The following is a 55417-nucleotide window of genomic DNA, read 5'->3' as shown; positions in this document are numbered from 1 at the left end:
TGCTCATATAAAGTATGGTTTAATGATATATTTTTAAATTTTTTTTACATGATTCAAACTTTTATTATAAAAAAATAAATAAATAAATATATGAATGAAACAATAGGCGTGCAAAACTTAAACAACCTGCTGCAGGGATTGTTTTAATCTGTCTTCGGGAGACAGTCCCCAGTAAAGATGCCATCAAGAGCTGCATTTCCTCCTCTAAACAACTTCTTCGAGATTGTTAAGACCATTAAGCTTAACTTCATGCACAACAGCTTGGTGATCATTTTGCATTCAAATACCAGGTTGAAAACTTAGATCTGCCATACCAGCACTCACACCATAGTTTACGAGATGCTGAGCCTTATTAAGGAAGAACACGTTACAGATCCTTGGTGAGATGGCAACTTTCATGCAATGTAGCTAGCAACCTTTTGAATGAAGACTCTGCGAAAGAGTTATTGCAGCTTCAGTGGCAATTAAAACTCACAGCCATTTTATAACTTCCAGCCTCAGATTATGAATAACAGCCGTCACTGAGATTCTTACTTCTTTTCTCTACTAACTCGTACTTTATGAAGTGAACCAAAACTCATCCGTATCCCTTTCTGAACCTTCTTTTGCAACTCTGTCAGCACGAAAACTATAACCTGAAATTCTGACCTTATCTAACACCAATTTGTGACAAGCCATTCAATTGGTAAGGACCAAAGTTTGATGCTAGACACAAGCAAACCTGAGTACTCTTCCAAATTTAACCAACTTGTCATGACATTCCACATTATTTTTGTCAAACTGCATATGACATGTGCCATTTGACACTATTTCCTGTGTACAAGAAAGCTGCTTGTTGGTATAGCATTATGAAGTTCTAATCCTGGGTTCCACTTCCAAAAATAAAATATAGAGGGCCAGCCAAACTTATTGTTTAGAAATAAAAAATTACTTCTGAAAATAATTTTTATTTTTCTATAGAAGTATCAAATTTTAATACAATGGTCTATTTGGGAACTTGAATTTAATTTGAGATCTTGGATTTGATCAAATAACATGTTTGGATGCGCAAAAAAAAAATGGGATTTGAATTCCAGGACACTCAAATATATAAAACTGAGAATTTGAAATGACACATCAAAATCATGTTATTTGAAATCCAAAATTTGAAATAAAATATATGTTCACAAAAGCAATCTTACAAGAATCGAAATGTTAGTGTGTGCGAACAGGGCAAAGGCTTTCATTTGATCTCTCAGTTGGCTCATATGGGACAACAGTATTCATCATTTCTGCTGCTCCAGAATCCACATTATGTAAACTCGTATTATGGTGGTGAAACCAAGAGTCGAAAAGATGGAGACCACAATAGTTAATTTGTTACCAATTCTCACAAGAAAGACTGTTTTAAAAGATTGATACAGCATCAGTTGCTTAAAAACACAGATTAGATATCCCAGATTCTAGCTAGAAACATTAGTCGGATTAATTAACAACTTACATTCCAAAGGAGAGAAAAGATAGTAGCTACACAAGCAAGTGGCAACCATATGGCAAAGCCAAAGGGAATCAAGAGCCCTTCTTTTCAGCCAAATGGATAATAACAAAAGACAAGAAACAAGCAAGGATGTCGTCTTTTAGATATATTCCTGCAGGCTCCACTTACCACTAGCTACAATTACATTAAATCTCTACTACTATTTGCACATTCGAAATCCATTATCCTCCGGTTCCATAACCATGCTCGGCTATTATGCATCGTTAAGCACAGAATAAACCGAGCATTGTCAACATGGTGGCAGTGGATAGCCCGGAGATGCTTAAATCTTGTTGAAGTGTAACCCCACCATGACTAACATCAGTGTTGTAGCCAAGTCCTGACGGACCTAACCCGGAGCCAACACCGCCCAAGACACCATTGCCAGGGGTGGTTACGTAGGGAGATCCACCGATAGGAGTTGTTGTTGTAGTGGTGGCTGGTGAGTTAATTGTAGGTGTGTTGGTGTTTGTCCCTGTGCTGGTAGTAGCACTGGCTCCAATATAGGCATAAAAATAAAGTTGTGGAAATAGACATTAGATCATACTCCATGAACATGTATTGGATGCTGAATATATGCTATGAACAAGCAATAATAAGATTCATACGTGACAATGCAATAATAAGATCCATATGTCCCAACAACGTTTATGAATTATAACATTTGTCTGTCACAACAGTGCAATAAGAAACGTTGAACATACCAAGTATATCACACTCGGTAGCAGTATCTCTCAAACAAAAACAACACAATGCACTGAGAACTGGAAAAACTGATTTTCAAAAAATCATTCAGAAAATACTTCAGACTTCAGAGGCATGGCCACAGTGCAATACACAGGTTTAAACAAACCATTTTATTTCACATATCATAAACAATATTCAACCAATGGCCCTGAATCACCCTTCACAAACACGTATGCTGCAAAACATCCATCTGCCACTAACCACAGTGGAGAACAACTTTTTTTTTTTCTGGCTAAATGTGGTGAGCAACTTTTGATTATTAGTGGGGTGGGGACATCAATACAAGGAGCTCTGTACCTAGTTTTTTTTAATCTCAAAATTAGCACTAATGTTAATTTACCTTCAGGGTAAAGATAGGCCTAGGATACCTTTTACAACTCATTTCTTTTCCACTTGATAATCTCAAAGAAAAATCATTAAATTCATGTACTCTAATTAACAAAATGAAGGGCCCTGTCCCCTAGGCATATCTTTGTAATAAGTAACTTGAGATCTACTGTAATTAATATGGTTGGATCCGAGAGTAATTTGAGGTGAACACTGTGAAAGTTTCCAACAGTAGCATAAAAGTCCAATCATACAAGTAGCTCCAAGAAAGAGCCACCTTTAATGAATGAACTAGGGACTGTGGTCTGTATATGCTCTCAAAAAAGGCATAAAGCTACCTCAATTTTTCTAATAATAAGACATTTAATCATATGATAGCTACACATACTAATAAAGTGGTGTTTTGAGGGGAAAACTGACAAGAGCCCTTAAACAAAGGAATCTAGTGTTCAGCTTTAGACCAGATTAATGTATGGGAAGTCATAAGTGTATAAAATAGTAATAATAAAGTCATTATTCACACTCAAATTTCAAAAAGCACAAGCTTTCTCTTCACTTTGAGTTTTGAAAGAGTGAACAAAAATCACTAGAGCAAATACAAATAAATATATATACATGAGAGGGACTCCGGGTCCTTGAAAAACACATGCCGTAACATAATTAACCATTTACAGTAAGACCCTGTTTGGAAATTAGCGGAATTAGATATTTTGACTAGCTGATTGAAATAGATGTTTTGACTAGCGGATTGAATTAGCGGTTTTTTGTAAAACTATTTGATAAATAGCTGTTTGATTAGCTTTTCATAACACATACCAAAACCTCTAACTCAAAAAAATCAAAGTAGCTTTTTAAAAATTAGCTTTTTGAGCTCAAACTTCTATTTCAATCCGCTAACTATCAAACACTAACATTAGCGGATTAAAATGAAACACCCAAACCTCTAATTTTATCCCAAACCTCCAACTTCCAAATTCGGACCAAATTAGCAACTATCCGTATAAACTAGGATTTTTAATGTGAACACAAGGATATGAATCTGATGTAACAAACAGAATAAAAGAGGACCACATAAGAATATGTACCTGGCAGTGGAAGGATAAACACATCCAGGAAGGCCTGCAAGTTAAAAGATAAAAGATTATAATCTATGAAAAAGATATGAAATGAGCATTTGAAGAAGCTGTGGCTCACTGGGGTCAGACGGAGCAACAAGGCCAGCACCAGCAAAATCACAGGTGCCAGCAGCCTGGCCTTTTCTCTGGAAATAGCTGTTGACGGCATAGCTGCAGTGAGCCAAGACAGTGTTTGGGTTGAAACAAGGTCCATTTTGATGGATGGGGTTGCAGTCTGCTCCGCTTCCACATGCGTAGTCTAGAGCCTTTTGCAGCACTGCATCACTCTGTCCCTGTTTGCAAACACACCAATTTGCACCTACACCATATATAAGGGCGTTTGAGTTAATTTTAAAAAAATTCTTCTTGCTTAAAGTAAAGAAGTTGACTAGAAATGAGAAGTAAATTAAGATTTAAAAGTAATTAAATTGTTTGAAAAAAAGTAGAAGTCCTGAAACAAAAGCTAGCATTCTCAGCTTTTTATAAGTGCTTTTGGCTTTTTACACAAACAGGTTGGAGAAGTAGAAACAACTTATTCAAAAAGGAAGTGCTTCTCATCGTTTCCCAAACACCACCATATATATATAACCCAATTTTGAGCAACTTTTACTACATTTTCTATGCATTAATCTGGTAAGACCTAGAAAAATAGTAAGAAGGAGCTTGCCTGCATGCCCAGCCATGACCAAGAGAAGCACCAAAGACACTAGACGAGCCATCAAGGAGAGAACAGAGTTATGTATGATCTTAGGTGAAGCAGATGAATGTATGTGTGATAAGAGTAATATCGGAGTGTATCTGGTTGTGGTACAGATAAAGTGACAATGTAACAAGGAGCAAGCAAAGGACTGTGATGATGAGATGGTGGTAGGGTGCCACTGGCCCGCTCTAGCCTGTTGATTTATACTAAGTCCGTCCCACCAGCTTGTTTATATATTACGGGCTGCGCGTTGCGGCAGCCTATAAAAATTATATTAATGATTCAATATTAATATTTGTAGAATAAAATAATTTTGTGGATGTCTATAAAAGGTATATTAATGTTTCAAAATTAATATTTGTAGGATAAAATAAATTTATATTATAAAAATCTTGATGTAATACCAATACTAATATATAAAATTGCAAAATTGGACTATAATTCATGGTGAAAAAATGAAAATAAATTTATACACGTAATTAGCAATTTAAAGTAAGACGAATCTTAATTTTATTTGTTTTTTTTTCTGAAAAGTAATCATGTTCTTGCATTGTCACCTACCTCCAATTTTTTTGGATTGATTTTGCAAAAAACATCTAAGTTAAATCTGTGAGATGACGGTCTATAACTACCCTCTTAAAAGTTACTTGAACGGAGCAAACAGATAATGCATGAATAATTTTTTCATGTATACAAAGTAAATCATATATGTGACAGCCCTCAAATCCGGGGCTCTGGATTTGGTGCCACGTGTAAATAAAAATAATTTAAAACCTGTATTTTTGAGCCACTAAAAAACAATTTAAAACTTGTATTTTTGAGAGAAAGTAAAAACAAGTATTTCAAAACCTGGATATAAAAAAAATGATTTACAGTTTTGAAAACCTGTATTTTTGAAAAGCTAATATAAATCAAAGAATTTAAAACCTGAAAGCTTTAATAAAAGATTTAAAAGAACAAAGTTTAACCCCCTTTAAACAGGATCGCAAACAGACTATAGTATTGAAATCAGAATCAAAACTAATAAATCTTATTACAACCCAATCTAAATTATCAGAGTAGCTGATAATATTTAATAAATTTATTTTACATTTGAAGCAAAATTAAGCCAACTCCAATTCCCACTAATCTCGCAGACATCTTCCTGAATATTTTACCTGATCATTCAGTCACAACTTATCACTTGGAATCCTTGCCTAGCATTACTCTTACGCTCAGCCTAGACAGATGAATCATCTTTAACATTATCTGAAAGGGTTAGAGAAGAAATAGCAAGAATGGGCAAAAGAATGCTCAGCAAGTATAATAGTTAAAAAGAAACAGGAGTTAATGCAGAGAAAGTAATTGAACTGGAAGTATACAAAACAACATGCTTTTAACTTGAAACCAAAACAATTCAAAAGTATATATGAATTTCTAAAGCATTCAGATATATTGGACGTTTTTAAAAGTTATCATAGATGATCAGTCCATTGATAACCCGGACATTGTTTACACAAATGTCCTATATTAAAATTTGTTCCGGAACTAAAGACTAGCTAGGTCTTTATACATTGCTGGGCCATCTAAAATGGATCTCTTACGCACCCTTCAAGCTGGGCCGTTACAGGGTAACGGACCTCTTACGCAATCAACTAAGCTGGGCCGTTATGGGATAACGGACCTCTTACGCAACTCCAATATCTGTTATTTTTGCTTCCCAGTTCTAAATAATTGCATTTTTAAGAAAAGGTTTATTCCATAGGAAGTATACTTACAACGGATAAGCCTTACAACCGAGGAACTAAACCGAGTTATGAAAAACATTTATAGAGATTTAAAACCATGTGTATCAATTTGATAAGTCACTCTTTCCAACTCAAAATCGTACTTAAGTCATGCATTTGCAATAAGTAAAAGTTTTGAGGAAAGAGCACTCAGCTTTTAAATATAGCATTTGAACTGGAATACTTGCAGTAAATACAAGTTGAGAATAGAATTACTTGCATAAGGGTTTGAAGAAAATATCACTTGAACAATAAGTGAAGATAGAGATACTTGCACTTTCAAATATACAAGAGAGGAATGGGAATACTTGCATAATAGGGTTTAAAGAAAATATCACTTGAACAATAAGTAAAGATAAGAATACTTGCCTCAGTTCTGCTGATGTTCATACCGATTTAATTCTACCGGGCTATCTCACAGCACAGCTTCGTCTTAAGGAACTATACCTGATTCAGTTCGCAAAGCTATTCAACTACTTCTGAATGTCCTTGATATACAAGTCTTGGTTGATTTTCCAAGAGTAACACGGTACTTCAGTTGTCGACGCAGACGGAGTTAACTAATATCAAATAACGTTTAAAATCCGTAATTAGCTACCCTTCGTAAATCCATATACATATTATATAGTCAGATAAACACATAGCACACAGTTGGACAATAAACTTTTATAGCTATTAAAAGTCAATATTGATGAGTTAGCATATAACATGTTTTAGTCAACCGTGTCACCTTATTCTTATCTATTTAATTTCCTTTAACTAGTAAAACATATATAGTTTCTAACAAAAATTCGGCAGCACCTCCTCTATTTATCGGACTATCCACCTGTTTCCTTATCCTATTCAACAAATAACCAACTCAATCCAACTCAATAAACCAACAAGTACTGAACCAATATCAATTAAAACACAATCACGCCTCAACAATCCACATCTCATCTTTATACTATAAGGAATAAAGATTTCAGGTATTTATATGCATATAATCCCAAAATCTAAAGTCCTTAATCCTTGTATAATCATACCTCATTCATTCTCAATCATTCTCATACTATAAGAAATATAATTTTAATTATATAAATACATATACCCGAGAAGTCAAAGCATATATACATATTTATATAATCAAAACTTATCTTTCCTAATCCTCGTATGATCATCATGATTATTTATAACCAACGGAATAACATCAACCATTCCTCGCTGACTGAATTTAAATAGTTAGCAAACTCTGAAATGATATGATGAATCATAAGTCAATAATTCAACTTTTTAACAAAATATTTCTCAGAGATCTTTATAAATCTTACACCTAGAGATCATCACTATTTCAACCCAAACTCATAGATTTAAACTAGCAAAAACAATTCTCTTTGTGACATCAAAACCGAATTTTCACAAGTTTGCGCTACCGACATTCAAACATTTTTAAGAAATCAAAAAATACAAGTTTTTCACTTGAAATTTTTATGAGACCTCCCTTAACTCCCTGACTAGCTACAAAATAAGTTTTGGCTTAAAAATCAAAGTTTAAGTAATTAAACTATAGTTTAGAAAGTAGAAAAGTGAAGCAGTTTTGTACTCTGCGCATGCCATACTAAAATTGTCATATCTCCTAACTCGCTAATCGAATCGATTCGATTCTTTCGCGCACATAAAGTAGACTCTGAGAAGATCATAAATCTCTGAAAGTCTCATTTTAAAAATGATCTTAAGCTGTTCGAAAAAGAGCTCCAAGCAGAGGCAGAGTTGCTGCGAAAACTCAACGAAAAGTGACTCAAAAATTTATAAACAATTTGTACCAACCATAACCCTTACAAATTTATTCAATTCAATACAACAAACACATTACATAAAGTTTTCTTCCCAACAAATGCCCCGAATCTATCTCCAATTAAACTCCCTAATTCATATGAACACATATACAACAATTAACTCCCAATTGAGTAAACATTACCCCAATTAGCCTCTAATCACGTAGTTAATTAAATTAAACTTTAATAACCAAAGCAATTCTTAACTAATGCAAGACAAGTATATATACACCCACATATATATATACATACATAGATATAAACTGATTTTATAAAGAAGAATGGATTTATACCCACTGATTACAATAGCAGGTGAGAGGGGAGGTTAATTCGCCGGGAAGAGCAAGAAGAACAAGCGGCGGAGATGATACACTCCGGCGAGACTCGACAGCGGGGAAAAACAAAGTTGTAGAGACGAATTCCGAGCCGAGATATGGAAGTGATGGTTGTGCGAGGAGATTATAGCGAGAGGATAGAAGATGGTGAGGAAGACCGGAGGGAGGAAATTGAGGTGGAGAGGCGGTGGGGTGGAATTGAAACGAGGGAGAGACTGATTTTTAAAGAAAAACAAAAGAGGTGGGTGCGTGGCATAAAAATGAAAGAATTAGTAAGGATACGTGCTATGCTCCACAAGCAACCATCTGTTTAATAAGCTAACTCACCATTCAATCTCTACTTGTTTTTAACTAATTTACGGAGATAACCTGCTATAAAATTTCTCCCAACAACTACCGAAATAATTTTATAAATCCCGGAATATTATAAAACTAGTAAAATAAAAGTTTCGGAATTTATAGAGCATTTTCGAAATTTATACAATATTTTGAAGTTAGCTACGTTTAGAAACTAATTAAAAATCATGTCCTTAAATAAATAAGAATAATATTTTAAAAACCCCTAAAATATTTATGATCACTATCGAGCAATTAAAATAGTTATTCAAATTATCTTTGTATTTTTACAAAAATAAATATCCATTTGAAAGGATAATAATTTTAATAAAATAATATAATAATATCAAAAGCAGAAATAGCTGCTCACAGACATAATCGTACACAATTAAAGCAATTAATCTCGTAACATATAATTGCACGATCAACAGATATTTTCCCATAACCCCGATGACCAGGAAAATATTTAAACATATATATTTATATTATTTTTTTTTTAAATTTACCAAACTGGAATAAAATATTAAATTTTATTCCTCCTTTTTATAAAAACCATTAATAAAATACTTTGAAAAATCCGGGTTGTCACAATATAGAAATTAACAACAACAAACATGTCCCATTAACAAAACAAATATTATAAAAGAATAACCAACAAACATACATCACTAATAATTAATTTATTGATATCAACCATCAATATTATGTCAAGACTATATTCTTTTCACGTGTTTGGATCTGTCGACTCCAATATAACGTCTATAACTACCTTTGCTTGCAACAATCTTTAATTTTTTAATACTGTATAAATAGCCTTCACTTATCGTTGAAGAAGAATGGCACCTCCGAGTTAAAAATCGAGCAAAAGAACTATCAACAGAGAGAGGTAGGGTAGTGGTATTAAGAGAGAGGGGGTTGTGTTCAAAACTCTACAATCTATAGAGGTATTTATAGGTGTGAGAGACTTGTGTGCTACTCTTTCCCATAATTAAATAATCTGAAACAAAATTAGATTAAAACTTTCAAGGTACTATATTCCATAAATAATCTGTCTTTCCCATGATTAGATAATCTGAAACAAAATCATATTAAAACTTTGAAGCTACTATATTCCATAAATAATTTGAAACAAAATCAGATTCTGAAACTTGCTTCCAATATACCCGAAACTAAAAAAGGTAGTTCTAATTTTTGATATTTTTCATCCAAAAATTCCAGAAAATTAAAAAAATCGAACGGAGCGATGTGAGAGGCGCCACCTACACGCCCTTCGCTTCTCTTTTATATAAGTATATTGATTTATTTTAATTTTTCTTTGAATAAAAAATATAATTTTCAAATTTTTATTTATAAAAGAAGATTTTTAAAAATAAATTATGAAATTATATTTAATTGGAATCTTAAAATACGTGTCGAGAATTAGAAAATGTGAGTGGGATGACTAGCACTATCAGGGTCGTTCGTCCGTTCCATACCTTTTGAGGGCCAAGGGCGAAAAGAGAAAATGAGTTTTTTTTTTTTACTTCGCTAAATTTGATAAAATATGACTTGTAGCAATACAAACTCAAATTTCAGTGTACTTCAATAAAAAAATAACTTAAAAAACACTCAAATTTTAACAATAATTCAAATAACAACAAACTACGAAAAACAACTTCGTCCAGTGTAGTGGGTGTACAAAGCAAAAGATCAAACATATTTATTTGTGAGTGCATGTGCAGTAGTATGAGATCAATTGATAGTATTATTGGCATTATTGGTTAAGATAGGGACGTAGTCACGTAGGTTAGGATATGTACAACACACACAGAGGTTGAAATAATAGAAAGTTTAAGTTATTTTTTCTCACACGGATGTATACCAGATGTATAATAGTAATAATATATTATATAATTTTCAGACCCCTAAATATATTGGGCCCTGGACGGTCGACCTGGATGCCCTTCCTTTGGGCCGGACGTGGCACTAATGTTTTATGACTAATTATTTTATTTGAATATAATTTGTATCAATATTTTTTTTGTTTTACTATTACTCATTTTAACATTTTATATTTTATATGTGGATAAAGATATTTATTTATCCAACTTCTACAATTTTGTATTATGCTGTAACTTTCTCTGTAATGACCCATGTATTAACGGATAAATCTTATAGCAAAAAAGCTAAGACTGATATCAGAATAAAAATCTCAGACGACGGTTTTTCTTCGGAATTCGTCATAGTGGGTGGTGGTGATTAGTGTATGGGTGGCTGAGATAGTAGGCTAGGATTCATAATTGCAAAAAAGAAAAAGATTTTCTCCATAAGTCTCTCGCTCCCAAGAATTGCTAATACCTATAATGTGCTTATGCACTCTTATTTATAGGCGATCAAGCCATACGTAATTTTTGTCGCCCAATAAATTTACCAGGAGTGGGTTTCTCGATCAAGCGCCTTCTTGTGAAGGCCCATACAATAAGGCCTATTCATGGGCCTCGAAGCGTGCCGCTCGACCCATGACTTTTCAAATCATACTTAGACTCAGATTCTCTCAAACTCAACATAACCGCCGCTCAATGACTTACCCCAAATGGACGTGTCCCTACTTAGGGCTGAGCATTCGGTCGGTTATGTCCAGAACCTGACCGAACCGAAAACCAAAGTTTTAAAATTTTCTGGACCGGACCGGACCAAAGTTTGCATATGGACCGAACCGAAAACCAAACTGAAATAATTCGGTCGATCCAGTTCGCCAAAACCGAATTTCCTGCAACAGTTTTTTATACTAGCACTTGAGGGGGCACAACGTCTACACAACACAAGTCAGAATGAGAAGATATAGTCTGGTTAGTTGCAGCCTGAGGGGTGACGAGTAGTGACGCTGTGACGGAGTGAAGTAGTCATGTGACGGAGTGAAGCTGACTGCCGCGTGTCTCATACAATTAGCGCTGAGGCGCGGCGCTGCTGGGATATTAGCAGATTAGGATATTAGGTATATAAGCAGTATAATATATTAATATGTTATTTAATATATAAAATAAAATATTAATTATACATATATAAGTTCGATCCAATCTGGTCTAGGACCGAAAATTTTTGATGCGGACCGGACCGGACCGTATTTTATTTCGGTTCAGACCGAAATACCCGAACAGACTGAAATTTCAGAAAATTAGGACCGAACCAGGCCGAAATTATTCGGTTCGGTTTTGCTCAGCCCTATCCCTACTCCCTGATGAGAACAACTTACCAAACTCTAGAGTTGGGCCTTCCGGAGTATATATATAAATACAAGTGCTGAAATGATATATGAAATTTAAAACTAAGTCTTTCAAAAATTCAGGCGGGGTTTTTCTTCTCCACCTGATGAATTTCTATGTTGAAGAACTCTTTTTTTTAACACATCTGAATTGAAGAGTTAACGTTACAAGATTTTACCTTACTACACTGGGTTGATCTTCTTCACTGTTTCTTTGGACAACTTAAAATGATACACAATACTTGGTCATGTATCTCAAGTTTATAGCTTTTTCTAGTCTAAAGATAAAATAAAATAAACATATTGGAAACAGTTGTCATCCTACTTCTTTTCTTGCCTGCACAACTGTGGAAATATTTGTCTTCATGACATAGTAGTTTTGTTGAATATTTCCTCTGTTTTGCAGCTTGGTAAGGTAAGCTTCGAGTTCTTCAATATAAGACTAGGACTTTTTATAGCTTAGCTTCCAAAACAGTTTGTATCTTTTATGTTTAACCAATGTGACTATTGTCTTTCTTTTCACCGCAGCTGCCAACTAACTGATAACCTCCAAATTTAGCAATTTATAGGGTTAATTATCAACTAGGTCACTTCATTTTCCGAGTGACCAATTTATAAGGTTAATTATCAACTAGTTAAAAATTGCGGGTTAATTATCAATCTTATTAACTAGTTAATATTTCCTTGTTTATTGACTTAAAATTATTAACTAGAATATATCAATTGGATCACTCAGAAAATTTTGGTCTCATTTGAATCATTAAAGTCATAAAAAATATCAAATAGATACCTGTAATATCTTTTCGAGAAGTAAACTTTATTTTTCATTGAGTTCCACACTTTTTTCTTGGTTGTTACTTGTTAGTATAATCAAATGAAAGGCTATGAATTCTAGTATTCATGATAATATATTCAGATTTTAATAAATTTGTTTATTATTTATTTGATATAAATTAAACAAAATAGTTATAAAATTCAAAATAAATAAAAAATAAATATCTTAAAATCTGAATATATTATCATAAATACTAGAATTCATAACCTTTCATTTGATTATACTAACAGCCAAGAAAAATGTGTGAAACTCAATGAAAAGTAAAGTTTACTTCTTGAAAAGATATTAGAGGTATCTATTTGATATTTTTTATGACTTTAGTGATTCAAATGAGACCAAAAATTTTCGAGTGATCTACTTGATATTTTCAAGTGTAAAAAGTTACCATATTGATAATTAACCCGGAATTTTTAAGTCAATAAACATCGTTGATAGCTTTATTGACTAGTCTTGATGGCTTCTTGATTATCATCGGATAGCTCATATTTCACGAGCAGTTGATGGATTGAATATCAGTTGATAAATCTTTTATAGCTCGTCCTTTGATAGTTTAATTTAATCGTTAATCTTCATTTCACCTGTGTAGTTTACATGACTTAGAATATTTACAATTTGACATTCGAATTGCACATCTGTTCTGTTGATAGACCAAGAACCTTATCAGTTGATCAACATATTCTATCAACTGTCAATATAGAAACTTACATATTTTGTTACAAAACCTTATCCGTTGATGGATTATCGGATCAACGGATAATATAGATAGTATGATATCCGTTGATCAGCTACATTTCAACACAAGTAAAATTATAACAAGCGTTTTGATTTATTATCAAGATTAATATATTCCCAACGAGAATACTTTATATAAAGTATACAAATGGCCTGTTGGTGATGAGATGGATATTGCGAAAAATGATCAATGGCTCTGGAGTAAAGGAGATTTTCATATGGAACAAAGTTATGTTTCCGCTGAACATGATGAAAAGGTCTCTCACTAGTTTATACTGTGAACAAAATAATGAGATGCTAATAGAGTGAATGAGCACTTTCACGAGGAAGATGTTACTACTATTCTTGTAGTTCCCGTATCACAACGAGAGGTTCAAGATAGGGTATCATGGATGGAGTCTGTGGATGGTCGGTATAGTGTTAAGACCGGAAACAGACATTGGCAAAACCGAAATATTGAGATATCTAATGTGGTCCAGGGTGAAGGATGGAAGAAGATTTGGAGACTCAAAGTCCTGCATAAGGTAAGAGTCTTTCTTTGGCGATCCTGCCGGTATAGTATTCTAGTTAGGAATCGCTTGAACTCTAAAGGTGTAAATCTTTTCATTACTTGCCCTATGTGTAATGCGGATATATAACACTTATGTCACGTATTTTTTGACTGTGAATTTGTGTCTCAGTGCTTGAATCATGTGAGTGTTGTATATGATATGCGAAAAGTTATTTATGCTCTTGATTGTCCTGATTCATAAATTTAGTACTGCTCCTAGTGCTGAGTTGTTTATGATTGCGGTGTTTCTATGCGGTGTCTAGTTTTGTCGGAATAAAAGAATTTGGGAGGATGAAGTGATAACCCCCGCTATAGCCATGGACCAGAGTAATACATTGATGAATGACTACAGGAAGGCCAAGGAGATTAAGGTGCAACGTGATACCCGTAGGATTCTTAATACGGAGAAAAATCTTCATCATTGAAAATCTCTAGAACAAGGATGTGTTAAAGTAAATGTGAACACATCTATTTTTTCAGGAGCCAAGTCCTTCTCAATTGATATGGTGACGAGAGATTGTCAAGGGACATGTTTTAAAGGAAAGACTACCAGATTGCCAAGGCCAACATCAGTTACGAATTTTAAAATAGTGGGAGTCTGTGAATTGAATTAAAAGAATTGATACATGTAGTAGTTGATTCAAACTTGCTAGGTCAGTGCAAGCGATGTAGAAAAGAAGCAATAATCAGCTTGAAGTTGTTCATATTATTTAGAACCGTAAGGAAATGCCCCACACACATCCGACGTTCTCAGTGTCTTTTGTTCAAAAGCATGCTAATAAAGAGTTAACTAAATTGCATAGTACACCCTCCGTCCCTCCCAGTTCTTATCGTTTGGGTTGGGCACGGAGGTTAAAAAATATGTATAAGGTAGTGGAAAAGAGAAAGAAAAGTGGGTGAAGTGGTGAGACCTATTGATTTTTAATGTATAAAAAGAAGATAGTGGAGTAAAAGTAGTGTGAAAAGGAAAGAAAAGTGAAGAAGTGGTGGGACCTATTGAGTAAGTTTTGAAATGTAAAGAATTGGATGGCACACCCAAAAAAAGAAAGTGTAAAGAAATGGAAGGGACGGAGGAAGTATGATTTATTGATTTAGTGTTTTTACTTCTCCTCTGATTATAGTATCACATACTGTTTCATATGATTCCTTGTTTTAAATGGAAGTTGCATTATTAAAAAAAAAATGTGACCGTTTGGCTAAACTTATTTTTCAAAAATAAGAATTTATTTCTAAAGAAAATCACATAAAACTTGATCTTATTTTTTACTAAAAACCATCTCCATAAAGACCATAACATATAAATCTAAAAAAATAATATAAATATGTTTTTATAAAACCTTAAAGAAGCCTAATTATACGGAAAGTTATCCGTATCGACCACGCAAATTGTTTGTCGTTAACAAGTTGAAGCACTGACGCGTATGTCCATGAACCGGGTCCAAAACGAACCATATATAAGCCGCCACAACTTGCGACACAAATGAACAAGTGCAAACAGAAGATTGATAAGTAGAAGCTAGCTTGATAATACCAAATTCTAGGGTTTATCAGAAGATGTTGATTCAACTTCCTCGATTAACGAACTCACTTAGAGATCCATTTGATGCTGATGAAGCTTATTTACAACGCAAATTGCATCTTCAAAACCTGATTAATAAACGCAGGTTCTTATTTTTACATTCTGTCTTGTGTTTCATCGATCACATTGCTCTTGTATAGTGTCTGTTTGTGTGTATATATATGTCTGATGATATGCAATGTGCGTATATTCTTCGCCTTCAGTCATCTATTTTTGCCAAGTGCCTTCAATTATCTTCTTAAATTGATTTTATTGTGATTTATTGTGATATTATGTAATTTAACCCTCAGTCTGTGATTTTTTTCTGATTTTCGCGGCTGTAGTTCTGCAAGTTCACTAAAAGAATCAGAACTCGCCAGGAAGATTGTGTATAAATGGGATGAAGGTATTGTACAAGTGTTGTTTTTAAGTTGGATTAGGTGTTTTAATGAGTTGTGTTGCGTTTCTATATATGATATATTGATCATTTGTGTTGCAGCTTCTAGTGAGGTTAGACAAGCGTACAAACAGTTTATTGGTGCAGTGGTTGAGTTGATCGGAGGGGAGGTGGTTGACGAAGAGTTTAGAGAAGTTGCATTGACTGTGTATAGAATTTTTTGTCACCATGTCGAAGAGCAAGAGGAATATAGACGAATTAAGAAACATAGGTAATTAATTGTTTTGTTTGATACTTTGTTTGTTTCTTTTTATGCGTGTTAGCATATTAAAAGCACAGATTTTACACTAAACATAGATGTCGCCAATTGAGAGTAAGATAAAATGGTAACTTCTGGGTGAGGCTGTTAATTTATGTTATTGATTTGAGATGCAGGGAGGAATTGGACAAACTACTTGGCCGTGTTGTTCCAGATGCAAGTCTGCATAAAGTGTCTTTATTAGCACAAAGGCTTTTATCATTGCAACCTAATACTTCAGATGCAGTTTCCCTTCTAGAGAATCAAATAAATGGAACTGGTGATGATATGGAATTTGGTGCGGATCTTGTTTTTAAACCCCCATCTCGGTTTCTGGTTGATGTTTCTCTTGAGTACGAAGATTTGCTAGAGGAAAGCACTTCAAATTCTTCGATTCCGCAGGGATGGTATGAGAATGACAATAATGCAAATTACCATCCTGAAAGTGTTGGGGGAAACTTTGACTTGAATTGGTTAAGAGATGCTTGTGATCTGATAGTCAAGGGAAGTAATTCACAACTACCTCGAGATGAATTGGCTATGGCTATCTGCAGGGTTCTTGATTCGGAGAAACCTGGGGATGAGGTATTGGTGGTCCAATGCATAATGGTTGACTGTTAATTAATATATAATGATTATCAATCTTGTGGTTAACTAATCTTAATGGGAAGTTTATAAATTGTGCAGATAGCTGGTGACCTGTTGGATCTCGTTGGTGATAGTGCATTTGAAACAGTGCAAGACCTTATAACTGTAATGATCTACCTCATTTTATTGTTTGCATATATACAAGTCTAGTGTTTGCATATAGGGAGTCCTGTGTTCGGAATTATTTATGTGATGTAGAATCCGTCTCTATGGTGTCCTAAAGAACCATATCAGTCTTTTCTAGACAGATTGATGCACTCTGTATATGCTTACAACTGGATTTAGTAAGCCAATATGTAGCTGCACCCGTAAATAATATTTCTGGAGGTTTGAGGAGAAATTAGAGGTTTGGGCCATATTAGAGGTTTGATCAAGAGAATCATCTAACTTTGGTGTTTGGTAGTTAGCGGATTGAAATAGCGGTTTGGATATAGACAGCTAATTTTCAAAAAGTTACTTTGAGGAGTTTTTCCAATTAGTGGTTTGATATGTGTCTATATAAGAAGCAAAAAGCTAAGTAAACAGCTATTTACCAAACAGTTTCATACAAAACAACTAATTCAATCTGCTAGTCAAAAAAGCTACTGCAATCAGCTAGTTCAAACTTCAAACAGGGCCAAAGTACTTGAGTTTCCATTCAGAATTTTTCTCTGTCTGCATTATGCCATTTACTGTAGCTGTTGATATTTGGGATGAAATTAGTTTGACTGAATCTTTCACTCCAGCATAGGAAGGAACTTGTTGATGCTGTTCATCATGGGATGTTTGTGTTGAAGTCTGACCAAAAGGTCCCGGGTTCTCAGTCACGCATGCCTAGTTATGGTACTCAGGTACTTTAGCATGTTTTTGGTGTAAAAGCTAAACATATAATATAGTTTGAAACTTTAGATTAATTGCAAAATTGATTTTGACTTTCAATTTCATAAGTTGCTTCACTTTTGTAGGTGACAGTGCAGACAGAATCGGAGAGGCAAATTGATAAACTTCGGCGCAAGGAAGGGAAGAAACAGAGACGTGGGACTGATCAAGGGAATGACAATGAGTTATCTTCCATGAGTTTTGGTTCCTTAATTCAAGCGAGCGAGAAAAAAAGTATTTTTGATGATCTGATTGGTACTGGTGGAGAGTCCAATGCTACTGCCCTGCCTCAAGGCACGGTGAAGAAGCATTATAAGGGATATGAAGAAGTTACAATTCCTCCAACACAAACAGCACCAATGAAGCCTGGGGAAAAACTGGTACCTTCTTTCTATCATTGACGTATCATGTATTTTGTGTAGGTTGCATAATCTTTGTTGCCCATCTTGGGTATGAATATCATACACAGATTTGGATCTCTTGCATAAAGTTTTTAGCTACCGCAATCTCTTGAACAAAGTTTGTTAGCTAAGAAAGATTACTCTGGTCTATATTTATACTAAATTATAATAAGCGAACATAGGGATAATTTGTATTCCTTGTTTGGTTAAATGTTTTTAGTCATATCTGAACTTCCCCTTTCTCCATATTATTTTAAATAATCAAATAGAATTTTTTTTATAAATAATGAGAGAAAGACGTCAGAGTCTTCTTAACTCTAATGTCTTCTACTCCAAGACAGACGTGAGTCATCATGTAAGTGATACAAGATAAATAATATCTTTTTTCCTATAAACGAAGAAGTAGAGAACTTGACAAATATAATTTATAATTAGTTAAAAACAAATAAAAAATAGAATTACCATCAGTAACATATATTAATCTTAAAATCTACTTACATATAGATAATAGATGAAAATACATAAATAGTGAGAGCCATTACCAACATGAGTCTTTTTAACTCTAATGTCTTCTAATACAAGACAAAACTCCAAGACAAGCATGAAGTTATCATGCAGCTGATAACCCATGTGGTTTATAACTATTGTAATTTTATCGTCTATATTTTAAATTTAATTGAAATACAAATCGATCATATTGACCAAATATTTAAATGTTTTGGCTTAATTGATAATAAAAAGATTTATTAGAACACATTATATATTAAGGAGACCCGTAGAATAATACCGACCTGTTGATAAAAGTCGACAGACCAATAAAATCATTAATATTTCAGTTTTAATAAAATAATAATAATAATAATATATAGTAGTATAAATAGATAGTATAGATCTATGATAATACTTTTAAAGTGATAAAATGGAGTAATTAAAAATAACATTAATGTATTTAGTTGAAACATATTATCGGTTGTATATTAATAATTATATATAATAATTTTTTTTTTACATGTATGTTGCATATGTTATTTTTAGAAAATCGGTTTTTTAGTTAGGAATCTGAAAAAGATAATGTGTTTTAGTTAAAAAGGGTAGTTGCTATTTTGTCCAATGTTATTTTTAGAAAATTGAGTTTTTTTAGATAGTAAATATGAAAAAGAATATAGTTTTAGTTAGAAAGAATAATTAATTATATAAAAAGATGCATAATTCGGTCCAAGTACCGATCGACCAAACTTTTAATGTTTTCTTAACTCTAATGTCTTATACCCCATGACGTCTAGACGTCAGAGTCATCATGTAACTGATACAAAATAAATAATATCCTTTTTGTCATAAATGAAGAAATAGAAAATATGACAAATATAATTTATAATTACTAAAAAACAAATGGAAAATAGAAGTATAGATAATAGATGAAAATACATAAATAGTGAGAGACATATCAATATGAGTATTTTTAACTCTAATCTCTTTTACTACAAGACAAACATGAAGTTATCATGTAGTTGATACAATATAACTAATATCCTTTTTCTTATAAACGAAGAAATAAAAAATATGAAAAATATAATTTATAATTAGGTAAAAAACAAATAAAAAGTAAAACTATCATCAATAACATATATTAATATTAAAAAAATACTTATTGATAGATGATAAATTTATATATATTTTCTACTACTCATATATAAAATATAAAAAATATTGTAAAAGCTAAATCTCTTAAAGAAAACATAATAAGTCGGTCAATAATATTTAATCAAACTTCAATGCGTTATCATAGAATTTCCCATATAAAATAGAATATAATGACGTTTAAAATTAAATTAGAAATAAGTAATTTTAATTATATTCTTTCCCGTGCTTCGCACGGGTTTAAGGCTAGTTATTTTTAAAATGATATCGATCTTTCTATGAGGCAAAGTAGCTACTTGAGACATATGGATGGCTGCATTTTATTAGTCAGTTGTTTGATCTTTCTTTACTTTGTGCAGTTAATTCTAAATGATAGCTCACTTTTCTTATACTTCATTTTTATATTGCTGTCACTTTGGCAGATTGAGATAAAGGAGTTAGATGACTTTGCTCAAGCTGCTTTCCAGGGTTACAAGTCCCTGAACCGCATTCAGAGCAGAATCTTCCAAACAACATATAATACTAATGAAAACATTCTTGTGAGTCCGTATTATATATGTTTTGCTGTGTCAAGTTTCCCATAGAATGTGGGGACAAGGAGAGAGAAAATATTTAACAAAGAATAATAGCTATATTTATATATTAGATGACATGATCTGTACTTTCAGGTTTGTGCTCCAACAGGAGCTGGAAAAACAAATATCGCCATGATTGCTGTTCTACATGAGGTGTGTATAAGTGGCTACGTTAATTATTCTCGGCTATTTATTCATATATGCATTTGTAAAGCAGTTATCACAGGACCAGGGTAGAGATATGGCCATCCTCTTCCTCTGTTATTTCTAAAATTTGTTAGGTTAAATAAAATTGATTGTTCTTGCCCTAATAAATACAATTAGATAATAGAAGGACAATGTATCTTTATTCATATAGTGAATATGTATCTTTAAGTTCAAATCTTGTCTATGAACTTTACTTATGTATGAGAAGTATCTTTTATACTGTTTGAAAATTTTCCCAAAGTTAGCAGAAGCATTATTCGTCTAAGCCAAACAATTGTTATGTGTTGTGATATACTCTTCCTCAAAAGTTTTGGGCTGGCAGTGCTAAATATGAGGCACTGTTCAAGAACCACAGACCTAGTTGCCTAAATAAATGGTAAGATGCTCTCCTAGGTGCCTGTGATGTGATACAAAACGTATCAGTATTTGCCCCACTGTCTAGATGCCCAGTCCATTTACATTTCCTATCTCGAATCAGATTAGAGCTTTTCTTTTATGTATTTGTATTATAATACAGTAAGTTCTTAGAGTTTGAAGTTAAAATTGTTACTATATTGTTAATTAAGTTGTCAAACGACATATTATTACAGATTGGACAGCACTTCAAGGATGGGTACTTGCATAAAGATGAATTTAAGATTGTCTATGTTGCTCCTATGAAGGTATAGCTTGGTTTTGACTTTTGTTTTTACAAGATCAATATGTTTTGGTGGATGCTTTATCCTTTTTTGATTATGTACAGGCACTAGCTGCAGAAGTTACAAGAACTTTTGGTCATCGATTAGGTCCTTTAAACATGATTGTGAAAGAACTCACTGGGGATATGCAACTCTCGAAGAATGAACTAGAAGAAACCCAGGTTACTTGCACAAATGTACCTTTCTTTATCATGATGCAGCAGAGCATTGAATCAGACTAGATATGTTAGCTTTTTTCTATGCTCAACAGATGATAGTTACAACGCCTGAGAAATGGGATGTCATTACGCGCAAAAGCAGTGACATGTCTCTCTCAATGTTGGTTAAACTGCTCATCATTGATGAAGTACATCTTCTAAATGATGACAGGGGCCCTGTAATAGAAGCATTGGTTGCTCGAACTCTTCGTCAGGTAAATGTTTTAACAAACTGGGACATCATGCTATAATTTTGCAAATATATGATGTGCAATAAGCAGCTATGTTACCCGGACTCGGCTGAAAGTGTCCAAACTGGATACGTGTCCGAGTGTCGGACTCGGCAATATTTTGAAATTTTTTCATGTTTTTGGCCTAAAATAAGTGTCGGAGTGTCCATACCCATGTCCGAGTGTCGAGTGTCCGACACGGGTACTCGAGGCAAAATGAAGAGTCCGGGTAACGTAGATAAGCAGCATTGTTGCTGAATCTATGATGAGTGATGCCTGCACCATATTTTATAAGCGTTTCTTAGGCTCATGATGAATGGCTATGCCACCTCATTATAAATATTCTATTCTGGAAATGGTCCTTATGAATGCATTTGTAATTTTAATCAGACCTTTTTCCACTTCTGCTCCAACTATAATTTTGCTCCACAAAGATGGCTTCACAGAATATGTATCCAACTATGATTTTTCTTGACATTTGATTCCCATTAGACGACTTAGTTAATACAGTAATTTAATTTTACTGAAACAGGGGGGATGAAAGTTTAAGTTGCAGAAACAAATAAAATTAGTTAATTCCTAACATTTCCGCACGTTCTCCACCGCTAGATTAGATTAGTTTGAAAGGCTTAGATTTGTGGATGATTCTATCTCCTCTCACTTATCTGCTTTGCACTCGGTTCTTTCTCTTTCCTATACTAATTTTCCGAGCTCGGATATTTTCTTTTGTTCAAACTATCATAACCTAGATGATAATTAGATAATTAACATTGTTTACTGTTTTTGTCCTCCACTTTTTTGTTTTTGTTTTCATTCTTTGTAAGATTCACCCTCAAAAAACTAGTTTAGATTAGTTCAAATAATCATTACTACTTTTTAGCAATTATTATATATTAAAATTGATTCTGATTATATGCAAACAAATAATTGAAGTTCAAAACACATGCTAAGCTAACTTATCACTTTTGTTATAAAAGAACTGTGTTGTTCGTGTTGTAAAAAAACAAACAACAAATAAGAGTAAAACAAAAGTAATTATAGAAGTAAGCTAAGAGTAAAAAAAAAACTGTTTTATTATTATAATCCATAAAATAGATTACGTCCGTAAGCCTTTATATAGGCTATATATAAAAAAAATTCAATATAAAATAGGTAACCCTGTCTACTAGAATATAGGTAAACCTATCCATTGCTTAACAAAACACCTATAGTCTATAGATATCTAAAATTTATAACTATTTATTTCCTGAACAATAGGATTTATTAAAACTAAAACATAATTAATCTATCTTATATCCAAATTAATTACATTTTAAAAACAATTCAAATGATTTTGAATTATTTTCAGTGAATAGTCTTATACTAAAAAAATAAAAATACTGACCGTTAATTAAAATGAAATGTCGTAAAACCCTTTTTTGTTCTGTGAAGATTAACTGAGACCAGTTAAGCTGTTATTAGCTATACTTGAACCAATATATGTGGTCAAAAAAATTGCAATATTATTTCTTAAAATTAATAGGGTTATAGTGGAATTACTTAGAATATATTACATTAATTGTAGTCTATATTTATTTCTAAGTTTTTAATGAATTTATTCAAGTTAGGTGATAATTTTGATCCACTACAAAATAATCTTTATAAAATAATAAAATAGTGTGCATTTTTTATGATTATATATTTTTCAGATATATAAAGTTAGCTTTTTTATTCATGGGCAAAACTTTTAACCACAAATGAAAAAACATTAATTTACTAAAAGAAGTATAGAAAGAAAACGGTTCTGAAAGAAAAAAGATATATAAATAACACTAATAGCAGGCAAAAAAAAAGGATGAAAGAAATCTATGAAACATGAAGGAAAATGAATAAACAAAGAAAAGAACTGAGTGCGGAGCAGGTAAGTAAGAGGAGAGAGAATCATCTAACAAATCTAAGCCTTTTAAAGTAATCTAATCTTATGGTGAGGACATGTAAAAATATGTATAAACTTTTGGGTTATATTGTGTATCCCATTCTTATATCAGTTGAAACTGAATATAACCAATATACCCTCAAAAGTTAACAGCGTTCATTGACTGCAATCGGATGTTAAAAAAATTTGGGTACATATAATGTAAAATTTTATACATGCCTCATACTAATGCAAAAATATTCTAATTGATGCCACCAAAGTCACAACGTGCAATTTGCTGATTAAGTGATTTATTAAATACTGATTTCTACTAGATAATGAACCAAAATTAGTTCCTGTTTTTTAAAGAATGATGATTTGGTACACATATGTAAATCCTTTTCTTAGAAATGCTTTATTGCTTTCATTAGCGAAACATTCAGATAAGCTAAGTTTCTCTCAATATTAGCAATTATATTTATGATTTCACATTTTCGCAGAATAGCTGAACTTTGTTGTTTGTAATATTGGAGAGATAGAATGGTCTTGTGAAATCAGTTCGGAAGTGGCTGCAGAAATAGAATTTTGCATACCTTAATACAACCTATGAATCTGAGTATGCCTCTTGTTTTTTATGTCAGGTAGAATCTACCCAGAGTATGATAAGGATTGTGGGACTATCAGCTACCCTACCCAATTATCTGGAGGTTGGTACATGACATCTGGTTCATCTGTCATTCTTTGTTAGTACATGTCAGACATTCATGACCTCATTTGTATTTTATTAGTACATGTTTTTGTATTGATTCCAACTGACTCTTTGTTTCTTAAGGTTGCACAATTTCTGAGGGTAAATCCTGAAGCCGGACTATTCTTTTTTGATTCTAGCTATCGTCCAGTACCTCTTGCACAACAGTATATTGGAATTAGCGAACCAAATTTTCGTGCACGTATTGAGCTTCAGAATGAAATTTGCTACAAGAAGGTCATATTTTACAGTGTGAACTTATCTCCTGCCGTGTTTTCAATTATGCAGCAGTCTTGTATAATTAACTTAGATATTTTTGCATTCTAGGTAGTGGATTCATTGAAGAACGGGTACCAGGCTATGGTTTTTGTTCATTCCAGGAAAGACACAGGAAAAACAGCCGAAAAACTGGTAATATACCCTCTATCTGTATTCATAATATAATTAACCGCAAAAACTAGGTATAGTAGAAACTTGATAAATGTTCAACTTCTGTAAATTAATATTTTTTATGGTCTACATTATAGGGGTAGTGTATTTTGAACCTCGACAAGTGAATCAATATTTATGTTCCTGATGGTATTCATTTATCAAGATCGAACTGCATAGATTCTTAGTTCTTTACAAAAAATACGTTAATAGCCTAACAATTTGAAATTGGCCATTGATCCATTACCAAAAAATTGGTCATTGATCCGATGCCTCTTCTAAACCATGGATTGGTCATTAGGAAGTCTATCTCTAGGACTGTTAACGAAATCTTGATGGTTAAATCTGAGTGTAGGAGCAATAAAAGAGCCCAGGGACGAGGATAAGGTGCACTCCTAGAGCCTTTAACATTACCTACCGTGTAAACCTGTAGTTATCGCTGTCACTTTCACATGTTTAAGGCTGAAGTAACCAGAGCAGGTTGTCAGAAGGAGAGGCCTCATAAGATACTTGCAAAAACCATGCAAACGTCTTTGAGCTTAGGAGCTTTAAATGAGCCCGATGAAAATAAGCTGCACTTCTGGAGGCCCCAAGGTTACTACTTTGTCAAACGCATTAATTGTTGACAACTTGGCACGTTTACATGATTTGTAGGCGTAGATTATTTGCAAAACAAGTATACCCAACTTCACATATTATTCATATCTCAACGCTAAGTATCACTAATCACCCTCCACAGCTGCTTTCCTTCCCTGCATATTGTATGTGTTCTAACTTCTAAGATACCCTATTGGCCTCGTTATGGTTAAATCTGTTCGATATATTTTTTGGTTGTATAGTATTTCTTTCACTTTGCAGCATTCTTAGATGTGTCTGACACGTGAGTCGCCGTTTCTAGATGAAATTTTGTGACATACTGACATCACTATCAGTATTAGTGTTTGACTTGTTGCTTGTTACATAATACTCTTTGTCAGGTTGAACTTGCCAAGATTAATGAGGACCATGAGCTATTCAGGAATGAAGACCACCCACAATATCAATTACTGAAGGCAAGGAAGTTTTATTTTAATTATTTTTTGTAACTTTATAGATATAAATCTATACACGGATACCCGTGTCTCATGCTGATGACATGCAATTTCAGAAGGATGTTTTGAAGTCGAGAAATAGGGAACTTGTACAGCTCTTTGATAATGGAGTTGGTATCCATCATGCTGGGATGTTACGTTCTGATAGAGGCTTGACTGAAAAGCTATTTTCCGAGGGACTCTTAAAGGTATGCCTGTCTACCAACTTGTCAAGCTAAAATTTAGGTAGCACATACGAATCTAAGATAATATTTTTTTCTCAGGTTCTTGTTTGCACAGCAACTTTAGCATGGGGTGTAAACTTACCTGCTCATACTGTCGTCATAAAGGTTTGTGAAACCTCCAGAGATATAGCTTGTTTCCACAACTGCATGCATTTTTTATAGTTTCCATATTTTGCTTGTAGAGAATGATAGAACAATTACACTGGTTACTGTTACAAGAAGAGAATAAGATGTAGTTAAAAGATTTCTTAGTTATGCTCTTATGAAAAGAAAACTGTAGGTTTTGGTGGGTTGGAACTACGTTTTATTTCATTACTTGTATCTATTATGGTTTAGAGTAATCAGTTCTTTATCATTTGTTGGAATGGTGTTGGTAAAAATTAGAATAGAAGAGAAGAGTTGGTTGGTACTTAAGTGATTGAACAAAAATGAAAATGGGTAAAAAGAGTTAAATGAGGAATTTCATTCCATAAACTGGGGCATACACGGGCGATGCATGAGTTATTTTTTTTGGTTTTCATAGCGGATATTATTGCCAAATTTGTAATTAAAATTAGTAATGCGTCACTAATAATTAATAAGTTAATGTTAATTTTTATATATTTTTAATATTAAAATTATAGTTTACTTGGGGTATGCTTACAATATAAAACTATATATATATGTATGTATGTATGTGTGTGTGTGTGTGTGTGTGTGTATGTATAGAGTTTTACTCCAGTACAAACTACTAAATACAAACTTAAATACGAATTAATGCTTTTAAGAGTTTGGGGAGGTTTGTGGGCCCCGAGAATCGGCCCCTAGGTGGGCCTAGGTGAGGCCTAGTGGACAGAGGTGGGCCCTAGTGGAAAGGGGGTGGGGTAAAGTATTGGCTCTTGAGCTTGGCTAGAGCCCCTTTGGGTCCTGTCCGGAGTCTTAGAGCCCGTTTGGCTGAGCTTATAGCTTATAACTTAACGTGGCTTATGGATTAACGTGACTTATCTGATAAGCTGACAGCTTAAAATTTCTGTTTGCGTAATTTTGACTTATGAATGACTTATGAGTCATTAAAAATATAATAATAAAAATAAAAGTGATTTATGGGTAACTTATGATTTAGGAGTAAATTTTATCAAAAAAAAGTTCAACGAAATTTAGCCACCGAAAAAAGTACCTCAAACTAACTTCTGGCTTTAAATCAGCTTTTGGCTTACTTCTGATTTTAAGCTGGCTTCTGACTTATTACAGAAACAGACATTTTTCAGCTTAAAGACATAGATGACTTAAAACCCGGGCTTTAAGCCCATACAAACACCCTCTTAGTGAGGCTTTAGTGGGCCCGAGGTGGATTGAGTGGGGTCGGGAGTGGGCCCCGGATGGTGATGAGTTCTAGGGGGTGGGTAATGACATCTAGGAGGTGGGTGATGTCATATAGGCTGAATTTCTCTTGGTTCGTATTTAAGGCTCGCATTTAGTGGTTTGTATTTGATTATTAGCCTATATGTATATATATATAGTCTTATTCTACTACAAACTCTAGAGGATAGATCTGGAGATTTTCAACAATTTCTTGAGGTTTTCACCAATTTTTGCCACACAATCACTAATTTTTGAAGTGAATATCACTAAATTGTATTGGTTTTTAGTTTTTATTCAAGGGTTGGTTTGTTTATAGGCAGTGATTCAAATGAGAACAATTTGTTGGTGAGAATAACGAGTACAGTTGTTCTTCATTTTTCAAGAAGTGCATAACAATTGTTTTGCAGTTTTTTTTAATGTTGTATTGTTCTGCAGCAGAACAATAGTGTACTCACGCTAAAACGTGTTCTTCGTAGAGCGCGACCCAATATATATATAGAGTTTTACTCCAATAGAAACCTCCTTATCCTAGAAACTAAAAACCAAACTGAAATATCACTAAATCTTAAAGCAAATACCACTAAATTTTTAAACAACCCCATCTCCACCTCCATCTTCATCAAACCCACCTCCATCTTCACCAACCCCACCTCCACTACCACCACCTCCGTCGTCGCCTCCTTCATAACCACTACCACCTCTATGCCGCCCACCCCCTCCATAACCACCACCTCCATCTCCATCTCCACCTCCACCTCCATTATTTCTTTAACAACACAACCTCCACACCTCCATCTTCACCAGGCCCATCTTAATCGCCGCTTCAACCTCCTTCAGATTCGTTCATACTTCTTTCTCCACCTCGACTCAACTTTAAAGACGGAGCCGCCACTATTCCGGCAACGCTCCAACCCCCTACTTCAAGCCGCCCAAACCTCCGCTACAATCATCTTTCCTCCATCTCCACCTTCACCTCCACCATCTCCACCACTATCACCACCATCTGAATCGAAAACATGAACAGATCTGGAGATTCTAAGATGGTTAATATCTGGAGATTGAGTTTTCACTAAATTCTGCAGCACAGATCACTAAATCCTAAATAGATAATCACTAAATTGTACTGAGAATATCACTAACTTGTATTGGTTTCTAGTTTTTATTTTAAAATTGGTTTCTATTTGATCATGAGCCTATATATATATATATATATGTATATGTATGTATGTATATGCATATATACCAACTGCTCAAATACAAGCCACTAAAATACAAACTAAGGAAAACAACCCCTATATGACATCATCCACCCCCTATATGACATTAGTCCCCCTTTATATGACATCACCCACCCGGGGGCCACACCCGTCCCTACTCAATCCATGTCGGGCCCACTAGAGCCTCATCAAGGGTCCGGACAGACCCCTGGACAGGCTCCAAATAGCCTAAGAGCCAAAACTTGGTCCCACCCTGGCCTTACAACCCTTTCCGTTCCCCTTAATTGCATTGGTTTGAATTTAGTTTGTATTTTAGTGGTTTGTATTGGAGGATGACCCTGTATATATGTATAGTATCAATATGTAAGGTGACCATCATTGTTAATATTGTTGACGTGACTGTAATGTTCTTTATACCAATTATTACCATATGAAATTTCGTAAATGTAATAATCGTCTATGTAACCTGGACTTGGCTAGAGGTTTCCCACACAGATACGGGTAGGACTCGACAATAATTTGAATTTTTTTTATTCAGCTAAAATAAGTGTAAGTCCACATACCGAGGATGCCCGCCATGGGTACTATACCGAGGATATATGCGATGGGTACTAGGGTGAAATTAAGAGTTCAAGTTACAAAAATAATCATATATAGAGTTATTTAATTGCTCCTAAATTCATATTTGATTGTGAATATGATCATGTATATTGTTTATGAATCTTTTATTGTCAAGAAAAATATGAAAACTTTAAGTAATGTGTTTTTCATCTACCAAATTATTAATATATTATTACTATGATTTGATTAGATAAGGGAATGCAATTTTTTTAGGATCAGTTCGTCACACCTAATCAAATTGTATACTTCTGTGAAAATTGGATTTAATGTGGTTTACCTATTGTCGGAAAGTAGTGTGCAAGTAGAATTGGTTATTAAAATTGAGGCCTATATAAACAAATTTGGCACAATAGACAGGGGATTATTGATCCATGTGACATCTGTGGTTTATTAAATTATGATAAAGAGGTTTATGAGATTTTTGAATTTTTACCTTTCATCCCCACTGGTGATGCATGGCAGTGATTTAGGTGAAAACAATTTATATGTGAGAACAATTGTTCTGCACTTTTCAGAAAGTACCAAAAGCAGATATTTCACATTTTCAATATTGTATTGTTCTGCAACAGAACAATAGAATTCTCAGTGTTTTCACACTAAAACGTATTCTCCATAGAGCGCGACCCAGTGCTTCATTGTTATAAACAAAGGGCATGGCAACAACATAAAGAATATGTACAAGTTCTTTTATATGTTTTGTTATCTTTTTCATGTTTGGATTTTTCTAAATTGATCAATTAGACAGTGATGTTAGTTTGATGAATTTTTTTCTTTTATTGTTCTTCTTCTTTACCCTACTTGTTAGTTATTTGGAGCATGTTGTCTCTCCAGGGTACTCAATTGTATGATCCTAAGGCTGGTGGATGGCGAGATCTGGGCATGCTTGATGTTATGCAGGTAGGTTGACACATTGTCTTACAGTGATTGTGTATTGTATGTACTGCTTGCTGAATGCTTACGTCTAGTTTGCCAATTGTTTTTCCTGCAAGTACGTCTCAGATTTTTGGACGTGCTGGACGACCCCAATTTGACAAAAGTGGGGAAGGCATCATTATTACATCTCATGACAAACTAGCCTACTATCTACGATTGTTAACAAGTCAACTTCCAATAGAGAGTCAGGTACAAGGTCTCTTGATAGGTGATACCCGGTTGTGGTTGCAGTACTTGCGTCCTATATACTTTATAAGTCTTGTTAAATAAGTACATTTTAATTCTATAGAAATTATTGTCTCAGATATGCCATCTAGTATCAAAATACCCTTTTTTGGCATATGTTCAATGATATACGCATTCGAGCTATCTGAAATACTGAACTTGTCTCGTTTCCGAGTTTATTATTGCTATCAGTATTTTAATCGATTTCACGCACTTCTTTTGCATTGTTGTAGTTTATCAGCTCCTTAAAGGACAATTTAAATGCCGAGGTGGCATTGGGTACAGTAACAAATGTCAAGGAAGCTTGTGCTTGGCTTGGTTACACATATCTCTTTATAAGGATGAAAATGAATCCTCTAGCATATGGCATTGGTTGGGATGAGGTACTTTCTTGCTTAAAAAGTTAAGCATATTTTGTTCATGGATTACGAGTGGCATAGAATATGTAATTGAGGAACCTGTGTTCATACTGACGTTGTAGGCAAACATGTCTGCTGGTAGCAAAATACCCCATGTCTTGAGCTTTTACATGTTTATTATTTTCCTTAATTGCTCTATCATAATAGTACGAATATAGAATATCACATATTACTTGAACTAAAAATTTAAAAGTATATAGTACTACAGGTTTCTCTACTTATCGGATTATTGGTAATTGTTCTTGTTGCTGCTTCAATATGGTAAAGTAGCCAGGTTTTTTTTGGGTTGCAATCCTCACTCCTCTATAGGTGTAGGTCACACTCTCTTTGCATATGTTTTGAACTTCTAATAAACTATGAAATGTTCAATTTAGCAGCGGTGGTTGCCTTTAATGCTATACATGTGATGTAGTTGACTAGTTGTACCAATTATGAAGCCCATTTATTCACAAGTATGAGTTGTGAAGTACTACACTGTTTATTTTTATAGAATTCGGTCCTTCTCTTTAATATCTGTTGAGATTGTTGTTTCCATAAACGCTTGATTCTTATTCCCTCTGAAGTTAACTGATTATGCAAGAGAGTATAGCATATTGGGCGACCTTTCAAACTTTTAATTAGTAAATTTGTTAGCCATCTTTTTGCCATGGTACAGGAGTATCCTCCATGTCTAGGCAGAAGCTGAACATGCTTCTGTGCTATCCCATATTTTTTGCTATGTTTATACTTGTAGTCCCAAGTATCTATCAATTTTTCTTCTTCATATATCTGTAAAGATGGATATCTGTAAAATATTGCACGGGTACATGAGTGGAAATTTTATCGTCCTGCGAAACATTTGTTGGATCTCAGGAGGACAACATGGTGTGCTCTTATTTTGTTTTCCCACCTTTATCAAAATTACATTAATGTATCCATTAATTGTGCGTGATTATGGGATACCTGGTCTGTTTCTCTCACAGAGGTATATTTAGATTCTCTGTTTTTGCTATCAGTATGTGATAGTTCATTGGCTCCCTTTAAACTTGATTGCTTCCATATTTCATATGATACTGCATTTCTGATAACCCACTTCTTAAAAGTCTGTTCTGTTTTGGCAGGTAATTGCAGATCCTTCTTTAAGTTTGAAGCAAAGATCTCTTGTCACGGATGCTGCGCGTTCACTTGATAAAGCTAAAATGATGCGGTTTGATGAGAAGAGTGGCAATTTTTACTGTACAGAGCTGGGTCGTATTGCTAGTCATTTTTATATTCAGTATTCTAGTGTTGAAACATATAATGAAATGTTGAGACGCCACATGAATGACAGTGAGGTAATCTGTAATTGCATCTTATGTTATTGCCAGTTTTTACATTCAAAACAACAATGGCGGAGTTTTATACTTTGAAGAAAGTTGCAACTAGTTTGGAGTATTTTTTTTTTATTTAATCCATGAGCATATATAAGTTTCTTAAGGTATTGGAAGGTGACTATTTTTTAAGATTTACCGCTATAAATAGGTATTTTCTTATTTTATGTCTGAGGTGTAAAGTATGAGTATCTCAGGCTAATTACAGTAGCAGCTAATTGTACCGTAACTTTACTGTTTGGTTAATAGAAGTTGATTTACCAAGATGACATTCTTTCTTACCATTCTGTTAATAACTTGATATATATGTATTGATGTATTGATTAAATAAATGGGCACAGCTGGAGAAAACTAGTTTATGATAGTTTAGTAGACTGAATGCGAAATAAGTCTATACTAGAGGGCATGGTAGGTGGGAAACAAGCTGTTCCACGGGTCTTAGGAGAGTACAGAAGGTCATGAATAAGAATGTAATGACTGCAGGCTCTGAGGAATATTGTGTATCGTAGGATAGGGTTTAAGGTCTTAATTTTGTTTTCACTTCAAATTTCAGGTATTCGATTTTTTATTTTTAATGAAGCCCGGGAGTTTTAATAAGTTAAGATTTATTCTGCGGCAAACATATTACATAAATGCTGCTTATGACTACACCTATAATGATTTCTGCTTGGTAATCTTATGCTGTCTAGGTGATTGACATGGTGGCCCATTCTTCTGAATTTGAGAATATTGTTGTTAGAGATGAGGAGCAAAACGAATTAGAAAAATTGGCTCAGACATCATGCCCCCTGGAAGTTAAAGGTGGTCCTCCAAGTAAGCATGGAAAAGTATCTATTCTCATACAGGTAACTTTTTTTGTCTTGTTGATCTGGAGTATAACCTTCTTACCTACATTGGCACCCACATTTACATGTAAGTTGTCTGTTTTGCAGTTGTATATTTCTCGGGGTTCAATTGATTCTTTCTCCTTAATATCTGATGCTGCCTATATAAGTGCTAGCCTGGGCCGTATTATGAGAGCTCTATTTGAGATATGCTTGCGCAGAGGGTGGTGCGAAATGACTTCTTTTATGTTGGAATATTGTAAGGCTGTGGATCGTCAAATTTGGCCCCATCAACACCCTCTGAGACAATTCGACAAGGATATTTCTTTGGATGTAATTACAGTTTTTTTTAATTTTTTTGTTGTTGATGCACTGAAACTTTAGATCAACGTTTAAAAAGTATATATACTATCGTTTCTGTTTGGCCCAGATACTGAGGAAGCTTGAAGAACGAGGAGCCGACTTGGATCACCTCCATGAAATGCAGGACAAAGACATTGGTGTTTTGATACGTTATGCACCTGGAGGAAGGGTATTTGTTTTATTAGTTAGTTATGAAGATTGTTTTGTTGCCTACTACATAGAAATCTGATTTTTTCCGTTGCGAAATCTGAAGTTGGTGAAACAATACCTGAGCAACTTTCCATCAGTGCAATTATCTGCTACTGTAAGTCCAATTACCAGGACTGTTCTGAAGGTAACACAACTGCAAGCATTTACTTGGAGTTTTAGGTTTCCCTTTATCTTGGAACATGTTTCTGGAATTTCTTAATGTTTATTTTATATTTAATTTTTCAGGTTGACTTGCTCATAACACCAGATTTTGTGTGGAAGGATCGCTTTCATGGTTCTTCGGAACGGTGGTGGATACTTGTTGAGGTAATTCCTTATTTCTTGTTTAATATAGTTTTTACGAAATTTTTGGCATGCATATGTCATTGTCAGTGGTTAGATGATTATTTATCTTGGTTATCTCAATTTATTGAACCTATCTTTACTTAAGAAACTGAATTTTGCCTGTTGATCAATCCTGCAAGCATATTTGTTCTCACATTTGTGATGCATGGATAGTTAAAGTACAGGAATATATAATTATGCTCAATCTGTTCTTACCCCATGTATTTATTCTGATCACTTGATCAAATTCTAATTAGTCACTGTGGCCTCAACTGCCTGGGAGGTATTTACATAAGTATAATGGGTTGATGATCTGTATTGGGATATGATGCTTCATATAGCTTTGGACTTTTTTGGTCACTCGCCTCTCTTAAAATAGATAGAAACAGTATATTTGTATTAAATCAAACTTGACCTGTTGGCTGATGAAGCACTTGTATTTTTACCCAATCCGAATGAAACGCCAATTACGAATCATGATGCAGAGGACAAGTATAGCAATTTTATAGCATGGTGAAGACAGTCTAATGCTTCACTTGTGAATGCAGTGCTTCACAGTCCTTGTACCCTTACCTTGTAACAAGTTTTCCTATTTTAGTGAAAACTGAATTTCAAGTAAGATACATTTATAAAAATTTCTATTTGAAGGTCATTACCCACTTTATTTGAACTAGCAATATTCCAGAAGAATTTTTATTTGGTTTAGTTGCATGACATTCAAATATTACCTCAAGTTTTCCAAATTTAAACATGTAATCTGAAATTCATCATATGGAATGAATCAATTTTAGAAACACAATAATGGGGAATCAGTATAAATCTGTATGACTCCCCAATTCTTGCTGCTGCAAGATTTAAAGTTTACTTACTGAAGGAGAAGCACATTTGCTTATATGAATTCTATTGACTGACAATCCATTTAATACAGGATTCGGAAAATGATCACATCTACCATTCAGAACTATTCACACTAACAAAGCGGATGGCTAGAAGTGAAGCACAAAAGCTAACATTCACGGTCCCAATTTTTGAACCACATCCTCCTCAATATTACATTCGTGCTGTTTCTGATTCCTGGTTGCAAGCAGAAGCTCTGTATGCTATATCTTTTCACAACCTAGCACTTCCAGAGGTCAAATCAATTTTTCATTGTATATATATACTGATAATAAAATGTACATATTACTACTTTTCATTGGTTTGCATGGTACTGTATTGAATTCAAACAAGGTGTTGCATCTCAGGGTCATACCTCTCACACCGAACTTCTAGATCTGAAACCTCTTCCTGTGACTGCACTTGGAAACAAGGCTTACGAGGCATTATATACTTTTTCACACTTCAATCCAATTCAAACCCAGGTTATATTCTAAGATTCTTCTTGACTTATACTTAATGATATTTTGTGTCGTATTAAGTTGAGTAAGCCTCATGGTTGTGACTAATACGTTGATGGCAGGCGTTTCATGTGCTATATCACACCGAGAACAATGTCCTTTTAGGGGCTCCAACTGGAAGTGGAAAGACAATATCTGCTGAGCTTGCTATGCTTCATCTATTCAATTCCCAGCCTGATATGAAGGTAAATCGTTTGTCCGTGCTGTGATAAGTTCCGTATTGGGATCTTACATTGTTTGGTCCAGTGGCGGCCTTTCTGCTCTTGTTCAATTCCAGTAGTCTCATTGAGTCATTGTGCATTTAAATTTTTTTTATATACATTACTGATTACTGCTATAATATTTATTCACGGTCAATCATTTTGGGTCTTGATTATAAAATATCTTGTGAAAAGAGACTTGTAGTGTCCTGCTATCTTAAAACTTGTTACATACTGGTAATATAAAGACATGTCATGATGATATTGAATCCAATATAGAAGTATTTAGAAAAACCTTTGTAATTTGCATAGGATTTAGAGAAGACCTCTGTAATTAGTGGATGTCATTACATATGGAAAGAAAATTTGGTCATTCTTATAACCTACACTTTAGGAGCAGCTTTACCTGTTGAATTATATACACTATCTCCTACAGTGAAGGGCTGGTTTTTTTCTAGTTTGTGTCATGCAATTTATGGTGCATAAAAAAGATACGTGTTTTTAATCTAATTTTGTATACAAGCAGGAAGGTCAAATTTTATTGTGAAGATTATAATGAGTTCTTTTTATTAACAAGTATCTTTTTTCTACACCTTAAAATGCGTTAAAAAATCAGGACGTGTGATGAAATGAGTATGATAGTTCAACAGAATTCCAGTTAAGTCTAACAACAAATGTTTCGGAAATAGTCTTCAATTGTCTATGTACAAAGTTATTCTCTTACAACTTAGGGAAGTTCGCTGGTTGAAAATGATATGCCTGATATTGTTTTCAGGTTAATGTTCATCCACTTTTCTATTCAGGTTATATACATAGCGCCACTAAAGGCTATTGTTCGAGAAAGGATGAACGATTGGAAGAAGCGTCTTGTTTCTCAACTCGGCAAAAAGATGGTGCTACTGCATTCTTATAAAGATTGATATGTATACATATACTAATAAAGTGCTAGCACTAATCTGTTCTATCTTTTAGGTTGAAATGACTGGGGATTTTACACCAGATATGATGGCTCTTATGTCAGCGGATATTATAATATCAACTCCTGAGAAGTGGGATGGTATTAGTCGTAACTGGCATAGTAGAGGATATGTCACAAAGGTGCATACTTGGATACATGCTAATTCTAGATGTGGAACGTGTTATTTTATGTAATCAAAGTCTCCAATCTGATCTCATGTTACTTTATTTATCTTTGATAGGTAGGACTCGTGATTTTGGACGAAATTCACTTGCTGGGAGCTGACCGTGGACCCATTCTTGAGGTATACTTATAATTGTGATAATTACATGTGTTTCAAATGCAAAAAGATGACTGACCACAATACATTCATACTTTTTCCATCAGCCAAAATAAAATAATTTGCGTTCTTTATGGGTTAGCTAATTAAAATTGTATTTCAAAGAAGTCACAAAAAAAACAATTGCTATATAAATGCCTTGCGCAGCTAACTAATGTAAGGTTCAGTAGAAGATAAAGGTCCTCATCTGGAAGGCTTTATCTTCCAAAAACTACTTTCTGCTCCTTCCATAGCTTCCAGTAATTACTTGGTGGCATTTGTCATATGTGTTCCCTTCTTTTTTCACCTTCACTTATTTATTTTTTCTGATGTTTGATGGCCAGCTGGGTTAACCGTCAAGCTCATTACTCCTGTGTTAGCTTTTCCCTAAATGACATGCTAGGGGTAAATATGTTCAACTAAGAAATATGGGGTTTCTATCAAAGTGACCACTCGTTGCACTAAAAAACAAGTGGCTCACTATTCTAATTGGGTACTCATCTAAAATCACTTAAATCATCATCTATACTATGCTAAATATGCAAAAGTTTAGTCGTTGGTCTGTAGTCTAGTACAGTGCATTATAAGCGTTAATTCACTTGGTTAAATTGATTAGAACCGTTAGATTGAATTTTCTATATATCACTATCTAAGATGTTATTAAAGGTTTAAGGTTCAAATCCAATTAAGAGCATGTTAAAATTATTCTATTATAATATTTATTAAAATTACTAATAAATAAAATTAGAATCCTGTAAACAACATATTAAAGTTATATAATATATATATATATATATATATATATATTATTTAGTTTTAAAAATACAAACAAAATATATATTATCATTTTATTTAAATTTCATTGACATTAGACTTGTTAAAATTATATAAAAAATTAAAAATTTATAATAAAGAACCCCGTGCATGGCACGGATTATAAGCTAGTGTGTGTGTATATATACATACACACATATATATATGGTGTAAATATATATCACTTCATATATTCTTGTGGCTTTCAGTATTAAATTTCCCTGCTTGTTCTTTCACAAAAGTTTCAACTTTGGATCAAGTAATGAGTATTGACGATCAACTTATAGTCCCACATCAGTAACAGTAACTTTAGCTTCATAGTCCAGATAGTAATATAATAAGGTACACAGTACACACTAGCTCCTGGTTGAATGTATGGTACTGGTGGTGATTTAAATGGATTGTCCATGAGCATCCCCATGCATGATTTTACTGTAAGGCTTTCTATCTGACCATATGTAAATCAAAATACAGTGGTATGTAAAATATGTTACCTTGCTGAATTGTTTTAGTACCTAAATATCTCAGCATCTATTGTTTTATATATATTTTTCTTATATTTGTGTACAGGTTATTGTTTCTAGGATGAGATACATATCTTCACAAACAGAACGATCAGTTCGTTTTGTTGGCCTTTCAACAGCATTAGCAAATGCACAGTATGTTTTATGCTTTTCTTATAATTATTAAGCTTTCAGGACCCTTGGATATATTTCTGCTGCTCATTTCACTACTCTATTCTTCTGGTTCAAATTCCTTAAACATTGTTAATCCATTTTTTTATATGCTACTTTCTGTGAAATTGTTCCTCTCAGTGAGTAAGCAATTGTGTTTTCCTAAAACTTAAATAATTATGTAGGTAAATTTCAAATTAAATCTTTTTTTGGGGTTTTGATGTTTAAGGATGTTCAGTGTAGTAACGCCTTACATTAATTTTAACCACATTGTGCATTTGTTTTTTTTCCGCTTAGTGATTTGTCTGACTGGCTTGGTGTGGGGGAAAATGGCTTGTTTAATTTCAAGCCCAGTGTGAGGCCTGTGCCTCTAGAGGTTCATATCCAGGTAAGTGGGATCGTTTCTCGCAGTTTCTTCTTCTTTTTAACCTTTACTATATGCTGGTGCTGCCCATTTGTTTATGCTCATTATACAGACATCTTAACTATTAGCAAAATAAAGTGCCACCAACTTAATCCATTGCCACATGTCAAGTTCTCTTTACAAAATTTCTGCTAGATCATTCTTATTAATTGCTACCTATCATTCATTCTTTCCCTGCCTTTTTTACTTAATCATCTCTATTATGTAATAATTGTTTGTAACTTTTATTTCAATATCTTAATATATTTTTAGAATTCCAAGTTTTAATGAAAAAACACATATAACTTTTTTTTCCTGTAATTATAAATAAACCATATTTTATAAGTATGACATATACTTGATCATTATCAATACCGTAAACTATGTAATACTAATTCAATTTCAAGTTTGTATTATGGATTACACAATTTTACAGTTAATTTAAAATATCATTTTTAAGGTATTCTTGCTCGATTACAAACATCATATTTAACTTTCTCATTCAAATTTATTTGTCTCTATATATGATATATCATTGATCATCTCTCCTATCTAAATATATAATTTACACTCCTTGTTATCTCTTTTAATTTTAATTAATATAATATGAAGATAGGATAATATATTCTTTTGTCTTTAAACTATATACTGTTTTTGGTTTAGCTCCTGTATAATTAAACAAAATATTTCGATCATTTAATTTTTTAAAAATCTGATTTGGATCCTTTGGTCCAAATTTTACTAAGAGATGTTAGTCAATGCTATGCTCATGTGGCAGTTATGTGAAAATAAAAAAATTCATCGACTGGAGTTGGATTTTGATATGTTAATCTAGGAGTGATTACTAGAACACGGGTGGTGAAAGTGTTCGATTTCGAGTTCAATGCATGTAAAAAAGCTTATTATTTCATGTTCTTGAGATTAAAGTGTAGATTTCTATACGTTAGTGAATTCGAAATTGAGAACTTTCACCACCCGATGCTCTTGTAATCACTCATAGGTTAACCTATCAAAATTTGACTTCAATTGATGAATATATGATTTTCATGTAATTGCTACATCAGCATTGACTGACGTCTATTAGTCAAATTTGGACGGAGGGATGCAAATAAGATTTCTTAAAAGTGAAGGAATCGAAATATTTTGTTTAATAGTACAAGAAGCTAAACAAAAACAACATATAGTTTAAGGACGACATAATATATTATCCATGTAAAGATCTACCAACTGAATAAGATGTCCATGTCAGTTTTATATTAAATTTTTTGCTTGTTACTCCTCAATAATGCATCCTACTAATTATTTTTCGGGATCTATCTTTTTTACTTTTAGTTTATTTTTATAATTGACTAATTGCTCATTTTTACATAGGTTTTTCTTATCATATCATTATAGAAATTATTAAAAGTAATTTCTTAGAGATGTTGTGGTTAACCTAATTAGCAAATAATATCAAGTAAGGTGGGAAAATTCAGGAATCGGAATCTATTAATATCAACTCGCTCTGAAATCAATTCTCTTTTTTTTTTCGAAAATAACAAATTTCAATTAGCGAGACAAACATACACTATGAAACTTATTATCTAACAATAACCTATCAAAATTTGAAGGAGCAAGCATAGGTTATGAAAAACAAGTTGGATAACAATTGTGTATCGACATCACTTTGTCAAGTAGTACTCCCTCTGTCCCACCCATTTGTTTACATATGGGTTGGGCATGGAGGTTCAGAAAAATGTTAGAGAAGTCTACAAAGTAGTGTGAAAGAGAAGTGGGTAATTGTGGGACTAATCAATATTTAATTGATAGATTTGAAAAGGTGGATGAAAGTAGTGGGTGAGACTAATTTTTATATAAATAAAAGTTTACTAATTATGTACGATCAATGTCGAATTAGCATAAATTTACTTGGAATGGTAATTAGTTATAACTTATATTTGTAAAAATTTGATTGTTTTTGTTAATATATGAAAACACGTATTAAATAAATTTTGATTTTTTTGAAATTAGCTACACTGAAGTCATCTATAATTTCTTTAAATCAAATAATTATATATAAACAGACATTGCCCGGGACCTAATCTAGTATAGTATATTAGCAAATACTTAATTTATAATTCTTGTTGTATACATGTAATGCTGAACACTTAAAGGGCGTAAAAAGGGTAAAGAAGGAGTATATGAACTTTGAGAAATGTAAAGGTATAGCTTTAATGCCCCTCTCTGGGCCCTTATTTTTTTTGCTAATTAAATTGGAATTAAAAAGAAAAGGAAAGGATTACAGATCAGGGACAAACCCCGAGAGAGCTAAGAATCCCATAAAGGATACACATGAAAGCCTAAGAGCCTAACAAACAGGAGAAACTCTAAACTATTACAACAACTCAATAAAGGAGACAGAGCAAAGTTGGGTTATCAGTTACCCATTCTCTAAACTCTCTGCCCTTATTGTGCAAGCATTGCTGAGGGTATATTTTTCAGAGTTTAATAGTTAGTGACAAGCTTCTGGCCACCAAAAAATTTGTGGCAACTTGTGGCTTTTGCCATAAATCTTTTGTGCTTGCACTCTTTCCCAATTGTGAAGTTCTGGAATGTATCTATCTAGCAGATCTATCTATTTATAGAACTTGTGCTTTCTACATATCTATTGAAAGTTGGTTTGTTAATTTTTTTTTGTCTATTTACACAAGTTTGTTAGTTGGGCGATATTGAATGTTCAGTTAGTTATGGATTGAGTTTGCACAAATTGTCTTTTTAAAATTTTCTGGTTCTTGCTGAGTTGAGGCCTGCATTGATATTAGCTATTCAATATTGAGCATGTCAGTATAATGAATCAATATTTAGTTACATTCTTGGTTTTCGATTAGATAAAATTGTCTCACTTTGCATGTTCTGCTCTTATGAACAGGGATATCCCGGGAAGTTTTACTGTCCAAGGATGAACAGTATGAATAAACCTACATATGCAGCTATTAGTACTCATTCACCAACAAAACCAGTTTTAATATTTGTGTCATCTCGTCGTCAAACAAGGCTGACTGCTCTGGATCTCATTCAGGTTTGTTTTTTAATTATAGGATGTGTAATATATCAATATCAAGCGAGTAATTTTTCCTTTCCGTCATTACAGTTTGCAGCTTCAGATGAGCACCCAAGGCAGTTCTTGAGCATGGCAGAAGAAGCGCTACAAATGATTGTTTCTCAGGTTGCTGATCAGAACTTAAGGCATACATTGCAATTTGGCATTGGTTTGCATCATGCAGGTTTAAATGACAAAGACAGATCTTTGGTGGAAGAACTTTTTGCCAATAATAAGATTCAGGTAACTATTTAACCTTTGACATCTGTTTAATGTACACTATAGCACAATATTAAACTAGTTTGTTTAAATTATACATCTATATTACGTCAGGTATTGGTTTGCACGAGCACATTGGCATGGGGAGTAAATCTTCCTGCACATCTGGTCATTATTAAGGTGAGCTTGGCCTATCTGTGGTTTTATTATTGTTTCCATATCAGATTAAGCTTGAGCAGTTAATGGAAATATGTTTGAAGTACTAGTATATACCAACCCAATATGAGCAACTGATCAGGTGCCATTTCTATGTTTTTAAAATTATGGTCTTCCTTTTCTTTCTACTCTCTCATCACTTCATCACTTTTTCTGTGACTAAATTTCCCCAAACTATAATCTAGTGATTTGTGAAGATTACTGGACATTGGTTCTCTTCTTAGTGTACAAACAGATACATTTATATTCACACACACACATACAGATGTGTGTATATGCGATCTTGCACCACTTACTTGCCTTCTTTTAATCACTGTTTTCTCGCCTAAATGCATCATTGTCGGATTATTATCAATTTTTAAAGCAACCACGTCGGAAGGATTACTATCAATTTTTAAAGTAAAAGCCTCCTTTTTTTTAATGGGAGGATGTATTCTTATTGGCCTTTCGACTCTGTTTTTTTGTATATTAAAAAAATTTGACATTTAATTTAACTTTTACTATGACTTGCAGCAGAATAGTCTTCTATGCTTCTTCATTCATAAGCTGTAGTCAATTTGGGTAGTTAAATCGATAAAGTTGTAACATTTTGTAACATTTATAAGATTGACAAAAAGGAAATAGACGCTGAACAAGTTAGTGTTGTCAAGTCAGATGACAAACATAAAATAAGGAGCTCCTATTTACTTAGTGAAAATCAACTTCGGAGGTGAGTTTTGAGTTGTACGTTCCTTTCACATGAATGAACTCGGGCAGATAACTTTTACACAGAACTTCAGGTTGTGCTTTACTTGCTCTTTGTTGTATTAATTCAATAATTTGTGACATTGGTCAAAGTTGAATGTGGGCCGCTGCCTTAACATTGACACCTATAGCTTGTTAAGTGATCAGTTCTCCTAAAAACTTCAAGGTTTTAGGGAAGGCCTTCTCACCAGGAGCATTATTTTCTAACACTCCCCCTCAGCCCTCACTAGAAAGGCCATTTTTGGGTCAAGACTCGAACTCGAGTCTCCTGCCAACCTGAGCTCTGATACCATGTTAAGTGACCAGTTCTCCAAAAACCTCAAGGCATTTTGGAAATGCTTTTTACCAGGATCATTATATCCCAACATAGCCATCCATCGATATTGCCTTTGTTTAGCTAAGGTGATTTAGGTTAAAGTTCCTTGTATAAATTATGAAGTCAAACAATTCTATTTGATACATTTTCTCCAAACACTATACACAAGTTCTGGGGATATTCAAGTTCTGATACTGCACTGTCACTCGTGTTAAGTTCCTTATGCTCCTTCATGCAATCGTGTATTCGTCATTCCTGTGCATTTTGTGTATTGTGATATAATGCTTAGTGGATTATGCATATTATTACTTGTTCGTAATTGTTAACTTGCTTATTGTAGGCCTCACATACCGGTAATATAATATCTTTGTCTTTTCTAATGCAGGGAACAGAGTTCTATGATGCAAAATCCAAGCGATATGTTGATTTTCCTATCACAGATATATTGCAGATGATGGGTCGAGCAGGTCGGCCACAGTATGATCAACATGGGAAAGCTGTCATTCTTGTTCATGAACCCAAAAAGAGCTTCTACAAAAAGGTGATGTCCAAGTTAATATACTTCAAAATACCTGGACGTAAATTCCTGGTGGTCTACTTGGTTATTGATAAGTCTCTATGTTCTTTTGTTAATAAAGTTCCTGTACGAGCCATTTCCAGTTGAGAGTAGTCTGAGAGAACAGCTACATGATCACATGAACGCAGAAATAGTTTCCGGGACAATATCTCATAAAGAAGATGCTGTGCATTATCTCACTTGGACTTATCTGTTCCGTAGATTGGTACTGTTTCTCGATCTTATTACATTTGCTTTTGCATATGAATTCTTTGGGTTTTTTATGCTAACCTTGTGAATCTTCTGTGACATCATCATAAATGTAAAAAGTGCCGCAACTTATGTCAATGTTAAAAGGCTTAATTTATGTACTTCTGGACACAATGATGCATCACTATAAGACTAAAATAGATATGAATTCAAAATGACCTACAATTGTTAATTCTGATTTATTTGGTGTATACTGTGTAGTATTTGTCGAGGCAAATTTTAACCTGCACAAGTAGTAAAGGTAAAAATGTATAGACAGGTGAGATCAAGGGACATCATTGTATAGAACATGATATGTCTGTTTTAATGTATTGAGTATGGGGAAGTATTTCATCTCTGATCACAAGGTATATTTCTAGTATTATCTATCCTTGTTTGCATTAAAGCTGCTGCTGTATTGCTTTTATGTGCAGTAAACTAAAGATTTTATTTCGCAATTCAGTGGACTTCAATGTGCAGTATTATTTGAATGAAAAATGTTGAAGGGGATTTTTTGCTTAGAACTTGAGAATATGAATTCATGAAGAACTTATCTTTTGTTGCATCCTGCATATTTAGTAGTCAGAATATAAATCTGCTGAATTTCTCTTTTTCCCCCTAAACTATTGGTTTGAACAGACAGTCAATCCTGCTTATTATGGCTTAGTGGGTACTGAACATGGAACTCTGAGTACATACTTGTCAAGGTAATATTGAAGATTCTTGATTGTTTTGTTTAGTAGGACTACGTTTTTTCCATTCATATTTCAGATTTTTCCACTATTCAGCTTAGTGCAACACACCTTTGAGGATTTGGAAGATGCTGGTTGCATCAAAATAACTGAAGATAGTGTGGCTCCTACTATGCTAGGCTCTATGGCATCTCAATACTACCTTAAATACATGACAGTGTCAATGTTTGGTTCAAACATAGGTCCGGATATATCTTTAGAAGTAAGTAGACGTTTCTGCACAAGTGTGCAGGTTTCATCCTGCTCTTATATTGTTTGTTGTGACATATGTTTTATCCCTGTGAGGTGTTACTATATTGTTGTGTCATAGGTTTTCCTTCTCATACTATCTGGTGCATCAGAATACGATGAGCTTCCTGTGAGGCATAATGAGGTATTTCTCTGGCACAGGTGTCCTGAAAATTATTATATTCATGCGACGAGAAGTTCCATGTATGTGTGTGTGTGTGTGTGTTTGTGGGTTTGGGTGTGTGTATACAGAGACACTGGTTGACAAAAATGTATGTGTGTGTGTGTGTATTTGTGGGTGTGGGTGTGTGTATACAGAGACACTGGTTGACAAAAATGTATGTTTGTGTGTACGCGCGTGCAAGCTTGTGCACAATTTGTTTTTTGTTACCTGTTTCTCACAAGTAGCTGAATACTATTTGATTGTTTATATTTGTTCCAAAAAAATTTCAGTTATTGTTTTTAATATTTAGCATTCTTGGATAAAATTTAAAAAATAATTAGGCTCTAAGGGTTTTTAACTTGCAAAGACTATACACAAATGATCTACGGATTTGTTTGTTTGGTTTTGTTCGAGTTTGTTCTCTATCTGTGCTGCTGTGACCATTCCTTGGAGGTTACTTTTTCTTCTTTTTTTGGCTCTCCTAGTCACTTATTCTATATGATTCTCCTTTTTCCGGTGAACTCCTTAATCGTCCTTGTTAATTAGCATTTAGAGAACTTCAAGCTTATCCACCTTGGGAAAACTAGGCTTCTGTGATATAATCATTTATACCTTTGTTAGGTCAATAAACTATCATCCAAATCCTTTGTTGGCATTAATTCCAAGAATCTTAATAATCTCATCATGAATTTAGCTAATGATATATCATTCCTATGCCATAATGATCTTGATCTTTGCATAAGTTGTAATTATTACTTCGTGTTATGAATTTTATTACACCATATTTGGTCTATTTGATCGGCACATGTATATTATTACAGTCTCACGTTAATATCTCTTGGTCCTAGGAAAATTTTAATGAAGCATTGTCGAAAAAAGTTCCTTATGAGGTGGATCAAAATTCCCTGGATGACCCACATGTTAAAGCTAATTTACTTTTCCAGGTATCATCTATGAGTGCATTTTGGAGTGGATTTATTACTTTGATGTATTTAGATCTTGCAACTCACTTGTGATTATTGTATTTTGTATTACCACTATAATGTGGTTAGGCTCACTTTTCTCAACTGGAATTGCCAATTAGCGACTACATAACCGACTTGAAGTCAGTTTTGGATCAAAGTATACGCATCATTCGAGCCATGATAGATATTTGTGCCAATAGTGGATGGCTTTCAAGTACGATGACATGTATGCGTCTTATGCAAATGGTCATGCAGGTAGACCTGGCTATTCGTATCATTTCGTGTACTTTCTTGTTCGAGGTCGAGTATGGTAAAATCATATTCATACCCTGTTAAGGGTTTGTGTATTTTCATGTTCGTGTACTTTTCTTGTGTTTCCTCGCAATGCTAAATAAAAATAAATATATTACGGTTAGCCAAAAAAATTAAATTTAATATTTAAATAAATACATAAAATTATTATAAATGGATATAACTTAACACACACACACATATATATATGAAAAATATATATATATATATATAATATATATATATATGTAGGGATAAGATCAAATAAAAACTTTTTTAAGTTACAAACTTACAAACTTTTTTTTTGAATTTTTTTTATTCTCCCAACCTGTTAATCCTTACTTATCGAAAGTATTTATGTTGAAAATTATTGAAAAAACATCACAATTTTAAAAATAACGCATAGATAAATCGTGCATTCAACACATTTGTAATTGGGGTTCAACACTGGGTGTTGAATATAGAGATGCTTAAACTATACCTCTAGGGTTTGGGTAGGGTCTAGAAAGATAAATATTGGTTATATAATACGTTTAACTTAGTTCTTACATTGAAAAATTAGTTTATGTACTTCTCCAACACAATTTTAATCGATGTTCAACAAAATATGTTAAAAAAACGTTGAACTCAAATTATGTATGTGTTGAACGCATAAAGTTTGTAAGTTTGTAAGTTTGTACCAGAACCCACCCCTATATATGTATGCACATATAATACTATATCTTTGGATGTATATATGTATAATTTCTCAAATACAAACCAAATTAGAGTACAAACTACAGCCTTAATCTAAGCCCTTGGATAAATCTATTCTAATCGTCCCCTAGAAATCGCCACACACAATTAAAATACACCCTCTTACACATGATCCCACATGAATTCTTTCATTTTTAATTTTATTTTTTCTAGTAAATTGGTGAGCTTTTTTTGAAATCTGACTTCACTTTATTTTTTTCCCAACGATCAATTTGCATACCATATGTGCTATAATTCGATGTGACTAAATTTATTTTAGTTTGTTGTATGTGTTTTAAGAAGGTTTTATTGGAGTAGGACCATATATATATGTATGTGTGTGTGTGTGTGTGTGTCTGGGGTGCGCTAAACTTAGAAAAAATGCTTAAAATAGAACCTTAGAACGATTATGGTTCTGCGGAAAAACCCTAAATTTTAAATAGACTTTCGGGATCTATATCTAAATACATGTTTTTGCATCGTTGTTTGTGTTCAAACATAATTTCAAATTATAATACATAAACATGATTTGGAATTTTGTTGCAGAACCCTATTAATGCTAGAAGGCAAAATTCTACACCTGAACTCACTCTACATAAATATCATATTAATACTACAGAATAACTCAAATTTTGCTACCAAATGTTATGTTGAACACCTGAACCGTACATAAATAATACATTAATACTACACAATAAAGTGAATTCTGCTTGAGAACCCTAATCAATACTAGAAACAAGGCAAATGATGTATCATAAACCAAAAATTTGAATAGACTTATTGAATTCAATTGTAAAATATCTTATGATTTCAATACAAAATACAAAGTTCAGCTACAAAACTACAAAATAAGGTGTGTTCTGCTGCAGAATCTTAGTTAAATTACCTAAGAGGTATAAGTTCTAAGAGTTCTTAGGCTAAGGGTTCTAAGAGGAACATGACCCATATATACATATATTTGGGGGGGGGGGGGGGGGGGGGATCTAAGTTAATGGTCTCCTAGAAGGCACCACGCACACTTAAAATACACCCACCCATAAATAATCCTACATAATCCCCTCAGTTTCTAATTTGATTTTGACAGTCAGTTCGTATGCTTTTCTCGAAATCCGAGTTCACTATATTTTTCTCCATCTCCCAACATCAATTTGCATACCATATGTGCTATATTTTCATAAGAAAACTCTTTCCCCTATTTTCTGTAATAAACTTCTCCATCTCCCAACATCAATTTGCATACCATATGTCCTTTCCAATTTCTATTCCTCTCCGGACAGCCTATGAGTTTGGATATTTTACTTTGTATGACAATTTTTTATCTACCTTCTGTAATCAACAATTTTTATTTTCCTTTATTTCAGGGTTTATGGTTTAACAGAGATTCTCATTTGTGGATGTTGCCACATATGACTGATGATCTTCTCAATTTGCTACTCAAAAACAGCATATCAAGTGTACAGCAACTACTGGTTCTTCCCAAGCAACATCTGCAGTCTGTTGTAGGAAGTTCCACTGCATCATGGCTATATCAGGTGGGAGTTAATATTTTCTTTTGGGTATCTTGCATGTACCTGTTGTTGCTGACATCTGACCTTCTGGATGTGAAATGCAAAATTTCTCTTTCGGCGGTTCCTTTTGGGTTAAAGCACGACCTTTGCAATATATTCATTTTGATTATTATTGTCTATACATGTTGATAAACTGCTAAAGCCAATAAACACAGTTCAAATGTGTTTTCTGGATAATGGTCAGTCAGGGAAATTTAAACCCTCACGCAAACATGCCACCTTGAGCCATGAATTTTTGGTCTCTCATTACAAAGAGAAGATGGATAGCAGCTAGGTAAGGCCTTGCAAGAAAGTAATGTAAAATTTACCAAGGGGATGTTGGAGGCCATAGTTTTGGTTTAAAATTTACAAGGGCAAGGGATGGAGAGGATCAAACTTCACAAGCTTTAATTGTTGGAGTTTCTATATTTGTTGTCTGATCTTTTGTCTTGGTTGGGAACACACTTAAAATTTGAGCTAATTTGAGGGCAAGCTGTCCTTTAGAGCTCTTAGTTAGAGACAGATAATACCCTTTGCTTTCTGGTTTTACCTAATTCCGTAGTTTCATTTATATGCTGGTGATATGTGTTCAGGATCTACAACATTTTCCCAATGTTCAAGTGAAGCTAAAGATTCCAAGAAAAGAGCCCAACAGTCTAAGCTTACCTGGTCTTAACATTAGACTGGAAAAAACAAACCTTCAAAACAAATCATCTCGAGCATTTACTCCTCGATTTCCAAAGGTGAAAATGATTCTCTTTGTTGTCACTCATTTTAAGTACAGTTTTGCTCATTATCTTTTGTTTTTATGCAGGTCAAGGAGGAAGCATGGTGGCTGATCCTTGGTAACACCTCGACCTCTGAATTATATGCCATGAAACACGTTTCTTTTTCTGACCGGTTAGTCACTCACATGAAGTTGCCATCAACTACATTCACTCTCAAGGTCAGTACTCAGTACCCGATTTTAAGAAACAATGTTTATATTTAATTGCCCAATTTAATCTCCTTTAAAATGCATCCTGTATTCCTGTTCGGTGCATGGATTCATGGATAGTTCTTATTTCGCCTTCTCCCCTCCTTCCTCTAAGGTCTAATTTGTTATATATAGTAAAGCTATTTTTTTTGCCATTTTATCATTGTAAATTAATAGAATAGTGATCAAACCTCACTCCACATTGCCACCACATATTGATTGTAAGAACCATTCTTTCGGTAGCTTTACGACTTGGTGCTTGCTTATCCCTCTTCTTAGTTACCACTTAATCGGAAAACACTGACGTGTATTTGCAAAAGTTAGGTTTACTAATATTTTCTGTCTAAGCCCCCTTTATAGATGATTGCAGTTACATAATACATAACCTGTCTCCGGAGGCATGTTATTTCCATTACTTATTAATTGTCTCTCTTGTGCTTGAATGTCAGATTATTGTGATTACAGCTTGTTCTCTCATTTCACCTTGATTTAATACTTTTATTTTGCCATTTTAGGGAATGAAAATGATACTAGTATCGGATTGCTATCTTGGGTTTGAACAAGAATACACTGTTGAAGATCTTATTGGGACTCAACAACTTGAAGCCGGGAGATAATTTAAAATTCACAATTTTTAGGTTTTGAGTATTTGCAGGTTACAGTTTTGTTGCTACATACTGATCCACCTTATTTAGTTACGATATTACGCAGGAAAATGTCTTGTAATTATGTTTACAATTTGTTCTTCTTTTTCCCCTGCCAGAGAAGTGTAAATTACATCGTGTTCTAATTCAAGGTTGCAAGTAATTACTTTGTCAATTATCGCACTAGTTTTTTGTTTTTGTTTTTCTGAATGTAGTTTTTTCTTTCTCATGATGGATGTAGTTTTTCTCCTTTTTCGATTTTCCTAGTAAATTTACCGGAGGTTGAAATCGTACAGTTAGGCCTCAAGAAATTAATATTTTAGACTTATTCATTTATATAGATTCTACTGTATTTGAGTGTTAGAATAGAGCACTGGTGACCTTTTCTGTTTTGAATACGATGTTGCGTTTCTCTGTGTGGCAGCTGCGCAAACTATATTGGCGTTTGTTTGCAGTTCCAGATAATAAGGTTGAGTGCAAAGCAGGCAAAGAATTTCAAATTTTCCTTGCAGGAAGGCGATACCAATATGCCATCAGAAAAAAGTGATTAGTCCTCCAAATGAAGCCATAATGGTATAGTTTGAATAATAAGAAAAGCAACGCTAAGCTTTGCCTCCAACAATCATTCTCCTAGAACCAAATGGGCAATCTATCATCTTGCCCCAGTACACATTGTAAACATGTCACTCATGTATACATCTATATATTGGTAACAATGGAATGTATCAACTCAAAACTATCATTAATATTAAACCTTAAGATTATCTGTCAGGAGAATACAAGCGATCTTCCATGGCAACACCGAGAGGACCAAGAGGTTTCAGCTCCCGCCCTTCTGCTGCCGTTCCTAGGGTTTATGTAAAATATACCCCCAGCTCTGAGTGGAAACAGGAGAAAGAATCTGACATTCTGCTTATATTTCTTCCTGGTATGTAAATGTAGTACATGGAAACTTTTTTGGAATTAAGCAAATGTCTTAGTAATGTCCTTTTTAATTTTATGATTGACTGATTTTATATATGTTTTTATTGATGTAACAATAATGTAATCATTTGGTTTATTTACAGATTTTCTGAAACAAGATATAAGGGTTAGAACAGAAACAGGAAATATTCTGAGGGTTACAGGAGAACGTGCACTTGGTGGTAACAAGTTCAGCCGTTTTCAACAAGATTTCGAAATCCCAAACAATTGTATCATTAAAGCAATCCGTGCCAAATTTGAGGGTGGAATCTTAACCATTACATTTCCGCGAGTTCCCGTTACTACTGCGACTGAGAAACCAAAACCAAGCCAACCTGCTCCCAAGTTACCACCTTCACAAAAACAAGACAAGAATGAGCCAACGGAATCAGCCATTCCTCGCACAACTGCATTACCAGCAGGGGCGGATGTACCCTTTGGTCAGTGGGTGGAGAGGACCCCACTGAACCTTGAGTGTCAACATAGGATATAAAAAAAATTATAAGTCGGGAACCCACCGTCAAAAAAACACCAACCCACACAAATATATGTCAGTTTGTTTTAACCCAGCCCATTAGTTTAAGATAGAATAGCTCATAGTTCATAGTAGCCCACTTAATCAAACTAACCTGCTGCAAGCCGAATTGGATATTGGAATTCTGAAAATTCTACAAAACAAACTAAAACTACGTATACTTATTAAAAAAAAAAACCACGTATACATTAAAATTAAATTAAACCTAACACAGCTTTTCGTTTTTGCCAAATCGTGGGTTGCTGGCTCCTTGCTAAAACTTGTCGGCATCTATTTTTTCTGTTGCGGGTTTGAATCTCCACTTCCATCTCTATTCTCCGGTCTCTCCTCTTTATCACTGTTTTCGTATAAGGAACCCACTGGAAAAAAATTCTGAATCCGCCACTGATTACCAGCTCCAGTATCAAAAGAGCCAACTCCTCGAACAACCGAAGCAGCTATCCCTCGTAAAACTGCATTACCAGCTCCGGGATTAAAAGAGCCAACTCCTCATGCAACTGAAGGAGTTCTTCCTCGTACACCTGCATTACCAAGTCCAGGAATAAAAGAGCTTGAAAGAAGTAGATTCCAGACACCGAGCCCTCCAAAACCTAGAAATGCATCAAATATCGATGCTGATTCACCCAAGGAGCCTAGAAAATTGATAGAATCCTCAAGGCCTCCACTTGTGGTTGATGATAAAACTCCTTTTCTGCCAACTTTAGGCACCGGGAAAGGCACTACAAGGGAAGAGGTGCTGAATGGAAAGGACGGTCTGAAGAATGAAAAGATGGAAAAGAAGAAAGAAGATGAAATGTATGAAGATGGTTTCACCAAAAGAGCAGGCATGGAAAAGGTTGAGGATGTTCAAACACAGGGCGCTACAGAACGCTATGAGAATGTTGATGAAGCGACTAATAAGATTGTTATGAAAAGTGGTGAAGTCGATCTCAAAGAAGCGATGAAGAATGTTGGCAGGCGAATGAATGAAGAGAAGGGACTGATGGTGAACATGGGTGCTGCTGTTATGGTAATTGTAGGACTCGGGGCTTATGTTTACCACTCCTTGAGCTCAGGGAAATTAGCTAAGCGCTAGATGAATACTACCATTTACAGAGAGGGGTCTTATGTATACTTCCAATAAACGTTGAAACAGATGAGAATCTCCCTTCCTCATCATGTACAGCATATCCAAATTTATTCAAGTAATTTAGCAAAACTACAATAAAATTTATACATTAAAGTTTGATGCATTTGCATTTTCTAAAACACACCGTGAAATTCTAGCTGTGATTGTATAATATGTATGATCTCCAGACTGTTACAGACCCTTGATCCAAAAGGATCAAGTTTTAAGTATAGTCATCTGGAGTCCGAGAAATCGCAGTGAGAAGCAAGTTGGTTTTTCTTTTAAGACTAGCTCCCAAGACTTCATTCATGTCCAAATCCTCTGGGTTTAACCCGTTTGGCGGTTTCCAATCAAAATGATACAACAGCAGAGCAAGAGGTAACTCCATAGTGGCTATACCAAATGTGATGCCAGGGCATGATCTCCTGCCTGCTCCAAATGGAATATAATTCATATTTGTCCCACTGTAGTCCACACATTTCTTCTCAAATCTCATAGGTTCAAAACTGTCCGGATCCGGCCAATATTCAGGATCCCTGTTAATTGCCCAGGCATTAACAAAGAGTTTGCTCCCTACTGGAATAGTGTATCCTTCGACTTGACACTCTTCTCGGCATTCTCTAGGAAGTAACATGGGAGCTGGTGGATGCAGCCTAAGAGTTTCTTTAATAACATGCTTTAGGTAATGTAAATCTTCAAGATCAACTTCTTGTATTTTTGCCTTTCCCTTAAAGGCTTCCCTCACTTCTGATTGTGCTTTCTCCATCACTTCAGGCTTTCTTACCAATTCAGACATGGCCCAGTCAAGTGTAGCCGCAGCAGTGTCAGTCCCAGCCGCAAGCATATCCTGCAGATCATTTCAAATATTTTATATCAGACACTTATACAGGGGCGGATTCAAACTTTGGGGGCACCAAGCAAATTTTCGGAAAACACCTATATATTTTTAATTTTGTGGGGCACTTCTATAAATTTGCAAAATTTAGAATGGTGAAAAAATGTTAAAAAAAAATTAGGGGGGACACGTGTCCTCTCATGCCTCTTCCTAGATCCGCCCCTGCACTTATCCAGAGACATATTTAACAGACGCTTAATCAAATCCAAGGGGCTAGTTGAATGCAAACTTACAATTATGATGCCTTTAATGTCACTGGAGGTGATGGGGAACTCAAAGCTGCTTTCCTCCTGCAGTCTCAGAAGAACATCAACCAAATCCTCCTCCCCAGATCCCCTGCCATTACTCTGTTTTGCCTTGGCCCTTTTCTCTTTATGCTCTTTAATGATGTTAAAGAATATTACATCAACCCGAGTCCGAAGCTTGATCAGTTTAGCCTTCAGTCCACTAAAAGCATGAAGAAGTTTATAAGAAGGAAACAAGTCAGCAACATCAAAGCCTCCTCCTGAAGCTGCCATAGACTCAATCAAGTGAACCAACTCATCTTGATACTTGCTTCTTTCTCCAATGGCCGCACGACACGCTATGGAATTAGCCAATGAAGTAAACAGGTAAGTAAGGTTGATAGGAGAATCCAAAGAATTCTTAACAGATTCCACAAGGCTCCATGCCTCGTCTTCACGGATAGATCTAAACGAAGTGACCTTGTTGAGAGTGAGAAGCTCCACCTTACATATCTTTTTCATTTGCCTCCAGTAATCATCATACCTACTGTATGCAACATCTTTACAACCCTCCAGAATTATCTTGCTCAATTGGAGTTGTGCACGATCCGCAAATGCAAGATCATGAGTTTTCAGTACTTGGTTAGCTAATGATGACGATGACACGACAATGACTGAGATTTCAGCAAGCTGTAAGTGCATAATCGGACCATGTCTCTTGGACAGGTCAGTAATGACACGGTGTTGTACTTGTCCTCGTAATTTATGAATATGTCCGATAATAGGTAGTTTTCGAGGTCCTGGAGGCAACTTTCGAGCAGTGTTGGTACTTCTGCTAGCTAAAAAAACGAAGACGATGACAAGAAACGACAGGAAAATCAGTGGAAACTGAAGATCCATGACAGGTAAAGAGAGTGAAATGATTACATATGTTTGATATGCACAAGACATATATACATGATAGTGTAGGTTCAAGACTGAAGAATCAAAAATTGGAATAGCCGAGATGGGAAGATTCATTTGAAGCAAGCAAGCTTATTAAGCTTTGATATTGATGTCCTAGTATTGCAGTCCACGTATAAAAGTACAAACAGACATCACAATCCTAACTTGTGATCATCAGCAGTATAAATCTAACAACTGCCGTTCGAATAAACCGAATTTTATTAAGAAAGAGCGCAGAAGGTGGTTATTCCACGTCTAATTGAACATAAACAGCTTTGCATTTTCGAATAAACCGAATTTCCTTAAGAAAGAGTGCAGATGTCAGTTATTTGAGATCTAGTTGGACATAAATAACTTTATATTTTCGAATAA

The 55417-nt window shown here is 34.2% G+C and overlaps 4 protein-coding genes across 4 annotated transcripts; 2 read left to right on the top strand and 2 right to left on the bottom strand.

Moving 5' to 3' along the window:
• Positions 1-1459: 1459 nt before the first annotated feature.
• Positions 1460-4593, bottom strand: LOC108215392 (PLASMODESMATA CALLOSE-BINDING PROTEIN 2). Its single transcript, XM_017387895.2, has 4 exons — positions 4373-4593; positions 3785-4024; positions 3676-3709; positions 1460-2008 (listed from the first exon to the last, which is right to left on the bottom strand). The coding sequence occupies exons 1-4, from the start codon at positions 4422-4424 to the stop codon at positions 1741-1743; spliced, it is 594 nt and encodes a 197-aa protein (XP_017243384.1). The 5' UTR covers positions 4425-4593; the 3' UTR covers positions 1460-1740.
• Positions 4594-15481: 10888 nt separating this feature from the next.
• Positions 15482-50550, top strand: LOC108214140 (DExH-box ATP-dependent RNA helicase DExH14). Its single transcript, XM_017385942.2, has 49 exons — positions 15482-15678; positions 15917-15978; positions 16072-16240; positions 16405-16852; positions 16955-17020; positions 17641-17745; positions 17860-18153; positions 20235-20351; positions 20481-20540; positions 21185-21256; positions 21337-21453; positions 21543-21704; positions 24255-24320; positions 24446-24598; positions 24689-24772; positions 25768-25842; positions 25938-26069; positions 26145-26210; positions 30116-30181; positions 30284-30406; positions 30676-30825; positions 31962-32174; positions 32900-33055; positions 33143-33367; positions 33465-33566; positions 33651-33731; positions 33833-33913; positions 34860-35063; positions 35176-35292; positions 35391-35513; positions 36332-36421; positions 36501-36626; positions 36728-36790; positions 38189-38277; positions 38590-38680; positions 41604-41753; positions 41826-42017; positions 42108-42173; positions 43655-43810; positions 43908-44051; positions 44714-44781; positions 44863-45028; positions 45137-45199; positions 46066-46161; positions 46270-46437; positions 48570-48740; positions 49349-49498; positions 49570-49701; positions 50247-50550. Exons 1-49 carry the CDS (start codon positions 15569-15571, stop codon positions 50346-50348), a joined length of 6282 nt encoding a protein of 2093 aa, XP_017241431.1. The 5' UTR covers positions 15482-15568; the 3' UTR covers positions 50349-50550.
• A 511-nt stretch (positions 50551-51061) lies between these two features.
• On the top strand, positions 51062-53105 carry LOC108212661 (inactive protein RESTRICTED TEV MOVEMENT 2). The gene is made up of 3 exons (XM_064089325.1): positions 51062-51303; positions 51443-51758; positions 52270-53105. Exons 1-3 carry the CDS (start codon positions 51168-51170, stop codon positions 52946-52948), a joined length of 1131 nt encoding a protein of 376 aa, XP_063945395.1. The 5' UTR covers positions 51062-51167; the 3' UTR covers positions 52949-53105.
• On the bottom strand, positions 53022-55205 carry LOC108213143 (cytochrome P450 CYP71D313). Its single transcript, XM_017384884.2, has 2 exons — positions 54110-55205; positions 53022-53828 (listed from the first exon to the last, which is right to left on the bottom strand). Exons 1-2 carry the CDS (start codon positions 55118-55120, stop codon positions 53205-53207), a joined length of 1635 nt encoding a protein of 544 aa, XP_017240373.1. The 5' UTR covers positions 55121-55205; the 3' UTR covers positions 53022-53204.
• Between the last annotated feature and the right edge of the window lie 212 nt (positions 55206-55417).

The sequence above is a fragment of the Daucus carota genome, chromosome 3 (assembly GCF_001625215.2).
Source record: "Daucus carota subsp. sativus chromosome 3, DH1 v3.0, whole genome shotgun sequence".
Lineage (NCBI taxonomy): Eukaryota > Viridiplantae > Streptophyta > Magnoliopsida > Apiales > Apiaceae > Daucus > Daucus carota.
This window is presented reverse-complemented; position numbering and strand designations above follow the sequence as displayed.

Bases quoted from the DNA above. Each gene is read 5' to 3' on its own strand.
- LOC108213143 (XM_017384884.2), bottom strand. From the start codon at position 55,120: ATGAATCTTCCCATCTCGGCTATTCCAATTTTTGATTCTTCAGTCTTG. The intron at 53,829-54,109 runs GTAAGTTTGCAT...AATGATCTGCAG, and splicing joins ACATTAAAGGCATCATAATT to GATATGCTTGCGGCTGGGAC.
- LOC108215392 (XM_017387895.2), bottom strand. From the start codon at position 4,424: ATGGCTCGTCTAGTGTCTTTGGTGCTTCTCTTGGTCATGGCTGGGCAT. The intron at 4,025-4,372 runs GCAAGCTCCTTC...TATATGGTGTAG, and splicing joins GGTCATGGCTGGGCATGCAG to GTGCAAATTGGTGTGTTTGC. The intron at 2,009-3,675 runs GTACATATTCTT...TATTGGAGCCAG, and splicing joins GTTTATCCTTCCACTGCCAG to TGCTACTACCAGCACAGGGA.
- LOC108214140 (XM_017385942.2), top strand. From the start codon at position 15,569: ATGTTGATTCAACTTCCTCGATTAACGAACTCACTTAGAGATCCATTT. The intron at 20,541-21,184 runs GTGTGTATAAGT...ATATTATTACAG, and splicing joins TGATTGCTGTTCTACATGAG to ATTGGACAGCACTTCAAGGA. The intron at 21,454-21,542 runs GTTACTTGCACA...TATGCTCAACAG, and splicing joins ATGAACTAGAAGAAACCCAG to ATGATAGTTACAACGCCTGA.
- LOC108212661 (XM_064089325.1), top strand. From the start codon at position 51,168: ATGGCAACACCGAGAGGACCAAGAGGTTTCAGCTCCCGCCCTTCTGCT. The intron at 51,304-51,442 runs GTATGTAAATGT...GTTTATTTACAG, and splicing joins TCTGCTTATATTTCTTCCTG to ATTTTCTGAAACAAGATATA. The intron at 51,759-52,269 runs AGGGGCGGATGT...CTGATTACCAGC, and splicing joins CGCACAACTGCATTACCAGC to TCCAGTATCAAAAGAGCCAA.